The 72,089-nt window shown below is 40.7% G+C and overlaps 1 protein-coding gene and 2 pseudogenes across 4 annotated transcripts; 1 reads left to right on the top strand and 2 right to left on the bottom strand.

The window, feature by feature from the left end:
* Positions 1–21,404: 21,404 nt before the first annotated feature.
* Positions 21,405–66,367, top strand: RLF (reduced lateral root formation). Of its 4 annotated transcripts, none has more exons than XM_087677747.1 (6): positions 21,405–21,663; positions 21,760–21,809; positions 22,488–22,905; positions 65,180–65,314; positions 65,383–65,433; positions 65,556–66,363. In XM_087677747.1, the coding sequence occupies exons 1-6, from the start codon at positions 21,525–21,527 to the stop codon at positions 65,642–65,644; spliced, it is 882 nt and encodes a 293-aa protein (XP_087533873.1). In that variant the 5' UTR covers positions 21,405–21,524; the 3' UTR covers positions 65,645–66,363. The 4 variants fall into 4 exon arrangements, with proteins under 4 accessions (XP_087533873.1, XP_087533875.1, XP_087533876.1 ...); XM_087677749.1 differs by having other exon boundaries at positions 21,470–21,663; positions 21,724–21,809; positions 22,483–22,905; positions 65,556–66,367; XM_087677750.1 differs by having other exon boundaries at positions 21,470–21,663; positions 22,483–22,905; positions 65,556–66,366.
* LOC148035730 (uncharacterized) lies at positions 46,815–47,396 on the bottom strand (annotated as a pseudogene).
* Positions 47,629–51,885, bottom strand: LOC148035729 (uncharacterized; annotated as a pseudogene).
* Positions 66,368–72,089: the final 5,722 nt, after the last annotated feature.

Below are 72,089 nucleotides of genomic sequence, written 5' to 3'. Positions count from 1 at the left end.
TCAAGGTATTGAAATCTCTTTTATAAGACCATGAAAAGCAATCCTCTTTTTTTAAAAATAAATTAAAATGCAAAGGGGATAGCATGAGAATACAATAGGGAGGGAGAGAGCGGGTCATTGATGTGCTCATTAAATGCATTAAAAGGCAGTAAAACCCATCTACTACATTAACTATCCATGTTAAGAAGAGGCAACCACATGGCACAGTCCTTTCCCATGCAACCCCCACATGTGGTAAACACAACCACAAGGATAGTGGAGAAGCATAGGAGGTAAGCTCTTTCAGCTACTCACAATAACACTATCAACATGGAGGAAGTTGAGAGCCCATTGAGAGAGAGGTTTGATCAAAATCGCAAGCATTGTTAGCAAGGAGGAAATGATGCCAGGAGGCATATTCCATGGTGGATTCCGTGAGGTTTTACGGTGGATTCCGTAAACTTTGATGACCAGGGCTCATACACGAAGTGGATTCTTTGTGCGAGAAGTTGATGGGGACGCCTGTCCTTTTCGGGCGTTTCATTAATTTAGTGTGTACATGGGTGATTCCATAGCGGGTGATTCCGCAAAATGCATATTAAATTAATAAACGTTTATGAGTTTAGAGTGTGCACTCGTAATAAATTAAGGTTAGGATTTATTTCTAACCAGTTGATTTATTTATGTAGCTAAAGACTGCTAGGTATTCACTTTTGTCGGTTTAATTGTATTATTTTACTAACGATTGTGAATGCTTCAGTTGATGTGTAGAGATAGCAGCAATGGCGGAGGAAAGCATTGGAGTCTAGAGAGTATTCGATCTATGGATTATATTTTGATAGGCGCCACGCCTATATTTTGTCATGTCTATTGAGGCATCGATTATTTATTATTATTTTGTATGCGCCCATGCGCACTGATATGTTATTTCTATTTGGACATTGTATTGGGCGTGCCAGACTCTTTGGACACCGTCCATTAGCTTTATTTCTATTTTTGTAAAAGCAAACTCAAAAGCTAAAAGCTTGATATATTTTTGTAAATTGGGCTATTATTGAGCATGAAGAAGAAATATACATAAAATACATGCTTTGTGAAGTGCTCACACAAGGCATTGGGGGAGATTGAACCCAATTGGTCTCTTGCTCTTGTCGTTCATGCTTTTTACCTTGTAACTTGTGCAAAAAGTAGAGTTCATTGTTCTTGGGGACCTTCCGGGATTCACTACATGAGCATACAACGACCGATCTGCGCACTAGTGGTATCAGAGCGAAGCTGAGATCAAGAGCTTCCAATCACTACCCATCTCGTGCGAAGACGGAGCTCCTAGAACGATCGAGCTCTACGGTCAATCTCGTCGCGAACCGTTGATACAGGCAGACTTCTGGCGATCAAGAACCCCTGTTTCTGTCATTAGATCGCGAAGGACCGGGCTATACAGGTGGAGGACCACTCCTTCATCTCCATCATCAAGTCATGGGCAAACAGTGAGAAAACTCCATATCCAATCTCTTCAAAAGTTTAATACTAAAGCTTATAAGCTTTAAAGAAGCTTAATAGCTTCAAAATTTGTCATCGAGGTATCAGAAGACCTCCGTTTTTTTCGCGGCGCCTGAAAAAACGGCCCCCCTCTCCCCCACGAAATTCGCCGTTTACTGGTCAATCAAGCTTAGTCTTCCTTAGTCTTCTAAGCAAGTCAACTCTGTAAGTCACAATTACTCCAGGTCACACCACAGAGGTCAAGTTCTGTAAGTAAATTCTGATCAAGTTCTGCAAGTTCATTAAGTCGGCTAAGTTCTGCAAGTCTGCAAGTCTGCAAGTCACATAAGTCTACAAGTCTGCAAGTCACATAAGTCTGCAACTCTGCAAGTCAGACTAGTCAACTGGAGTCAGAACTGACTTGTGCTCAAAACTCCTAGAAGTACTATTCCTGCGCAGAAACTCCGAACTGCAAAGTTGTTCATTGAAAGGTACTCTACCCATACGCAGGTTTGCTGAAGCATTTTCAGCATATGAAGAATGAAAAATCGTAGATTTTCTGAAGATTGAGAAAGATATACCCCAAAACACATGAGCCTTGTATTCCCGAACTTGAGCTACGCTCATCCCGCTAACTTGATTTTGAGTGAGAAAGGTCTTTTGAGTTTTACAGGATGACAGAACCACATATGGATGATCTTATGGCTGAAGGCGACTTACCTGAACCTACGATGGAGCAAAAGCTGGACTTAATCATGATGCAATTGGAAGAAGAACGAAGGGCTAGACAAGCATTGCAAGCGCAACTGGCAAAATTACAAAGAGCGTCTACCGACAAAGAAGAACCTCAAGCTGAAGATCTGATTCGACATACCATCGACGCCACTCTTGAAGTTCAAACCATTCGCAAGGAATCAAAGATAAGTAAACGAAGTTTCAAATTCCGTACTTTCAATGGCATACGAGAAGGAAAGACTGTTCTAGCATTCATTAGTCGGTTTGATGACTATTTCCATGAGGAAACCTATGCAGAAAAAGATAAAATCAAGTGTGTTACTAATCATTTGGTAAACAGAGCATCACTTTGGTGGACTGTAGTACGCAAGAGCATAGAATGTCCTGCTACTTGGGAAGATTTCAAGAAGAAGTTCATGCAGAATTTCCTTCCACCACAATTTCATGAGAAAGCTATCAAGCAATGGGATCTACTCCAACAATGGGATCGTGAGCCTATACATCAGTATACAGAGCGTTTTTGGAATGCACTCCTCCAGCTACGCATGCTTGAAGACGTACCAGAGGTGACACATAAGCGAAAGTATATGTCTGGACTCCTTGGGCATTACTATGCTGAAGTTAACATGTTCAAGCATGCTACTCTTGAAGACGCCATTTCACTAGCTCACCACACTAAAGATAAGCTACGCGGTAGAGATAGAGGACCACAACAATTCCAAGCCAATGGTAATTATGGATCTAAACAATTCAATTCCAATTTTAGAAGATTTAATCCAGGTCGTTTCTCTCCATCATCTTTCCGCAAAAATTAGGCAAAACCACCTGCATTACCATCCAATGTAAATCAAAATCCTAAGCCTATTCCACAGCCAAATCCTAATGTACCTAGACTTCCCGCCATTGCAAACAATGTAACCAAAGCCAAGCCAATAGTATGCTATAAATGCCACTAGCCTGGACATCTAGCAGCAAATTGTCATTCAAAGAAGCCACCAGCTCATATCAACTACCTTGGAGCCATGGACGAAGACGAACATGAAGATATGCCTGATTTCACTGAAGATGAGGACGACACTACTACTACTTCCGATACTTTACCAGGTATACCACCAGCCTGGACATCTAGCACCAAATTGTCATTCAAAGAAGCCACCAGCTCATATCAACTACCTTGGAGCCATGGACGAAGACGAACATGAAGATATGCCTGATTTCACTGAAGATGAGGACGACACTACTACTACTTCCGATACTTTACCAGGTATGCCTACTCCACATTCTTTATTGACCATGAAATGTTTGGTGCATGGAAAGGAAAAGACTATTTTGCATGATGACGGTAGTACTCATGATTTTATTTCAGCAAAATTGGTAAAGGAATTGAAATTACAGACTATACCTACGCAATATCGCATAAAAACTGCATTTTTAGGCACTATGTATAATGGTACACAGGAAGTGCAAGACTTAGAGATTCAAATTGGTCAATACACTAAAAGAAGAAATTTCTTAGTTATTCCATTACAGTCGAGTGACATTATTTTAGGTATGCCTTGGCGACACCAGCATAACCCAAATATAGATTATTACACATACACAATGAATATTAATTTTCAAGGAAAATCTATTATCTTATATGGTATGCATGCATCTAATGTTTTTCCACTGCTTTCGCATACTCAAGCTAAACGTGCATTATGCAAGAGTAGTGAATCCTATCTCATTTGGGTGAATGAACTGTTTCTTGCATATTTTAAGGACTGTTTTGCAAAAGACCTACCACCAGGTTTACTTCCTTCATGTCCAAAAGACCATAAGATAGATTTGATCCCTGGCACACAACCACCTTGCAAAGCACCATATAGGCATAACCAGATAGAGCAAAAAGAAATCCAGAGTCAAGTTGAGGAATTACTAAATAGAGGATTGATTAGACCTAGCAGTTCTCCATTCGGTGCACCTGTACTGTTAGTCAAGAAAAAGAATAATACCTATCGTATATGCATTGACTATCGAGCTTTAAATAAGATCACTGTAAAGAATAGGTATCCTATTCCTAGAGTTGATGACCTTATGGACAAACTGCGAGGATCTACTATATTTAGTAAAATTGACCTTAAGTCCGGTTATCATCAGGTGAGGCTAGATAAGTCTGACATATTCAAGATTGCATTCATAACACAGTTTGGTCATTACGAATTTTTGGTCATGCCATTTGGATTGACTACTGCACCTGCTACCTTTAGTAGAATGATGAACCGTATCTTTTTGAAATATCAGTATTGTGTAATTGTCTTCTTTGATGATATTTTGGTGTTTAGTCAAAATGAGAAAGAACATTATGAGCATTTGTCATTGGTTTTTCAGTTATTGAAAGAAAATCAACTGTATGCAAATCCTGAAAAGAGTGAATTCTTTAAAGCGGAAATTGAGTATTTAGGTCATATTGTATTATCTGATGGAATTAAAGTTGATCTTAAGAAAATTGATGCAATATTGAATTGGCATGTACCTAAAAACGTGCATGAGTTACGCTCATTCCTTGGTCTTGCTAGTTTCTATAGGAAGTTTGTACGTAATTTTTCATTACTTGCTTTACCATTAACCAAACTTCTGAAGAAAGGAATTGTTTATCAATGGATAGAAAATCAACAGAAATCCTTTGACTTATTGAAACATGCATTAACCCATCCCCCTGTTCTACAGTTGCTTGACTTTAATAGACCATTCTTTCTAGTAGTAACCGATGCTAGTGGATCAGGAATAGGAGCCGTACTTATGCAAGACAATCATCCTATAGCATATTCTAGTTGTAAGCTGAAACCTTCTGAGCTGAAATATTCCACATATGACAAAGAACTATTAGCAATTGTACAAGCATTAAGACAGTGGAAACACTACTTAATGGGTTCAGAATTTATGATAAAGGCCGATCAACAAAGTATTAGACATTTACTTAGCCAACCCCAAATCTCTGACCGTCGTATCAAATGGGCTTCCTTTATTCAAAGTTTTCATACTATCATTCAATACCAACCTGGAAAAGAAAATATAGTGGCTGATGCATTGAGTAGAAGACCTGCCATTCATAATATTTCTGTCATATCTTTTGATTCTTTGATTGCTATGAAAGATACATATCACCAGGATATTACTTTTCATTCTGATTGGAATAAATTAGTTCAAAATAATTTCATTCCTATTGATTCATTGTCATATAATGATGGATTTATGTTTTATGAAAAGAGACTGTGTGTTACAATTCCATTCCGATCTTTTGTTTTGAATGAAATTCATTGTCCCCCATATCAAGGTCATAGAGGTATCATATCTACATTACGTATGTTAACTGAAGATTTTTATTGGCCGCATATGGATGCTGATGTATCTAACTTTGTTTCTGAATGTTTGATTTGTCAAAGAGTTAAGAGACATCATGGTAAATAGTATGGATTACTTATATCTTTGTCTATTCCATCTAAACCTTGGGAACAAATTTCTATGGATTTCATTACTGGTTTACCAAATACTAAATCTAACCATGATATGATTTGGACAGTTGTAGATAGATTTAGTAAACAAGCATATTTCATTCCATGTAAGAAAACTTTAACAGCATCACAAGCAGCACAATTGTTTTTTAAAACTGTTTTTACTAACCATGGATTGCCAAAAGTTATTATTTCAGATCTCCAAAAACTAATGGACAAACAGAAGCCACAAATAGCACCATTCTAGATCTTTTACGTGCATATACTATTTCTAAATCTCAGACATGGGACACTCATTTGCATTTATTACAATTTGCATATAACAATACACTGCACACATCTACAAAGAAAGCACCGTTTGAAGTAATTTATGGATATAGATTATCTACACCTGTTGCATCTTTGTCTAATAGAATTCAGAGTGCTGATGATATTGCTAGTATGCATAACAGTATTTTTGATGATGTTAAAGATATGATTGCTAAAGCCTAGCAATCATATACCAAACAAGCCAACAAGAAAAGACAAGCAATGAATTTCAATGTTGATGATGATGTTTGGCTGAGAATAGAAAAACGTAGACTGCAAAGTGTAGATAGACATCCAGTTATCAAATTAGCCCCTAGATTCTATGGACCATTTAGAATCATTCGTAAAAGTAATGACAATGCATTCAAGTTAGAATTACCATCTCATTGGAAAATTCACAATACATTTCACATTAGTTTATTGAGACCATTTAGAGGCCAATTACCGGTACACCATGTTTATGAAAACCCACCTTTATTAGAGGAAGAGACTGAAATACTTGAACCAGAAGCTATCATAGACACTGACTTTATGACCACTAGAACTGGCCGAAGGTATTCTAGATATCTAGTTAAATTTAAGAACCATCCTGTAGAAGAAGCACAATGGATGCACGCTAGAGACTTAAATGCTTTCCCCACTCTGTTAGCTCCACATTGAGCTAATAGCAATTGAGGTCAATTGCTATCCCACCCCAGGGGTATGATGCCAGGAGGCATATTCCACGGTGGATTCCATAAACTTTGATGACCGGGGCTAATACACAAAGTGGATTCTTTGTGCGAGAAGTTTATGGGGACGCATGTCCTTTTCGGGCGTTTCATTAATTTAGTGTGTACATGGGTGATTCCATAGCGGGTGATTCCGCAAAATGCATATTAAATTAATAAACGTTTATGAGTTTAGAGTGCGCACTCGTAATAAATTAAGGTTAGGATCTATTTCTAACCAGTTGATTTATTTATGTAGCTGAAGACTGCTAGGTATTCACTTTTTTCGGTTTAATTGTATTATTTTACTAACGATTGTGAATGCTTCAGTTGATGTGTAGAGATAGCAGCAGTGGCGGAGGAAAGCATTGGAGTCTAGCGAGTATTCGATCTATGGATTATATTTTGATAGGCGTCCGCCTATATTTTGTCATGTCTATTGAGGCATCGATTATTTATTATTATTTTGTATGCGCCCATGCGCACGGATATGTTATTTCTATTTGGACATTGCATTGGGTGTGCCAGACTCTTTGGGCACCGTCCATTAGCTTTATTTCTATTTTTGTAAAAGCAAACTCAAAAGCTAAAAGCTTGATATATTTTTGTAAATTGGGCTATTATTGAGCATGAAGAAGAAATATACATAAAATACATGCTTTGTGAAGCGTTCACACAAGGCATGGGGGGAGATTGAACCCAATTGGTCTCTTGCTCTTGTCGTTCATGATTTTTATCTTGTAACTTGTGCAAAAAGTAGAGTTCATTGTTCTTGGGGACCTTCCGGGATTCACTACGTGAGCATACAACGACCGATCTGCGCACCAGGAAATCTCATATTTAGAATATCAACAAAGTGTTCAAGGCCCAAGTCTCACTATCGATACAATAGATTAAACAACAATGTGTAGACTTCTCTAGTGTGAACTACATCCTCTGATCTCCCTGATTGGATGGATGGGGAGGTGGGTGCCCTTGTAGAGTCTCTCAAAAAGCTTCTTCATCTACCTACTCCATCTCATGGGTTTTGCATGTAGACAAAAGGGCATGCATCGAGATAGAAGTGCATTTAAGCTTTAGTGGAGTATTCGAAACAACTTGGTAGGCAAAAGTCTAGAATGGGTAGGCATAACACAAAGTTGACAAGGATGTGTCGAGTTGATGTTTCCTATTATGTGGCCCTTTCCCCTCATGACCCCACCCTAGTGTGGTTGATGCAAGACCTCAAAGACTATCTCAAGGCCAAGGAGAGACATAGAATCAATGGCCTAAAATTCCAACTCAAGGCTAAGTATGAGGATGAGAATGAAGCTAACCACCCTTCCTTTTTTCATGTCCTACAAGAAAAGAGGCAATGGGAAACTATTAAAGAGGTTTGAGATATGGATAAAGCCATCCATAAAGATGGCCTCTCAATGTCTAAATCTTTGAAAAGAGGCAATGGGAAACTATTAAAGAGGTTTGAGATATGGATAAAGCCATCCATAAAGATGGCCTCTCAATGTCTAAATCTTTTTTCAACTATCTACTTGCTCTTGTGGCGAAGGAAGAGGAGTCTATGGAAGGTTATGTGATGAGCCCTAAACACCCTTTTGACTCCCTGTGCTAATTGTATTATAGCTAATATTGTTGTCCTCTTGGCAAGACCTTTCTTGATGGAGAAACTAGAGTTTGTTATATCAAGAAAATGAAGATAGGTAAGACATTGGGCCCAAAAACATTACCAATTGAATTATACAATGAAATTTGTGGAAATTTGGGAATGTTGTGGGTAGGACATGTGTGACTTTGCCAAACATTTCTAAAGGGTGAGTTTGATACTTGAATAAGTGAATCATGGTCTAGTAAAACTCATTCCTAAGTCAAAAGACCATCTAGCCATATCTCAATACCATCCACTCACAATGGTGAATGTCTACAACAAATTGGTAGTTAAAGCCTTGGGTCTCAGATTGAAGTTATTGTTGGTAAGGTGATCCACAAGAATCATAATTGATTGATGCATGGCAAGTACATTCATGATGTAGTTTTGAATCTAATTTGTGTAATAGATCTAGCCCTTGAAAGAGACGGAAAGTTTGCCCTAATCAATATGGATATGGACAATGCATATAACAAGATTAGATGGAACTTCATCATTACTACATTAGCTTGGATGGGATTTGGAGAACACTTTTGTAGGTTGATAAAGGGACTCTTTTCCAATGCCACAACTGTTATTTACATCAATGGTTTGAAGCCACATAGTTTTCAATTTGAAAGATTAGTCAAGCAAGGGTTCCCCTTGATCCCTCTTGCTTTTTGCTATTATTATTGATCTATTATTGAGACTAATTGATTATAGCTCCCCATTTTGCATGCAACTCTTTGTAGACAATAATTCCAACCTACTAGAATATTCTCCACAAAACATCAAGGTCTTGCTAGAGGTGCATGACTTGTTTTGCCTAGTGTAATGCCTTATAAGTACAAGGAAGACATAGTTGATCTTCTTGTCTTTTGAGAAGGAGGAGGACTAGATATCTACACGTGGTTTCAAGCAATACAAACCTAGTCAAATTTCTAGATATCTCACTTTTCGTCTTGGCATAGTGGTTATCCCAAATCAGTGCTTTCACTAACTTGCAACAAAGATTAACACCAAGTTAACCAAATTCGAGAAGCTCTTGATCAGACTTAGTGGGAGGATCACCATAGTCAAACTACCATCTAACTTGTAGCTAAAAGGTGAGAAGGATCGAAGCTTGCACGTGAGCTATGGCGGGAGAGCAAGAGCAAGAAAGAGAGGGACAAGAAATGGGAACTCCAACAGTCACAATGTGTGACCGGGCCTTCCTTTATTCAAACTGTCACTAAAAGAATAAAGAATAAAGTGACGTGACGGGCGCCCGCCACCTGCAATGTGCAGTGGCGGGTACTGTCAGTGTAGTAATACACGGGGTGGCACGGCGGAGGCGCCTTTACCCCCAACAACCTCCCACTTAAGGGCGAATCTGCCCTAGTGAGAGAGAAAAGAAAAAAAGAAAAGACATTACAAATGTACATAGGTACAAGGGATGAGGAAAGGCAACATCTCATCCAATGCCCATCAATCTCCTGAGGAAGGCAAAGCGCTCAGTAGTGAGGCTTTTCGTGAGCAGATCTGCAGGATTCTCGTCAGTGGAGATCTTGACAAGGTCAACAGACTTGTCCTCCACAACACCACGTATGAAGTGATACCTCAGCTCAATGTGTTTTGTCTTCGCATGGAAGACCGGATTCTTAGCCAACTGAATGGCACTCATAGAATCTGAATGCAATGTAGGTATAGCATCAATCCCAAGGTCAGCAACTAGACGGCCTAGCCATATGGCCTCCTTGCAAGCCTCAGTGCTGCAACATACTCGGCCTCAGTGGTAGACAAAGCCGTACACTTCTGAACTCTAGACATCCAAGAGACAGCCCCTCTAGCATAGGTGAATACATTACCAGAAGTGGACTTCCTACTATCTGCATGTCCTGCATAATCGGAGTCAGTGTACCCCACGACCCATGTATCCTGGGTGCCATAGCAAATACACATATCTACTGTGCCCTTCAGGTACCTCATGATACCCTTCACGGCATCCCAATGTCTGCTGCCAGGTGTAGCCATATAGCGTGCCACAACACCAACTCCATGCGCAATATCTGGACGAGTGGCTATCATGGCATACATCAAACTACCCACGGTTGAAGCATAAGGGATCTTGGCCATCTCGGCCCTCTACTCATCTGTCTATGGACAATCGGCCTGTGATACCTTCACATAAGAAGGTAATGGACAGCCAATAGGCTTTACGTCCTACATGCGGAAGCGCTCAAGGACTTTATGAATGTACTCCCGCTGTGAGAGATACAAAAGCCCCTGATGCCTATCGCGCTTAATGCGCATCCCAAGTATATGTGAGGCATGTCCCAAATCCTTCAACTCAAAGCTCTTCTTCAGCTGAGATTTAAGAGCATCTAGCTCATCATGAGCTTTCCCTACTATCAGCATATCATCAACATAGAGTACCAAGATAAGCAAACTGCCATCACGGGCTTTCTTCATGTAAAGACACGGATCCATAGCACTCCTGCTGTAGCCTTGTGACTGCATAAAGGCATCAAACTTATGATACCATTCCCTAGGTGCCTGATTCAAGCCATACAAGCTCTTCTTCAACTTGCACACTAGGTGCTCCCTGCCAGGTTCTGCAAAGCCCTTAGGCTGATTCATATAGATCTCATCATGCAAGTCCCCATGTAGAAAAGCCGTCTTGACATCCATCTGATATAGATCTAAGTCAAGCTGTGCAACCAAAGCCAAGACTAAGCGCAGGGTGGTCATCTTAACCATAGGAGAGAAGACCTCATCAAAGTCCACACCATGTTTCTGCTTAAAACTCTTTGCTACAAATCTAGCCTTGTATGCCAGCTTGGGGTGTCCAGGGGTACTTTTCAGCTTGTACACCCACTTGCATGACAAAGCCTTCTTGCCCTTAGGCAAGGCAACCAAATCCCAAGTCTCATTCTTATGTAGGGAGTCTATCTCAGATTGCATAGCCCTCTCCTAGGAGTGACTGTCACCCCTGCGCATAGCCTCATCATAAGTGAAAGGCTCTCCTGCATCTGACCAAAACATAATGCATAGAGGGCTGAAATCTGTCAGTGGACGTCTGTCTCTAGCAGACCGTCTCACCGCAGGCTGTGCTGCCTATCTAACTGCCTGTCCAACACCCTGGCCTTGTGGAGGAACTGCTGCAGGCTGTACTACTGGCTGTGCTGGAGCTCTAGGCTCCTCCTGAAAGATCACTTTGCAGATCTCAACCACCTTCTCAGGCTGCCTGTGCATCTTGTCTTCATGGAAGACGACATCATGGCTGCGTACTATTTTCCGCGCCTGCAGATCCCATAGGCGATAGCCCATCTCTCTTGACTCACCATAGCCAAGGAATATGCATTTAATGCTCTTTGGATCCAATTTACTCCTCTTGTCCTTGGGCACATGGCAGAATGCCTCACATCCAAAGACACAGAGATGCGCATAAGAGGGTGGCTTACCAGCCCAAACTTCCTTTGCAACCTGGAAATCTAATCTACTAGAAGGCGATCGGTTTATGACATGCACTGCCATACTAACTGCCTCAGCCCAAAAACTCTAGGGTAGGCCTGCATGGCTAAGCATAGAGCGCACACGCTCCTGAATAGTCCTGTTCATGCACTCAGCCAAACCATTCTGGGGTGGGGTGTAAGGGGCGGTCAACTGACGCTTAATACCCCAGTCATCACAAAACTGCTCAAAAGCACGTGAGACATATTCCCCCCCATTGTCAGTCCTAAGGCATTTCAGCCTATACCCAGTCTGGTTCTCAACAAGAGCAAGCCAACGCTGAAAGACTGCCAAGACATCGGACTTTTGCTTTATGGGATAAGCCCACACTTTCCTAGAAAAATCATCAATGAAGGTAACAAAGTACTTCGTGCCACCCATAGACATGCAAGGCATAGGCCCACAAACATCGGAATGCACCAATGCCAAGAGCTCACTCATGCGTGGCCTACCCGATTTCTTATGCGTAGACCTATTCTGCTTACCATAAAGACAATGATCACACGAGTCAAAACATGCATAATCCAAAGGTGGAAGATATTGCAAACCAGATAACATTTTCATTCCCTTCAAAGACATGTGCCCTAAACGAGCATGCCAAAGTGATACATGTGGGATAGAACCCACTACCAAAACATGGTCAACTGAGGACCCAGATACAACAAGAGGATAGAGGCTGCCAGCCTTGGCGCCTCTAGCAAGCACAAGTCTGCCACGAGTAATCTTCCAGGCAGAATCCCCAAAACATACATGAAATCCTGCATCATCCAGCTATCCTGCAGACATAAGATTGCGTGTAAGTGCAGGTACATGACGTACATCCCTAAGCAAAAATGAACTGCCAGTGGAAAACTGCAACTGAATATCACCCATGCCCACAATGTCAAGAGACCTGTCGTCTCCAAGTCTGACTGAACCAGATATAGTGCGGTAAGAGTGGAACCACTCACGATAAGGCGTCACATGGAAGGATGCTCCTGAATCCAAATAACTAGCACTGTGCATACATACTAGATGTCTCAGTCAAGTGTGAAGCATCATAAGAACTAGCTGCAAGTATAAACTCATCACCACCATCGGACTCCTCAGTCTGCGTGACATTAATTTCCTCAATCTTGACGCTAGACTTCGCAGGTACTATGTTGCGATCAGAGGACTTCTCCTGCACTTTATCTTTCCCCTTATCCTTGTGCTTCTCATTGCGCAACTCATGACACTATGGTCTAATATGGTCCTTTTTCCCACAATGATGACCAGTGACATTTGCATTGCGCCCACGCGACTTACTACGCGACTTGCCACGAGATTTAGACTGACCCTTCTGCGAGTCACGACCACAGTTATTACCACGATCATTCCTGTCATTCCTGCCTCTAACTGTCAAAGCATGACTACCACGAGAGGCATCCAAGTTTTTGCGATTCACCTCTTCCTGAAGAAGAGCACTCTCAACATCTGCCAATTTTAGAGTAGCACTAGAGGCACAAAGAGGAGTGCGGAATACATCCCATGACTCATTCAGAGTCCCAAGCAAGAAAAGAGGAGTTACTTCCTCTCCAAAGGTGATATCCTGCGAAGTCAAGTTCTTCAGTATAGCATGGAACTGGCTCAAGTGAGCAGACATAGTCGCATTATCCTTCATGTGCAGATCCATAAGTTGCTTCAACCAGTACATTTGACTCGCCGGATTTTTCTTATCATAAAGATTCTTGATCTTATTCCATAGATCCCATGCACTCTGTGCTTCCTCAAATACATTATAATGTACCTGTTCAGTGGGAGACAATACAATCGTGGACTTGCATAGCTCATCAAGTTCAAGCTAGTCGTCATTGTCCATAGTTTCAGGCTGCTCCCCACTCAACCGAAGTGGCTTAATCTGAGATTTCTGCACCAAGACCTGCCAAATTTGACTCTTCCAATAAGAGTAGTTGGTACCATCCAACTTTGTAATGTTAAAGATGGCACTATCATGCGAAGATGACGCCATTATGCAGGCTGGAAATGCCCAAACCGTCCAAAACTGCTTGTTGTTTTACTGCAGAAACTCCTCAAAAATAACCAAAATGGGGTCCAAAGGGCGAGCAAAGTGTGCCAAAAGTTGCTGCCCACTTAGTACTAGGTGCGGTACACCAAATCATGATATTTCTGCATGAAAAGTACACCTCAGTCCACCAATAACTACTTGGTGTAATAAATTGCAGGTATGTAGTCTAGAGAGCAAACTGTCCCAAAATAGGATCCAATGTCAAGCAAACAATGCTAGGTCCAAAGCCAACATGAAACGGACATAAGCAAGGCCAATGACAATGAAAAGAACATGAGCTCAACATCGAAGCATGTCAAAATAACATTTGCCAGTGAAAGGCACACCCCCAGACACTCTAGGCAAAGTGTTCCTATAGCTGCCAAAACCTGACACAAATAGGTGTCTGCTCAAAGAGAAAGATCCAAATATGAGACTCAGCTCATAAGCATCCTGTGAACCAAGAGTACATCAATGCATATCCATAAAGATCAGAGTATGATCCCAAAGTCTCAATGTGTATGTAGCTGCTCAAGACATAAACTGTTCCAAATACATGTAAGTGCTCCAATAGCATGCAACTGTCAAAGGTCAAGCAAGCATGTAAAATGCTCCCACTGGCACAAAAGGCGTACAAAGCGAGCTCAGAAGCTCAAACAACCCAAGAGAAAGCACCAATGATAAGTGACCCTGTCAATGCATCAAGCGCATCCAAGAGAGCATGACATACATGAAGCACCAGTCGTATTAACCATGAAGCAATACATAAGCCCAAATAAGCTCTAAGTCAACTCAATGTCATCCAAATAGCAACCAAGATCAGTGATCAAGTAAGCCGGGAATGCTCAAATACATCCAAATCCAAGCTCTAAATGTCGGTATGGCATACACAAACCAAATAGCATATGTCACGAACCAAAGCATGTAATGCAAAAGCCTAACTGTCAAGCAGAGACATGAGGCATAGGCGGTCCACGAGCATGCCAAGTCGGTCCAAATGCCAGTGAAGACGGAGCTAATGCAAAGCTCAAAAGCATCCCATAATCTCATACATATGCTCCAAGTCGTCCCCAAATGTCAGAGACATCATGCCAAAGCTCGAGGCATACATCCGGTATCGGTAGGTAAGTGCCAAAGCATGTAAAGTACCTTCAGCCCACTGTTATTCCAGCATGTATTTATTGTTCTAAACAGTAGATTTCAGCCCCAAATTCAAGCCAAAATCATGGTCAAACCAAATGCATACATCCCCAATACATCCGAGTAGGAAATAGACCGCATACGGGCATCAAATAGCTCCAATGGAATGAGGCATAAGCAACAAATGTCAGTGTCAGGGGTGCTGCCCTATTTCCAGCACTGTTATGCAGTGAATGACAATTTCAAAACTGAGAATGATCAGCTCCCAACCTCACTATCAAGCCAAAGCATCAAAATGACATCCAAAAATGGCTCAAATGCCCTCCAAATAGGCCAATGATGAGTGCTCCATGAGCAACAAAGCATTCAACTGTAAAACGTGGAGGTCAAAGTCTGAAAAATGGGTGCCATATTCAGCGTGTTGAGGCTTGGAGTGCTGCTGCCAATCACGTGGAGTTATGATGGTTGGGGGGGCTCAATGATGGCCCAAGGTAGGCACATACCAAGCCATGAAGGCCCAATGCAAAGGGGAGGGAAGATATGAGCTATGGAGCTCAAGAAGAGTGGCTGCCCTTTGTTCCTGCCCTATTTCAAACTAAGAATACACTCAAATGCCTGCAAATGTTGAAGCAATACCTCAAGGGCAAGGCCCTGATGAAGCTCAAGAAGGCCGGGATGGAGCTCGGGAAGCCAGGGAGAGTCGGGAGCTCAAGAGGTCGGCTATGGCTGCCGGGATGGAGACCCAATGCGTGAAGCGAGTCGATGCGAAGGTCGAGAAGCACCGAGTCGAGCTCGAGCAAGAGAATGCCAAGCTCTGATACTAATTGAAAGGTGAGAAGGATCGAAGGTTGCACGCAAGCTATGGCGGGAGAGCAAGAGCAAGAAAGAGAGAGACAAGAAATGGGAACTCCAACAGTCACAATGTGTGACCGGGCCTTCCTTTATTCAAACTGTCACTAAAAGAATAAAGAATAAAGTGACGTGACGGGCGCCTGCCACTTGCAGTGTGCAGTGGCGGGTAGTGTCAGTGTAATAATACACGGGGCGGCACGACGGAGGTGCCTTTACCCCCCAACAGTAGCTACATTTGTGGCTATGGCTAATGCCTTTCCCAAGTCATGTTGGGATAAGATAGAAAGAAAAGGCAAGGACTTCATATGGGCATATGCTAATATCTCTAATTAGCATGTGGTTGCCTAGAGCCTTGTTTGCAATTCAAAGGTGCAAGGTGGATTAGGGGCAAAAGCTCTAAAGTCTAAAGAAATTAGGCTTGCTTTCAAGCAGGTTGGGAGGCTTGGCACCTCAATGCCATGGGTAGTGTTGCATACATCCTCCATGATGATGATTGCTAAACCTTCCCAAGGATCCTGGAGTAACCTCAAATGGGAAGATGTCCTTATGGTAGACATTGGCTTCAAAAATTAAGCAATTAGACATGGCCAATGCATTGTTGCAAGCTTGGAAAGCAATGGTCAAGATAATGAACTGGCATGAATATAGCAACAAACGAAGAGGTTCCTCTCTTGGACAACACCTAGGGCTATGACCCCATGCATACGAGGAGATGGTTGCTCCTATTAAGCATAACTGGAAGAAATGCAAGGCCCTAGATAAGAAAGGGTTAAGAAGATGGACTAATTTATGGGATACACAAGCTAGTAGCCTCTTAAATGCGGATGTAGTTACTAGGAATTGTGGACTGAGCAATGAAGAAGAGGAGTGGTTGAGAACATGCCTATCAAAGAGAAAGGATACTTGGCCTCCATCTAAAACACTAAAGTGGACCACCCAATTAACACTCTATAGACAAGAAAGAAGAAGAAGGCCACAATAGCCAAGGGCCACAAAGAGTTTAAAGAAAAAAAAAGACGAAATTTTCCTTTGACTATAGGCAAAGTGGAAGCCCCATTCAAGAAAACTAGAAGTGCTGGCACACTAGATTTACAAGGGCATGGTCAACCACTCACGTCCATAAGCTCAACATCTTAATTTAGAGGGTTTACTCTAAACAACTTAGTTACCAAGGATCAAATTGGCAATTTGAAGAAGGTGAGTGCTTGATGTCATATGTGTTTCAAGGCTTAAGGGTCAATGCCACATGTACTTGACACTACCTGTCAACAAAACCAATATGGAAGAAGGTGAAGAAATGTTTGAAGGAACTTGATTGAGTGCTAGTCTTAGGATGAGGATGACTCTTTTTGGTGATAAAGGTAAAATGGATGATGAATTACTACATCCATGGAATATTACTACGTGGTGATGATCAATGCTATCTAGGCCATCTAGCTGTTGTCAGAGGGGGTGCCCACCTCAAGTCAAATGCTTTTAACAAGGTAACTCGATAAGTTTTAGGGTTACTTAGTAAACTTAGAAAGAGAATGCATGCTTTCAAATTAGCTTTTAGGTACTAAAACAAGCTCAATTGTAAATTGATTTTTGTACATATGTTTTAGATGGGCCTGCCACGAGCACCCTCGCTACACCACTAAGTGCACATATACATAAACTTTCTGATAGTAATATCATATACCACATGCATTATTTAAAATAATAGTCATCCTTTTTATGTCATTGATAAAAGTTAGTAGAGAAAAAAGTTTTATAAATTTGATTATTGAATGCCTCACAAAAACAAAAACTTGTGCAAGGTAATGCTTTAGCACACAACTGCACTCTTGTCTATTATTGGTATTACTTGTTAGGTGCTATTACAATAGTGCAATGATAAAGTGGTTCCTAAAATTACCCTTAGTTAACTTGAGTTACGAGTTGATTCACTTTAGATCATGTTCACTTTAGACTACAAGTTGAGTTAATGAGGGCATACCAATTATCATCTCTAATGGCATTAGGAATTGATGGAGAGAGGCCAAGTTGTGAGAAGAAGGTCTTTCTTTGAGGATGGGAATCTATCCAAGTGCCCCATCTTGATTCCATTATTTGTGTGTGTAAGGTGGAACAAAGTCCTTGAACTTATTAGACAAACAATTTGGCCAAATCATTGTCAATGTAGCTTAGTTATGATGATCCCCCTACATCCTTGTCTCCCTCCCCCTTAGGGGTTGTAGCCCTCCACAAAGATCACAGAATATGATCTAGGTTGTGCAGATCTAGCCACCTTGAGCTAGCTTTTGACCTTAGGTTCCTCTCTAGGTGGCTTGAAGCCTCAAATTAGTAGTCGATGTGTCAGCTAATGCAGTAGTATTCACAACAAATGATAGAAACATCCCTAAATCATTTGCAATTACAATGTCCTACTATTGTTCCTTACTTTGAGGTGCACAATTGAAGGTATTGGTGGATGATGATGAGCTACTACACTTTTGAGCCCAGTATCTCAATGTTTGCCACAATGATAACATCAACCTAGAATGTATTTAGCTTCTTTATATTTTGACCTTGACATGAGGTCATATACCACTATATCAATCCTCAAGGACCTTCTCAAGGGTTTTCATAATCTCTAAGATGAGGTCCTTTTGGCCGATGGGAGAATCGAAGACAAAGAGGTCAAGGGATGGTTCAATTTTAGAGAGCTCCTTGAGGAAGGAGAGGTGAGGGGGTAGGAACATATGGATAAGAGGGCCTACTTTAAGAGGGAGAAAAGAGGAAGAGGAGCCATGGCCAACCTTATTGCGAGGGTGCTTTTTGGCCAAAGGGGAAGGAAGCTCCTCTAGGGAGGCACTTATTGGCCAAAGGGAAAGGAAACTCCTCTAGAGAGATGCTCGTGGCGGTATAATAGTATTCTTGGATTGCCACTTTTTGAACATAGCTGATGTGAAGGAGCATGCACAGCTCATTGATGATGGTTGACATCATGTGCTACAACTCAAATACATGTTGAAGACCACTGGCAATATCTATGTTGACTTTTTTTCCTCTCCTCAATCCTACTACACAATGTGGTAGTTTTCTAATCTACATATTTTGCAATTACAACTCAAGTGCAATGTGTTCATAAAGGTTGTGATGCAATTGCACTTGTCTCTTGTATCTAATTTGATTCATTTCCCCTTTTTCTATTTTTCTTTCTACTTAGCTATTTGCTATAGTGGTAATGCATGTAATAGAGCATTGTCTCTTCGACTCCTTTTTCTTGTGCCACCAGATTTGTTATATGGCAATGTTTTTTTCCCCCCTTTTTGTGTGCAGGCCTTCTACTAGGTCATAGTCTCATGGCTTCTTTTTGTTAAAGTAGACACTAAAGCTTCAATTGGTCCTTGTGAGAAGCAAATATTGCTTGAAACACCAGTCCTCCAAAAATCTTGACCCACCATCAAGGCTTTAGTGCTTCTAAGGCTTCCACCTCTCCTTTCAATCTACACAACATTCTTTGTTTTGTAGAAGGTTGATTAACTAGATTTTATTGCTTCCTTATTGGTCAATAGATTTTGTTGTGTTCGTAATGTAGATATATGGATAGTTCACAATGGTTTGTAGTATTTCCCCATAAGCTTCAACCTTAAGGCTTATTATTCCTTATGGTCATTGTTGTACTTGTGCATTAGCTTCCTACCTTGAATAAACCCTAAAGGAAAACACACTTAACCTAGACTAAAGTGAAATTGATCTCAACTTTGGTTTGGCTTATGTACATGCCTTTGATGTGACACCAAGAGATCAAAAGTTGCTCCAAGTCCACACATTCTGCTTTGGTTTATGATATCTAGATCCGAACAGTAAAGCATCTACATGTTTACGTTTGCATGTTTTCAACATCCCTCCCTCAAGTAATTTGATCAACATTTCTTGCACTAACAACATGTTATCTTTCAATGTCCTCTCTTTCCTTTATGATATGCTCTCTCTTATTTACTTTCTTGCAATGTTTCACACATTGTTCTCTTGATTATGTTATCTAAAATCTAGCAATAGAGAATCTACATGTTTAGGTTTACATGCCTTCGACATCCTTCCCTCATATACTTGGAGTTCATTCTCCTTCATGATATAATCTCCCTTATCTCATTTCTTACACTTCAATGCACTAAAAGTAGCCAAAGGGTCCACAAACTTGTAGTTAAAAATGTATCACCAGATCTTGGTTTACATGTGGTTATTTTTAGCTTAGATCACTAGCAAGCTTACTAAGGATCATTGTCATTATGAAGGTGTTTAAGAAACTTTAAATCTTTTTTGTTTCATGCTTGGTATCACACACATATTGTGGTCAAGTGTGCTTGGTTCAGATGCCTCTAGGTTGATTTGGATATTAGACAACCATCTACCACCACCACCACCACCATCTTTCCACTAACAATTAGATTGCATTGGCACGATTGCATGGAACCTAATGTTTCATGTTTCAACTAAGCACATTGATGTGCATTATTGCTTCCCTAGTAGTACCTTTGTTCAGAAATGACCAATACTATCGCTCATAGATTGTATTGGCACGATTGCATGGAACCTAATGTTCCATGTTCGAACTAAGCACATTGATGTGCATTATTGTTTCCCTAGTAGTACTTTTGTTCATGAATGACCAATACTATCACCCATTGAATTGTAGTGGCTTTGGATGCTCACTCCTCCACCTAGTACCATTTGGTTCTTCACCTTAAAATTAGCCATCAACAAACACACGTGTGAAAGGTACATGTTGTTGGTATTCAAGGAAAAAAGAAGAATATAAAAGGGCAATTCATTTGCACGTCATAGCATGCCCTTGCATTATGCGATGGTATTATGAAAATTATGCTCTTATCCAACATAGGTTGTTGGGAGTAATGCTAGGGGGTCTCTTGACAATGTTAGGATTTTCAATAGCAGTCAACTCACCATTGGAATTGTGATGATCTTTTCTTCACCCTACAGGATCGTAAACCCCAGTGGTTTTACACTCATTCACCATGACTTATTTCCCATCTGCCTCAGATCGCCTTGAAAGGCCTTGCATATATATGACTTGATCTGCATATGGCTCTTGCTAGATTATTGAGCATTTGCACTTTGTTGTAGTTTCTATTGAGTGTGCATGCTTTTTTGTAATGTGGTATTTTTTGGTATGATTTTGCTTTTCACTTGTTCATGGGTAGATATTCGCATGCCAAAACGATGAACTGAGTATTGATTTGGAGATTGCATCCAATGCACATAGCGGTGTCAACCAAAAATGAGGTGCCACATGGAGGGTACTATAATTAGCCACACCTTGGTTTAACAAATTAAAACAGATGGTTGTGGTATTACAATTGAAGGTATTATGATAATATTCTTAGCACATGCTTATTATCTCTTTATATTATTTTTGAATTGAAAGATTTTTAGGGGCTGAGAGGGGTCACACGTTGCGTGCGCTCGCAATGTGCGAACCCGATGCCCGCTTGAGCACCCGGGGGACCGGGAGGTGCCTAGAGGGCCGAGGCTAGTTGAAATGTAATGATGCTGACGCTAGGAAAAGGAATCAGAGTTTATTCCGGAGAATGGTTGACCAGTCAAACCGACGAGAACTTCATTAAGACTCTCTCATGCGTGGAATGTGATGATCTGCTGCTGCTGTTTCTTTGCAGACGAATGAATAAATGAATGAGTGAATGAATGCTGCCGTAGCTGGACTCGAGACCCTTCAGGCTTCCACAAGAGCGAATGTGGATATGGATGGATACCAGCATGGGAGGCGGCTCGAGACGAAGCAGAGAGGAACAACACGCCAATGCCTTTGCAGAGCTGCAGGTTTATTAAGATGCTTATAAACAACCAGCCATAGATTCATCTGACACACATTTCTTCTAGGTCTCCTGCACTTCTGATCCGTCCGAGATTTTGTAGCACCTGCAAAAATGGCCACGGATCAAGCACTCGACTTCTCCTTCCACAAGGCAAGATTTCGCATGCCTGCAAACCCTCTGTTGTGGTTCTTACATCTCGATTTCGTGTGCTTCCGGTTCTGATAGATTTTCCAGCATTTGGCTGACATCTCGTTGCCAGATATGTATGTTGTTCTAGCATTTAGGGTTTCATTTTCTTGCTCAGAGATGCCCCTCTTGCTCACAGGCAATTGCATTGTTTTACACACACATGTTTTTTCATTATACGGTAAATATGTCCAACTAGGTTTGCTTGGATAATATTGGCCGATTGCTTTTTGCTGTCTTATGTAGCTGAGTTTTTAATTCTTACTTCCGCTTCACAGGATTAGATTTTATAGTATCAGGATTATGTTCAAGCTGCCCAAAAGGAAAGCTAGTTCCTTTTAAACAGTGATTGTGCGTATTGTAAAATTGTGCGAACTTGCTTCATTACTTCTATATGATTGATGTCGTTTGACTCACATAACATACACTACACGAATTTTGTGCATGTCTTTCCATCCTAGCCATTCCTCAGTAATTGAATGTGGCACATCTCTGCATGTTTTGAAATTGCTGCATGAGTGTCATGCCAATGTCTGTATGTAGTGGAATGCTGCATGGTCTGGTTGAGTTAATGTAAAAGTTTGATTCTTATAAGATTATATATTTCAAGGGTTTCCTATGGAAGATTTTCTTGCAGTGCAGGGTAATCCTCTGGCAGTGGCAGATGATTTGGAGTCCCCTAAACCGATGCCCAAACCCCCAACACTGCCAGTTGTGGCAGATGGTGATGTAGAGACTACTTCTGCGCAAGAGGACAAGCTTAGTTCATGCTCAAATGCTGCAGTAGAAGTGCTTGAGACACTAAGCATTTCAACTGCAGTTGCAGCTCCTAATGATGAAAATGCTTCACCAACTGACTCTGAAGCATCTCCGTCATGTGCAAAGGATGATTTTATATCTGCGAAACCATCTGCTGGGACCAGTGTACCACCTGTGCCCAAATTTTCTGACCAGCAAGTTTCTTCTCCGAGGGCGAAACCTAGAGCTAAGATTCCTTATGAAAAAGGCTTTACTCAAATGGATTGGTTGAAACTGACACGTACGGGGGCAGATCTTGCAGGTACAAAGCTTTCATTCTACTTAATGTCCGTTTAGTTGAAGTTGTTTCAGAGAAAGATTTCTTGTTGATCAAGCTTGTTTGAGTGGAATAATAATATCCTCCTAGTCCTTGTTGGTATTCTTCGCTATCTCATCCAGTTAGCATAGACAAATTCTAATTCCTGTTCCCTCCCTTGGAATCTTGGAAAATCTTGATACTGTTTAATGGGTCAAGTTCCACTGTGGACTGCAAACAGCTGGTGAGCTAGAAATTACGAAGTGATGCAAAAACTTGCTCTTAGTAAAGGCATGTGCGCAGATACTAAGTACACTATGAGTTTTGAGTTGTATTATTGTGGTGAGCTCTTGCTAACACAGTGTGCACAACCACACGAGATAGAGGCCATTTGGATGTTGCAACTGGTATTTGAAGTTGGTTGAAAGAACTTTAAACAGGCCGAATTTTCAAGCAAGTATATGCATGAGCCAATGTAAATATCCTACCCTACTGCTGCACGAGGCTTGACAGTCAAGCAAGTATATGCATGAACTAATGTAAATATCCTACCCTACTGCTGCACGAGGCTTGACACTAGGATGGAGAACCTGGGGACAAATGCTGTTAACTGCCACTTTTATTGGCATAATGGGTGGGATGGTGACTGTTTAACTAACAGCCTGGTAACACTATTGCCTTTCAAGGTAGGACATTTGTGGAGCCCTGACCTCTCAAAACACTAAGAGGCAGATGAAAGTGATTTTTTCAGAATGAGAGAGAGAGTGAGAGAGAGAGAGAGAGAGAGAGAGAGAGAGAGAGAGAGAGAGAGAGAGGACATTACACTATAAAAATCAGTTAATACACACACGGGCACAGATCTAACTGTGCATGCTGACCACAATGCTTGCAAATCTGTTGCAGTGAAAAACTTGCATTCAACTGGCTGTCTGTTACCACAGGGACCTTTTGACAGCCCTCACCTTTTAGAATGTTCATACATCATATAGAAGAGGAGTGTCTGTAAATCAGAGAGGAACAGTGAAATTGTAGAAGCGTGGCTGCATACATGCATGCACACCCCTTTAACGTGTACTGTGGGTACAATGGTGGTGGTTTTATGGGAGTTGGAATTCACACACAGAGAAGCAATAAGAGGCTTGATGCACATGAGAACGTTCAGTTCAAGAAACTGGTGTGCTTGTCTTAGGCACGTAGGAACCGATGCTGCATCTTCAAGTCTTATCATGGGGGTTTATGTAATCCACCGCCAAAATTGCAGCTTCCCTCAGCTGGAGAGTTTTGAATACTGTTTGTATATATAGCATATTAGCAATATACATATCTTGAGTGCAAGGACTCACAGGCAGAGTGCATTTCATTCCTGTGGTCGTGCATTCAATGCTGGCCAAGCTGTATTTCTGGCCACATTTAATGCTCGCTGACCTGTCTTTTATTTTGTAATTTCAAGGCATCCCCTCTCCTCCATTTCATTATTATCTGATACAAGCACACTACATCGTTGGAGATAGGGAAACTAGGAGCATCCTCATCCCCTATGCTCCATTTCATTATTATCTGATATGAGCACACATCATCTTGTTGGAGAGAGGGAAACTGGAACCACTATACCGGTTGCCCACAACCCAGGTCTTTCTACACATTCTTGTGCCTTCGTATACGGATTCCATTCCCAAGTTCATTCTCTTTGAGTTCATATGTTCTTGTCCTCTTTTTCAGTTATTTGTGTTTACACCAGCTCTATCTCTTTGCTTCCATTGCTCCACACCATTTTGACATGGTATCAAAGCCCAAGACTCTTGGTTCTAGTGCTTTTCTTTGTTTATGACTGCTGTTTTCAGGTCCCATCACTCTTCATGACTGCTCCAAAGTTTGTGTTTTGCTGCTGTGCTGATCCAGGTGGCCTAGATGATTGATTTGACAGCTTGGCAACAGTTTTCAGCTACTGGGCATCCCGATTCCTTTGTGTTTTCAATGCTGTACCTGTGTTTTTTACTTGAGTCTGCATTATGGTTTACTCAGCCATTGTTTTGCTTCAGCTGTTGATGTTTTCTTCTTCTATGCAATCGATTTTGTTAACCCCTCCCGGTAGGCGCTTGCTTGTGTTTTCCACCTCTTGGTGTTTTCAGCCTGATTTCCTTACTAAAAGGAAGGTTCACATGTGCCAGTGAATGTCATGCCTATGCTCACTATACTCACTTACATTTTGTTCCTCTCCCTTGTCTCTAATTGGAATTGTTCTCTCTTCCTTGAATTGTCGAACTCTCGATTTTGGGCTTATTAACCAAAGTTGCCCTAGGTACTCTCTCTAAAACCCCTTATCTTCTTTGCATATCATTTGGGCTTTTCCACATTGCAACATTGATGACAAGCTTAAAGGCCCCTACTATGTAACTTGCAAGCGGTGATAAAAGCTTGGTTTGTGGAGGAGTGACTTTGGTATATTGTTTCAGGATTTGCCATGCATCCTTGAAGACCCTCCCCTCTTTTATCCAATTGGGACAAATACAAGTATGAGGAGCAGTCCTCGAATGGGACAACGACAGATTCAACATATATCCAACATTTCTTCGATGCATCTCAAAGGAAGTTTGATTAGTGATTTGTAACCAGCCTTCCTTCCGTGGATGGGTGGTAAATCCTTGATTACAACTTAATTACAGCAGCAAACAATTAATGCAAATCTGAAAATACAAATTTACCTACTGATCTTGGATAATGCACACCCGATTGGCCCCAAAATTGGTGCCCCTTTCGGTATTTCTTTAGCTTTATTGAAGAAGAAGTTGATTAACAATGGGATTCTCTCGATCCCCTTCCCAATCCAAACTCCCCTTGTTATCCATAGTGACCAGCAAGTCTTCAATCTATTTTGCCCCTTGATTCGGGCGCTTAATTGGCCTTCACCCACCTCATAGACGATGGAAATGCCCCAAATTCAATGGTTGGCTAGTCCTCCACCTGAATTTAGCTGAAATTCACCTTCAGCCTTGAAAAATCCAAGTCTTGGAGCTTTCAATTTTTGGCACGCTTCTTGAGGTTGTTGCTAAACTCTAATTTCTGCTGTAAATTAGGATTTACAACAGAGAAATTTGCAATTTCTCAGTATCCAAGGGTCCAAATGCTAAGATCTTCGGAGTAAGGTTGTGAAATGGCTGGGAGATGAGAGAGAAAGCTGTAGAGAGAGAAAATTCAGAGTTTCTTCGCGAAGAATTAAAGAAAATTTATCGTTTACTGCTGTTGCCCTGTCTCAACAGCGTGTAGATGCTATTACCTGTTGTTGATTGGTCTTCTCCAACCCCTGGCTCCCTTAGAAGGTCCTCCAATGGCTGCAAATCAGACCAGCAACATCTTCTCTCTCTCTCTCTCTCTCTCTCTCTCTCTTGCAGGCTGAATACACTAAAAATGCCTCTCTCCAGCCTCTAAAGACGTTTTTTAGTTTTGCATGGGTATTTTTGACAAGTAGCAGTCTTTCCAAATGGTTTTTTAAGCATGATTTATAACTAAAGATCAATTTTCAGTCTTTAAATATTGAAAATTAACCTAATAATTATTTTGGTGCCCTGAAAAATAACTTGATTGGCCAATAACTAAATTGGCTAGGCATCTTCCACTCCCGAGTATCTCTGTGCCATCTTTGACCATGAGATTGGTGTTAGGTACCATTAAACACCACTTCTCTAGTGTCACCAACTGACACTTATGGCCAAATGAATGACTTAGGCCAACAACTGGCACTAGATGTTACCAAGTACCTGTGCGGCATAACTTATAGCAACTTTTGCCTTTGACATTCCGTGATTTCCTTGGGTTTCGGGCTTGTAAGTTTACTCAAATCCCAATTGCACCTCACATGTGCAACATATACTTAATCATGTGATTAAAAGTTAATCCACATGTTAAGTGAGGTTTCAAAAATACATGTTCTCATTACAGCCCTCTTCCTTGAAATCCTTGCAATCGTCCTCTATTGCATTGCCAAATGCATCAAAAGCAAAGTACTACACTGGAATTTTCCATAGGATATCATAGTCAACACAACGTTGCACACTATTGTTTAACCATTCCATATGTCCAACGTATGCTGAAAATTACCAACCAACATAACATAACATAAGACTCACAAAGAATCTAAAGAACATTGCCAGATTATCATGTGACATGTCCATTTCTCATGAGCTGAACTCATCTGGCAAAACCAAACCATAGCATAGTATAACCAAGCATAAACCATGGCTAAAACAAAAATGGCATCATAACATATGCTGTTGTCGATGGAACTAGATGTAAACCATTGAAAACTGAGCATAATCTGATCATAAACTGATCACTTGCCGATCTGAGAATTGATCACAAACTGCTGCAAATGTGACCCCAAACTGATCACAAGCTCATTGCTAAAACTGACAAACAGTCAATGCAAAAACTGATCTAAAAAGTGACCATAAACGGTTCTCAAGCTGATAAAAAACTGAGCTGAGTACCATTGAATATTAATGATCATACGCTGAAAACCAACATTCGGTAATGAGCCCTTGATGATCATTAACGGATGCTACACCAAGCATAACCAATTCCATACCAAGCATAACTGATTACACACTGAGCATAACGGATGCAAATGTACAGTTTTAGAGCTGTAGTGAAAACCATACCAATCTGCATACCAAACATAGTGACTAGTACACAGAATAGTGATCTCTTGGCAAACATACTGTTTAGCTACAGTACCTTGAATGTATGCTGAATACATTCGAGATCCACTACTTCTAGAGCTGTCCATTACTGAGGAGCGGAGGTGCTAGCTTCCTCACAAGCATTAAGTAATACTCTGGACCTCCTCTCTGTTGAACCTGATTGAGCCTGAACTAAAGTCGGTTCTAATTAGAAAGCATCAAGGTAAAGCTGTAACAACTAAGGATGGTCTGCCAAGTTATCCTCCATCCATTTGGCATCCATTGGTGAATAATTCTGAAACTTTACCAAGTACCTTCTAGAACCCTTACCCTTGATCTTCCTCTCTTTATGTGCCAAAATCTTCTCTGATAGTAGTATTTCATGGAGTTGCTTATTCTGTGATATTCCGTTAAGCTGTATCCATGCTTTCCACATAGCGATTAAACTCAAAGATCTTTTCTTTTGTGTGCAAAATAGGAGGTACTTTCTTACCACCCTCTACCACCTCAAATGGAGCTTTACCTATAGAACTATGCACTGTGTTGTTGTAAGCAAACTCAACCAAGGGCAAATACTGCTCCCACTGTGTCTTGTGGTATGAAACATAGCACCTCAAATTATCTAACACCGCGGAATTTGCTTCCTCAGATTGACCATTTGTCTACGGACGAAAGGATGATGAGAATTTCAGCATGGTATCCATATTCTCAAACAAGCACTTCCAACATAAACTGGTCATCCGGGGGTCTCGATTACTAATGATTGACTCTGGCATACATGATACTTAAAGATGCGATGCAAAAACAATCGTGCCATATGATCAGCCTTTATTTTCTTCCTCACCGGAATGAAATGGGCTTGTTTGCTAAACCTGCAAATGATAGTCCACATCACATCATTCCCTGTAGGTGTCTTAGGAAGCTCAAAAATAAAGTCCATTGCAATGCTCTGCCAAGTTCTATCCGGAACAGGCAAGGGCTGCAACAAACTCGACATCTTTTGCCTATCATGCTTTACCTTCTGGCACACGATGCATGTCTTAACAAACTGTTCTATATCATACCTCAAAGCTGGCCAATAAAAGAAATGCTCCATTGCCTTGACCGTGGCATCAATACCCCTATGTCCTGTGTACGGAGGAGCATGACTTTCAGTGATGACTCTAGGCCTTAACTGCTTTGTGACACACAGTCGTCCATGCATCATCAGAAATCCATCTCTTACACAAAGTGTCCTTGCCTTTGGGCATTGCAAAGCTGATCATAAATATTAGCAAAGTTGGAATCAGCAACATATTACTCTTTCATGGCATCCAACTCAGTGTGATAAGCCATATTGACATCGGACAACTGAGGTTTATGTGACAGTGCATCACTTTTCCCACTCTTTATCTGCGATCTGTTCCTCTTTCCAGCCCTATTTTTCAGATCTGCCCTAATTTTCAGCTTTATTTTCAGATTTACCCTTTTTTCTCAGCTTTTGCCTCTTTGACATGTGACTTGGCATCATCATCGTGGAATCCTACATTCTTTCCACGCAGCAATGTGCGGGCTATAGTAGCAAATTTTATAAGCTAAGGCATGTTGTTGGAAATAGTGGACTTAATGTAAAAATCCCGCATACCCTTTGGCAAACCACAAATACACTTCTCCACTTGCTCATGGAGGGGTACTATGCGATAAGAAGTAGGTGGCAACAATGCATCCCAAAACTTCTTATTATATTGATCCTAGTTCTTGCAATCTTTGGAATTCAACTAATTCCAAGCTGTTATAATGTTTGCTTCAAAGGTACTTGTCAACCAATTTGAAGCAAACATTAACTTGAACTGGACCCAAGTGGTAGGTGACTTCTCTTGAATAAGAAGTGTAATCCGTCACTGCAATGCATTTCCCTTAAAAAATGTGGCTGCCTTGCGTATCTTAGATGCCTTTGTGAAGTTGCCTCCAGAATAGGTTGTATCAAACTACTAAATGAAAACAAGTGCTTTCAGTCTATCTTGTGCACCACTGAAAGGCTCAAACTTCACGCTTTTGCCACCTTCATCATAGTCCTTCGATGGACCTATGGGAGTCAAGTTATCATAAATGGGCTGCTGCAAAAAGGGTGCATTGGCTGTATTTGCTTAAAAACCAGCACTATATCTAAAGCACCTACATGACCAACACCAAATCCTTGTGCTCCAACAGTCCTTGGGAGTGCCAATACATATCCATATGGCCGGCTTCGTGCCCCAGGCATCATGCCTATGCTGCGATACATGGGATTAGGCATTCCACTTGCATTACCCGGATACATTGGGTGTTGTGTGCCATGCATTGGCTGCTGCATACCATAGGGATTTGTGCCATACATTCCCGTATGCAGTGCCTATCCAACCATAGCATGAAAAATGGTACCACCACCAAAGTATCCTTGCTGTCCCATGCTTGCATGTGCATAATTGCCTTGTTGCCCGTGTTTCCATGGATTGGTACTACCAAGTTGGCCATGTATTTGCACTTGCTGCCCCATAGATACCATCTGTTTGTGCTCATGAGGCATTTGGGGCTCTTCTAAAGGAGGCTTAGGCATTTCCTTCGGTTCTTGTGGCTGTCCCGAAGCTGTCATGGATTGGCACTACCAAGTTGGCCATGCATTTGCTCTTGCTGCCCCACGGATACCAATTGTTTGTGCTTATCAGGCATTTTGGGCTCTTCTAAAGAAGGCTTAGGCATTTCCTTTGGTTCTTGTGGCTGTCTCGAAGTTGTAGAAGGTGTCTACTTCTTTTTGCCTTTGTTGTCCTTCTTTGGGGTATTCAAGAATCGAGTAAATTGGGGATCCTTTGCCAATTCAGCAAAAAGATTTGCTGCTGTACGCATTCGATCCTTGAAGCCATCATCAAATTCTTCAGCTCCTTGCTGGTCATCAGTCTCTTTATGCATTGAAGTGCCAACATTCGGGTCATTTCCCACATTTTCAGCATGCTGTCCATGCTGAGAACCATGCCTAACATCAGTCATTGCATTTTCCCCTTCACCACATGATTGACCAAGGAGTGATGTATCCTCTCCACTTGATCCCGTATCACCATTTGAAGACATGCTTGCTGTAATTCACTGCTGAGAACAATTTCAGCAATATTGCAATAGTCCCAAGTTGCAATCAAGTACCACGGGCCCACCAATTTAAAGGATTTGATGGTGTCTTGGCAACGGAACCATGTTACCAGCCTTCCTTCTATGAATGGGTGGTAAATCCCTGATTACAACTTAATTACAGTAGCAAACAATTAATGCAAATTTGAAAATACAAATTTACCTACTGATCTTGGACAATGCAAAAACCTATTGGCCCCAAAATTGGTGCCCCTTTCGGTATTTCTTTAGCTTTATTGAAGAAGAAGTTGATTTACAATGGGATTCTCTCGATCCCCTTCCCAATCCAAACTCCCCTTGCTGTCCATAGTGACCAACAAGTCTTCAACCTATTTTGCCCCTTGATTCGGGCACTTAATTGGCCTTCACCCACTTCATAGACGATGGAAATGCCCCAAATTCAATGGCTGGCTAGTCCTCCACCTGAATTTAGCTGAAATTCACCTTCAGCCTTGAAAATCTAAGTCCTGGAGCTTTCAATTTTTGGCACGCTTCTTGAGGTTGCTGCTAAACTCTAATTTTTGCTGTGAATTGGGGTTTATAACAGAGAAATTTGTAATTTCTCAGCCTCCAAGGGTCCAAATGCTGAGATCTTCGGAGCAAGGTTGTGAAATGGCTGGGAGATGAGAGAAAATTCAGAGTTTCTTTGCGAAGAATTAAAGAAAATTTCTCATTTACTACCGTTGCCCTGTCTCAACAGCCTGTAGATGCTGCCACCTGTTGTTAATTGGTCTTCTCCAACCCTTGGCTCCCTTAGAAGGTCCTCCAATGGCTGCAAATCAGACCAGCAACATCTCTTTTCTCTCTCTCTCTCTCTCTCTTTCTCTCTTGCAGGCTGAATACACTAAAAATGCCTCTCTCCAGCCTCTAAAGACGTTTTTCAATCTGCATAGGCATTTTTGACAAGTGGCAACCTTTCCAAATGGTTTTTTCAACATTATTCATAATTAAATATTAATTTTTAAATTTTAAATGTTAAAAATTAATCTAATAATTATTTTGGTGCCCTGAAAAATAATTTGATTGGCCAATAATTAAATTGGCTAGGCATCTTCCACTCCCGAGTATCTCTGCGCCATCTTTGACTATTAGATTGGTGTTAGGTACCATTAAACACCACTTCTCTAGTGTCATCAACTGACACTTATGGCCAAATGAATGACTTAGGCCAACAGCTGACACTAGATACTACCAAGTACCTATGCGGCATAACTTAAAGCAGCTTTTGCCGTTGACATCCCGTGATTTCCTCGGGTTTCGAGCTTGTAAATTTACTCTAACTCCAGTTGCACCTTACATGTGCAACATTTACTTAATCATAGGATTAGAAGTTAATCTACATGTTAAGTGAGGTTTCAAAAATACATGTCCTCATGACAGATTACTTTATGTGTAGGACATCTTGAGAGGTATGGGAGAAGCTCGAGCTTATGTATGAGGCTTTGTTGACCATGAGAATTGCATATGACATTATTACTATAGCCCTTAAAGTGTTTTCTCGATAACCAACAGAGATTCTGGTACTCTATGGTCAAGTATAGGCCATCTAGTTTGAGGTGACTCATACGATTTAGTTGTTTATTTTCAGAGTGACATGGATCTAGGATTGACTCTGCAACATGTAGTTAATCCACTCTTTTGAAGCCCATATGGTGGGGACCTTTCTTTTCAAACTACCTCAAGAGTTTGAATGTGTTGCTAACGCCTTATGAGTTTCCCTTACGTTTGCAAGGGAGGTTTTCATCTTGTTTTGGCAGACACCCATCAAGTGCATTGGCTGCTTCAGAGAGGGGTGACATGTTGAAGAAGAGTTAGTGATATCATTGTGGTAGCAAGGTGCACGTCTGCAAGGGTTGCAAGAAGCTAGTAGTGTTGTGGAACGGGGAGGAGGAGGAGAAGAAGAGCAAGTACTCCTTTGATTTCTGCATCATCCTCGGATTTCGATGCTAATTCAAACTGTGCGGTGTAGGGCCGCAACAGCCTTGGTAGTGTTCTAGCCCTAGTGATAACTCTCCAAGAGTCCAATGCTTGTGTATGTGTTGGGGGGGTCGGTGGGGCATCGAGTCTCATCCATATGTAGGTGTGTCGGACTGTGAGTGTGGCTTTCTATATGCACTGACCGAGTTTGGCAAATTCAAATCTTGGAGTTGGTCTGTTTTCCTTATTCATAATGAGCGTATGTTTGATAGATACTGGTCTTTGCTTCTAGTCTATTTCCTCATGAGGAAACACATTAGTGGTTTTCCAAAGGTGGGGAATTCATGGTCGTGATAGAGCTTTTGTCGGAGCTGATTCGTGACATGCATTGGGATTGGGCCATTTCTACTCTTTGTGGTCAGGGAGCGGTATGATTGACATTGTCATTAACGTTTTTCCAAGGTACCTTTGTGGTGCCTTGATCACCCAACACTTGGGGTCCATGGTCATATTTGATTGTGATTATTGTATGGTTTGTCTCTCATCATTGCATTTTTTATTGTACTTACCACCCATGATATTAGAGAGGGTGTTAGCAATATATCTCTTGGATGCGAGGACTCATTACCTGTGTGCATTTCATTCTTGAAGTGGGTGCATTTAATGTTGGTTGAGGTATATTTTTGGACATGTTTAATGCTGACAACCTACCTCTTTTATTTTTATTTACATAGTCTATTTAAGGTGGCCCCTCTCCTCTACTTCATTCTTATATGATAGGAGCACATTGCATCTTGTTGGAGAGGGGGAGATTGGGAGCACTGTGGTGGTGGTTGTCACGAGGATGTGAATTTTTGATGCTGTGCTTGGCGTTTGGTTTATTTAATAAAATGTGCAAATGTGAGGTACACGTGTTGTGCAAGACAATTAATTCACAATGACATGCCAAGGACCTCGAGATGTCAATGGCTATCAAAAGTAAAAGTTGTAATCAATTATGGTGGATAGGTGCTAGCAGTGACTTGTGTCTTTGACCAACAAGTATCAGTGATGATACTAGGAACTAGGCATTAATTAATTACTGATTAATGCTCACGGGGGTTCAATTAATGCTTAGGACAATTTGGGAGTCAAAATGGCCCAGCCAATTAAATTATGGACGGGCATTTCTAAAATTTTGGAAAGGGACAAAGGATTAAATTACTTTTTAGAATGATTAATTTTGAAAAGTAATTTTATTGGTTGAGAAATCCATTTGGAAAGTTGCTAGGTGGCAAAACTTGCTGATGCAAGTGAGAGGATGTTGGTTGGATTTAGGAGAGGGGAGAGGACCATTTTGGAGGCCAATCAATAGGAGGAGAGGCTTGTAGTTGTCAGGAGGACTTGAAATTTTGATGCTTTGCTTAACATTTGATTAAAAGTTAATCAAGTGTACAAATGTGACTTGCACATGCGAGGTGCATGTTAGTTATTTCACAATGTGGGGCCTACGATCCTGAGATACTAGTTGATACCAAAGACAAAGGTTGTAATAAGTTATGTTTGACAGGTACTCCTAGGTGGTAACGGGTGTCAAAAATTGGGTAAGATCACTTTATTAGCCGTAAATGTAAGTGGTGACATTAGGGACTTGGCATTAATTAATGAATTAATGCCAATCTAGGGATTAATGAGTGCTCAGGAATACTTGGTTGATAAATTGACCCAGCCAATTTAATTGTTGGTTGATATAATTATTTTTATGAGCAAGAATTAATAATTACGTTAAATCTTAGAATTAATATTTTGAAAATTAATTTATTTAGGCTGAAAATTGTTGAAAAATGCAATTAGAAGGCTGCCAGTTGGTGAAACTTGTCCATGCAAGCAAGGGAAAGGCTATTAGAGGTAGTTGGAGCCTCATTCCAGCATCGTGAAGGTTGGGAGAGGAAGAGGAGAGCTGCTGCTGCAATTTCCAGCCATTGGTGATCAACCCAACCATTGGAGGCTGTGAGCTGCCCCGAGCTGATCAGGAGGTAATCGGAGGCAGATGACAGCCCTTGTAGTCTGTCTACAGGCAGATGACAGCAAGTTTGGGGTCCACAAGGGCAGTTGACTGCATGTGGAGCTCTTGTTGATGGTGGGCTGCTGTCAAGCAGCCATTCATAGCAGGGCAGCATTCAATTTCAGCCAATTTTGGCGATGAAACTCTGAAATTTCTCTCTCTAACTTCCTCTCCATTCTCTCAGTCAATTCATAGCTTTCCTCAAGATATCTCAGCCAATTTCAGTCCCAACAGGGTGCTAGTGAAGAATTTTTGCAGCTAAACCCTAATTTACAGTAGAAATTAGGAAAATAGGGTCAACTAGCCATCGTGGGAAAAGTGCTTTGAAATTGGGACCTAGTACTTGAAATTCAGTAGTTGAAATTTTGGGATTTCAGAAAATTTCAAGAGGCTAATCAGATAACATAAAGTTTGGGGCAGAAATTGATATCCAAGGAGTAGATTGAAGGTCAATCCCCAAGCCAACCAAGGGACAAATTGGTTTGAAGGCTTGCCGGTTGCTATGGACTGCAAGATGTATTGTATATTGAAGGGGACTAGGCTAGACCTAGTACTTGAAATTCAGTAGTTGAAATTTTGGGATTTCAGAAAATTTCAAGAGGCTAATCAGATAACATAAAGTTTGGGGCAGAAATTGATATCCAAGGAGTAGATTGAAGGTCAATCCCCAAGCCAACCAAGGGACAAATTGGTTTGAAGGCTTGCCGGTTGCTATGGACTGCAAGATGTATTGTATATTGAAGGGGACTAGGCTAGACCTTAGTGTTCTTCAACCTTAAACAATACAAGTTAAAGAAGATCCATAAGGATCACTAGTTTTGGGGTCAGTTGGGTTTCTAGTGTCTAAGATTAAGTGGAAATATGTGCATTTTCAGTTTATGTGAATTTAATGCTTGCTGTAACTAGTGCTTAATCAAGTTATTTACCACCCGATTCGAGAAGGAAGGCTGGTTTTATGGTTTCTTTGTCGTGATACCATCAATTATCTAGCCACTTGACATTCCCCAAATGAAATGGGAGTTTATTATCATGGACTTTGTAATTGGATTACCTTCTGTCCAAGGAGGATATAACTCAATAATGGTGATAGTAGACATGCTAACAAAGGTCGTTCATCTTATTCCAACAAAAAACAATTATAAAGCTCCAAATATTGTAAGAATTTTTGTAAAAGATTTTTAAGTTACATGGGTTACCTAAAAGGATTATCAGTGATCATGATTCTCTTTTCACATCACATTTCTGTAAGGGTTTTTTGGTGGGCTCATGGCACTTGATTTGAAGTTAAACACATTTCTGGAGTGCTGAAATTGTAATCAGCTGAGCGTTACAACAAGAATGTCTTTATACAGTGAGATGGGATCAAGCAGTGATGATGCCTCTTAGTTTAAAAATTCACAGAGTTTGGGGAAAATGCAATGCCTAATATTGGACAAGATATGTAGCATGAGCAGCAAATGAGAATGAGGGAATTAGATAAGAGGTAGATCCTTCAAGGACTCTTGAGGCTTATGACTAACAAGAGGAAGAGGAATTTGATGATTAATTTAAGAATCATGTGAGGTTTGAGGACAACAATTGAAATGTGTTAAGAAATGACTACTGTGAAAGCAAACCAAAGAGATAGTAGGGTTTGTGGGGAGAAACATAGTGTATATATGGCAAACACTGAGAGAGAAGAGAAGCTCAAAAAACACAAAAGATGAAGAAGATGAAGCATCGGAGCATGCTAAGTGAACAAAGCTGATCTAGTGGAGCTGAAGCTTTGAAGATGATTACACTGTCTTGTCTAATCAGATAGCAATACCTAAGGGAAGCTTGCACTGTAGAGGGAGTGAAACGTAGTCCTTTGATGTAGTGGGCTACCAAAGTAATTTGAAGATGGACAATTTTCGAGGGAGTAAAACACAGCCCTCTAATGTCATTGGAGTCAAGGAAGATCACTAGCTACGAATGTGTACTTTGGAAGATGAGGATCAACAGGAGGGCATACCGGATGAGGAAATCTAGTCCCTAATGGAGCAAGAACTGCAAAAATGCAAGTGTCTGAGGTAGCAAGTACTTGTTAGAGGCGTTGTTGATGCCAAGGAGGTTTTAGTTTGCAAAACATAGCTTGAGAGGTTGATGCTAGGTGGAGAGCAATGTTGGCAAGTAGAGAGAGATGATTTGATAGCAAAAACGCAAGTATTTGCTGAGGCCAAATGGAGATAATGGTCACTAGCTAGAGGAAGAGAATTTGCAGCCCAAAAACACGAGCATAATCTAACGCTAGATAGTGGAGATGGTCATCAAGTGGAGGAAGAGAATTTGCAGCCCAAAACGCAGCGTGGAAGGTGAAGGAAATAGGGTGCCTGGTGCAGGGGGAGATGAAACGACAAATTGCAATATCCTCCAAGTGAAGAGGAAGAGAGTGATAGAACGTTCGAAGGAATGAATGTGGGATGGGTGTATGAATGGGTGGAGTCAATGTCATATATATAGGCACAAACTGTCTAGAGTGTCACCCATTGAAGTCTCTCGGGTGGCATCTCGACTCTCTTGAAAGGTGCCCAAAAGCCTTTTTGGGGCTGTAAATGGAAACCAAAAATAGGAATGGCGGAGGAAAACAATACTGAATGGGTGTATGAATGGGTGGAGTCAATGTCATATATATAGGCACAAACTGTCTAGAGTGTCGCCCATTGAAGTCTCTCGGGTGGCATCTCGACTCTCTTGAAAGGTGCCTAGAAGCCTTTTTGGGGCTGTAAATGGAAACGAAAAATAGGAATGGAGGAGGAAAACAATACTGAATGATATGGTTTCTCATTATTTCTTCTCAGGCTCCAAGGAGGAGCACAGAAGAGGAGTAAGAGAGAGAAGACGAGCAACCCAGAAGTCCTAGTATTCCACCTGTAGATATGATGAGCTGATAGGACTCAAAACTCAACCTTGGGAGAGAAGCTACAAGCTTCGCTACTCCATGTTCAAAGGTATATGTAGGCCTAGTCACCAAGCCTTGAACTAGAAAGAACTTGTAGATCTTGGATATGAATGAGAATCAAGGGAATGGGGAATTAATGGGTGAGAAGGCATGGAGATGTCAACCACCCCAAGACGGTAAATGGTATGTAAAGAACCGCAGAGGAGTAGGGATCCCCTTTGAAGTTGAAGAACCGCAGAGGTCAACCACCCCAAGAAGGTAAATGGTATGTAAAGAAGGCATGGAGATGTCAACCACCCCAAGAAGGTAAATGGTATGTAAAGAATCGCAGAGGAGTAGGGACCCCCAAGAAGGTAAATGGTATGTAAAGAACCGCCGAGGAGTAGGGACGCCCTTTGAAGTTGAAGAAATGGGATCCCCCTTTGAAGAAGAAATATGAGTCCCCTTTGAATCGCCTATTGAATACCCATTAGACAAAGATATAGAATAAAGAAGCTCATGGATCACGGCCTTTGAAACATTGAAAGGCGAAGGAAATGTTGTCGGTAGTGCTGGAGAAGGTATCTGGGTCTCCAATGGAATAGAGGCTAGGTAGCTTCCAGAGGTAGCCTCTTGAACCTGAGTAAAAGAGGAAATGGAGGTAGGGGTATCACACAGAATCTCCTCGATGCCCACATCGAAGTCAGTGTCCTTGGAGCAAGACAAGGGAGGTGACGAAATAGGAAGCTCCTTGGGAGCCATAGGTGGACAATAGTTATTCTTTCTTAGTGTAGTAGACTACAACCGAAGAAGAGGAAGGAGTTGAATAGCCACGATCTCTCAAAGGAGCGGATTGACAAGAGAATGATATCTAACAATCACTGTCTCACGGTGAAGCAGATTGTAGAACCACAGGCCGTAGCCATGGAAGCCATTGGACTTGAAAATAGATGGGGGAAACCTCCATAGCACATTGTGGCGGTCTGAGGAGGTCGTGGTGCTTGATGATCCTCCTTTTACTCGTAAGGACTTAGTGCGTATCGGATGCATTGTATTGCATTGACTGTAATACTCTTAATAGCTGGTGCACAACAATCCCCATGGCCTAAAAGGGGGATGTGGCACAAGGAGTGTTGGGTGGTAGATGCTAGCAATCATGTGTATCTGGTGTGGTCATTTCCGACTTGTGAGTCTTAGTTTGACAAGACACTAAGTGAAAGTACAAAGCATCATGATATTGTATTCATTCCATGCGAAAGTGATAGTCAAGTACAATGCTTTATAGAAGTTGGGTTGTTCCACTCTCCGCACTGTGCATATGGGATTTAGGACATCTCTTCCTGGAGCATACATCATTTGTCATTTCTCAATACCCCCCTCAAATGATGAGTTCCTACACTTGCTAGCTTTTGCCCCTCCTACATGATAACATAGCCCGGGAGACTAGCTCATAGGCAGCCTAGTCAAGTTAAAGCTTGAAACTTTACATCTTTGGCAAGGGTTTTTACAAAGCAAATCCACTAAGGGAAAAACATATGAAAAATACAATGAAAATTCTTTTAGAACAATCTGTAAGAGTTGTTGATGGTAGCAGAAGCGTCTTCTTCTTCTTCTTCATTCATGAATTGGTTCTGGTGGTGATAATTCTGCATTTGTTGTGCTCTTTTCTTGTGGAAACATTCACTGACTATATGGCCAGCCTTACCACAATAATGACATGTCATCCGATTTTTGTTGTCGGTGTTGAATTCTCGACCTCTTCCTTTGGGTCCAGCAGCTTCTTTGTTGTATAAGAGATTTTCCCTAGATGATGGGACACCATCTTTTGCATTATTGTTCTTCTACTTGTTCTCTTTATCAAGAAGAGAGTGCTCAATATCTTTAAGTGAGAGACTTGGGAACATTATTCAAGGTGGACACAAGATTCTCATATGGATTCTTATTTACACTTGCAAGCAGTACAATTATTGCTTCATCTTTATCAATATTCTTCTTAAGAGTTGCAAGTTGGGTTTTTAGACTCTTGAACTTCTCTTATATCCAGTTTATAAAACTGCATGAGTAATTTTACCTTTGAATTCTTTGCTTGGGTACCAAACATGTCAAGTTTCTCCCAAGTAGTTCTGGCATCTCTAATGCCAGAGATATGATGTAGCACATTATCACTTAGTCCCCAGGCAATGATGCCTAGTGCCTTGTTATTCATCTTTTTTCGTTCTTTGGTTTTTGGTGGAGCTTTCGCAAGGATCCCGCTTTCTGAATCTTCTTTCCCGTAATCTGCATCACCTTTATCATCTTCAAAGAGATCCCAAAGGTTTTTCCTCATGAGGTGGTACATGGTCTTTTGCCTCGAGGCATGGAAACCTTCTCCATTGAGCTTTGCTATTTGCTCAAGCTCTACCATGTTGATTAACCAACAAAAGAGTTGTATTTCAATGTGTGAAGAGACATAAGTGCAAGGTAGTGTGAAGACACACTTTGTAGTATCAAGAGATACTATGTCTGGTCTTGAGCTTGAATCTTCTTCCTGCTTGATGGTGATTCTTGATGCTTGTCTTTTCCTTTAACTAATTTTAGTAGCAGATCTGAGTAACAATACTTAGCTTTGTCAAATGGATTTAAGAATGGAGTGAAGAAGGAAGCTTGAATGTTAATGGCTATGGTGTTCATTAGGGTTTGCAAGAACAGGCGATTGGTGTTTTGGCTGGTACAGCAGCTACAATGGATGATTCAGTCAAATTTTTGATGGAGAGGAAGCTTAGAAGTCACCCTTCAAGTGCCCTATGATTAGAGGAGGAATCGCAGCGCACAAACAGAGATCGAGTTGTACGAATTCAGGCAGGTGCAGAAATTCCAACAATCAAGAATTTTGGCAATGCCAGTGCATAGAGTGGCCAATGTTGATCTGTAAGGTGGTACAGAGTTGCGCGCTGAGTTGCTAAACAACTCAGAAGAGATCGTAATGAGATATGGCCTCTACTGTGAGATCCAGGAGCTCAAATAGTTGCAGGTTCTATTTGGCTATGGAGGACACATGGAACATAAGGTGACATAGTTGACAATGCTGAGCTATAGATGACTTAATGTTTAGCTCTGAGGTGACAAAGAGGAGCTCCACGAGCAGGAGTAGAGATTTCCAAAAGGAAGCTTGTCAAGATCTTGTTTGGTTGAAGAGATCTAAGAGCTTAAAGTAGGGTAGGTGTAGGGTGGCTATGGCTGTCAAGCAGGGTAGTGAGAAGAAAGAGTAGGCAATGGGTTTCTAGACTTGTCCTGAGCTAGATTGAGCTCAAGCTTAAGCTAGATGAGAGTGAAACTGAGCTAGAGGAGGAGTGCCATGCTTGATTGGGCTTATATACCATGTGAAAATTACAGATCTAGAGCATGGTAGGAGCTATGGAGGATGGAAGATGAAGACAAGACTCATGTTGATATAGACAAAGAGAGAGCAACTGTTACACAAGTAAAGCAAATAAGCACCTCGGATGTACGGGCACCACCTCGTTCATCTGGAATAAGGTGCATGTCACTCCGTCCCTGAATAGAGATAGAAGAACTATCACCAATGAGAATTTGGCCTTGCGAAGATCGCAAATGATCAACACGTGTATTGCTGAAGGAGTCATGTGCTGTGAGGCACCATTGTCAATAATCCACTCCTAAGTGTAGGGGGTTGTCAACACAGCATCAGAGGCCTTTAGGGTCTATGCCTCAACCACTTCCAAGTGGAGGAAAGTAGTTGATGAGGGAGCAGCCACCACTTTGAAATCCTTTAAAGATTTCTCCTCCTCCTCCTTGTTGGGGCAATCCTTTTTCTAGTGATCATCTTGCCACAACTTTTCCTTGTCCTCCTTCTAGTCCTTCTCCTTCTTTTGAGAGGATTGACCAACCAAAGCCTTAGATTTAGAAGCATTGGTCCCTTTCAACTACTCCTCTTGGTCCAAGACCATAGGAACCAACTCCTTGCACTGAAGAGTCTTAGATCGCCATGAGGTAATCAAGGTGGAATAAAAACCTCTCAAATGGAGCGGTAACAGTGAAAGAAGAGTTATCGCCATGTCTTTAGAAGTGATCTCCTTCCTTGCATTTTGTTGTACTTGCATTTGAAGCTACCACAGCTTGTTAATATGCTCCCTCATAGAAGATGACTTGTTGACACTCATGGTCCTCATCTACACTTCCAAAGAAACTCGTCTCATAGCGGTCATGCGATTATACATCTGATCAAGCTTCAACCATATCTCCGAGGCCATTGTCAAATGCTCGATATAAGAGATAACAACTGTAGTGCATGAGAGAAATAAAAACGAGCGGATGCAAGCATTGAGTTTGTCCCAATGTGCCTAAGCCTTTGCTAGCTCCAACTTATCACTTGAAGAGAGTCTGGACTAGTCTCACGAAGAAGGACGATGAATAGCCTCTGTAACAAGCTTCGCCAAATCATGGTCTCTTTCTCCAAAAACAAGAACCATTTAAATCAACAAAGATTTTAGCTTTATTTTGATCTTCAGCTTGTAGCCTTTATTTCAAGCAATTCTTGGACTCCAAAACGGCAAGCATCATAACCCGCAAGATGCAGTAGTTCTTGCCATTGAGCTTTTGATTTGATGGAAGAGCCGCATGCACAAAACACTAAAAGCAGCCCCCTCTGACTGTGAGAATGCAGCTTGCTAGGGCTATTTGCCACTCGCCCCACTCCTTCACTTGCCGAAGGCTATGAAAAGGTAAAAATCTACACTTGAAGGCCCAAAATGCAGCCATCTTCCTTCTCTAACAGCAACAATCAAAAGCATCAATTCTTTCTCTCTCATGTAACATAATTAAAAATAAAATTTTTCTTAAAAATAGGTAGACCGTATTTTTAATTAAATATTGTTTTAAAGTTGCAAAATAGAAAACATAACGACGATGAATAGGAGTGCGTGAAAAGACTTGGAACACTGGATTCAAATTTAAAATCTTTAGCCTTTTACAATTTGCAGGTTTTTGAAAGAGTTTACAAGTTTTTTAGTCATAGTATAGCTAAAACAAGCCTAAATTTTCTTAGAATTGAAATTGTTTTTCTTAAGTTTAATAAATCACTTGACATTACACCTTGGTTTTTTGTAATCACTACTTGAAGTTGGAACTTCTCATTCAAGAAGCATCCCAAGATGATAAGTATATTTTTAATTGATTGCAAAATTTTAGAAACATCGTCTTTCATACTAAATCTCAAATTACACTTTAATGTTTCTTTATTTGTGTTTGTGTGTGTGCTCATGTATGTAAACACACGCATGTGTGTGTGTTATGTCTCAACAAGAGGTTTTCAACAAACAATAGAAATGCATCCAATTCTACCTCTCTAAACTTTCATGTAAAATTCTAAGTGAGAGATCAAAGCAAAATCTCAAATTACACTTTAATGTTTCTTTATTTGTGTTTGTGTGCGCGTGTATGCATGCATGCATGCATGCATGTGTGTGTGTGTGTGTGTGTGTGTGTGTGTGTGTGTGTGTGTGTCACGCCCATGCTCACCTCAGCATTGTTCTGATGCGCAACCCTCCTGCTCGTCTTTGAACGCTGAAAATGCGGCCTTGTGTCACACTGAAATCTCCTCTTCAGGTAGGTCCACCCCTTGTCAGTCCTTCCATGTTGTGATACCATGTCAAAGTGAAGTAGTGCAGAATGATATGACCAAGACAAAGAATGAAGAGAGAGAGAGAGACAGTGGAACGTAGAATATCTGCAGTGAAGAATGTTGTATAAGGATGCAGATATGAACACGGGTGTAGAGAGTATGTTTGTGTATGTTTCCACCTCGAAGATCTCACACTTCGTGAACTCTGAGGGCCATCTTCACGATCAACAGCTTGGAAACCTGAGATCAGGACTGAGGAAGTGTTGTGGAGACTGGGGCCAATAAATAGCTAACAAAAAATGCAAGAAATAATGCAGGTTGGTGTATTAAATGCAACCGATTGTACAACTGTTGTCCGACTTGCAGAAAGCTGATTGACCTGTCCAGTTGTGCCACGTGGCACCTGCTTTGCCTGCCACATGCTGATGTCAGTTGTACAGATTGCCTACCACGTGGGCTGATTGGTACGACTGCAAGAAACTGTTTAGTTGTGGAACTACCTGTCCAGGGAATGCCGATCTCTAACAAGTCACATTGTTTTTTCTCTCTCGTGTTCTCTTAGTCTTCTCCTCTGTATGTTCACTTTCCTCTTTTCGTTGTGCACTCTCACAATAGATGCATATACTCTAGTTGTGTGGGGAGCAAAGGTCAAAGTCCATAGTCTTTGGTGGTATGGAGTGTTTTTGTCGCAGTAGGAGCATCCAGTGGACTTTCCATTCGTCGGGGAAGAAGCCATGGTATTGATGTGTCAGCCTAGAGAAGGGAGGATGGGAGGGAGAAGAGAAGGGTATCTGTCAATTATGTTGTAGAAATAAGGGGTAAATTAGAAGATGATGTTGAACCTGCAACCTATCTTTGCCTTCTCCAGTGCCGAGAATCTTTGTGGCCCTCTGAGCGCCTCTGGCTTTGATACCATGTCAAGAAGTGATTGTTGTGAAAGCAAACCAGAGAGGTAGTAGGGTTTGTGGGAAGAAACACAGAGTGTGTATGGCAAACAATGAGAGAGAAAAGAAACTTAGAAAACACAGAAGAAGAAGACGATGAAGCACTGAATCATGCTAAGTGAATAAAGCTAATATAGTGGAGTCAAAGCTCTGAAGATGACTACATCGTCCTATTTGATTAGTAGCACCACCTAAGGGAAGTTTGCACTGTAGAGGGAGCAAAACGTAGTCCTTTGGAGCAATGGCCTATTGATGTAATCTAAAGATGGATAAATTTGCTAACGGAGTGAAACACAATTTTTTGATGCCATTGGAGTCCAGGAAGTAGATCACCAACTACAAACGTGTACTCTGGAAGATGAGGATCAATAGAATGGTGTCCGAGCGTTTGGGGTCAAAAGTCTACTGCGGGGGTAAGAGACAGCAGGGTGAAGGGAGATTCAAGGAGAGGAGTAGACGGAAGAGAAGGGGTTGAAAGAAATAGAAGATGTAGAAGAATACTCACAGAGGTGAAGGTGTCAATTTATTTCTGCATTATGAGAAGATAAATCTCTTGTAGATAAAAACGTGCATAAAACAATACCTTCCTCTATGTTGCTCAGACTGCCAATCTGATGCTTCCATTGGCTCCGAAAGGGGGGTAAAATACTAGGATGCCTGGCCAAAATTTTGCCAGATTACTACTTCTTCATCTCCTAGTTCGGAGTGTTGTTCATAGTCTGAAAACTATGATCGCGCGTTATGCGATTTTGCCAATCCTTCTTTTTTACATAAAATCCTCCCAAAAATGACTGAAAGCTACATGCTTTCTTTTACATGTCATCCTATTCTAGAAGTTGCCTATAATTTTTGGATTTTTACAAGAGATAATATCTAAAATATCCAAAATTGGCTAAACTTGTCCAAAAATCTAGTATTTTTGAACCATCCACACTACGGACACTAACATTAATGACTAAAATGGCATTGGCTCTCTAAATCAATAAGAAAGCTTCTGGAGCAAATAGACACCAAAAATGTCCAAAAACCCAAACCTGCAAAAATATACAGCAGGCTGTAATTTCCTGTTTTGGGCCCTGTTTTACCTACCAATCACTTGTGTGTGTAGCCAGTGGGCTCCCGCACCTTATGGGGCACTTGTCCTTTGAATCCTGCAAGATTTCACGCGAGAAATCTCAGGAAAACAGCGTTTTCCACACAAGTATCTGGTTGGGAATGCAATTAGCAAACCTTGTACTTGTTCAAGAGGCTCTTGCCTCGGCAATTATGCATAAACCCACAACACTGTACATGATCCATCTGATCAGCCCACAACACTGTACATAATCCATCTGCTCAGATAAGGAGAGAGTGACCTAGGAGGAGCAAGCTCAACCTCTGTACATGAGTCAGAGATGAAGAAGTACCCTCCATAGCTGATGTATTTGCAGCAATTTGCCCTCAGCCCCCATGAGTTCCATGCTCCCATCTGCCCCTCATGCATTGAAACTCGTTTTTGTGCTGCCCTCTCTCTCTCTTTTGGGAATTTATGCCCAAATTGTGACACATGGCATATATGTAACAATTTTCCTGTTTAAACCTTTCGGTCTAAAATTCTCCATGATCGGTGCAAAATTTGACCTCGGCACAGACCAGAGAATTAATCCTCGCGCAAAAACGAAGATAGTGATGCGAACAGATTCTGGGGTCCAAAAATAGTAACTCCCTAAATTTTAGGAGCTGCTTCCATTGTATCCCCACTAGTCTTCTGACCATCTTTGCGGACTATGGGTACATCCAAATTTGCAATGTAGCTCAAGTAAAAGTGAATTTCCAGTGATGACCCCACATGGACTAATCTCTTGCAAATTTGTCCATCTTCACTTTGAACTAGTCTCTTTTAGGCTAGCTCTTCAACACACTTGTCCATATACACTTTCACAAGTCTCTTTTAGGCTTGTCAATCTACAGTGCCATCAGTCTCTTCGAGACTTATACTGGAGCTTAACTGTCCAGTCTTGACTCACTGGACATTCCTGTCCGTTTCACATATTGGCTATGCAACTCAGGTGTTTAGATTTCAAGAGGGATCCTTCCAAAAAGAAAAACCAAATAAAGTAGTAATAAAGAAATCAGCAAAAAGGTAATAGTTATCATAGTCTTGTGACATATCTCCCTCTCGAAATCGCAAACGTCCTCGTTTGCATGAATGTCATACATGCTTCTAGCTAACCCAATGAACTTATACTTGGCAGCACATGTACAACACATACATGCTATCAGTCAACATTGTGTACTGAACACACTGTTAACACATGTATGTTCTAACTGTGAAACATGGCAGACTATCATCATGTGACTCCACATCACTGTTTCTAGATATAGTGGCCGGTACACCACAATGATATCCCCATAGTGGCAGATTTTCATTTGATGACTCCACATCACCCTGACTAGAGATCTAGTGGCCGGTACATCAAAATGATATCCCCACTAAGTCAATTCACAGAATACATGCTTGATCGAGTAACCATTGTTACAACATGTATTCATTTCAATAGAAGTAAAAACTGTATTCTTGCAAGCAATACTTACTTCTTTAGCACTGAGAAAACCATATGGACACAATAAGTGGTAACCTGTACAAAATCTGTTTCTGTACATAATTTCTCTCTTGAGCAATTGTCACTTTGACAATCTATTTCAGCTTAGAGATACAAGGGGTCAAGGTAGGTTGCAAGCGAAATGCTTCAAGGTAAAGTTCCAACACATTAGGTGACTCTGCAAGTTCACCTTCGTCCATCTACTTAGCAACTATAGTTGGATAGTTCTTGAACTTAATCACATACCTTCTAGCAACCTTGCCTTTCACTTTCCTTTCCTTGTGTGCCAGTACCTGTTTTGGAACAAGAATTTCATCAAGTTCCTCAACTTCGGGCTGTTCCTCAGTTGGCATATCTTTTGGCACATCACCCACATAGGGTCTAAGAAGAGTTACATGGAAAGCATTATGAATCTTCCAATTGTCAGGCAATTTCAGCCTATAGCTAACATCACTAATCTTCTCTATTACTTGAAAAGGCCCATAGTATCGCATACTAAGCTTAGTGAGAAGACTTTCCTTGCCTTTCCGCTTCTTTAAGCATGCCTTTTCAAACCGCAACAGTACCCAATCACCAAGTGAAAATAACAATTCACGACGGTGATGATCAACAGCTTTCTTTTGCTTTGCCCGAGTCCTTTCAAGGGCATGCCTAACTTTCTGATACATTTCATCCATACTCTGCACATACTGATATGCCTGAAAGATCTTATCCTTTTTATGCAAAATGGGAGGAACCTTTTTACCACCTTCAACAATTTCAAAAGGGGCTTTTCCTGTTGATGAATGCACAGTATTATTGTATGCATACTCAACCAAAGGCAAATACTGCTCCCACTTTGACTTGTGCTCTGACACATAGCACTTAAGCAGATCCAAGACAGAAAAATTTGCCTCTTCTGACTGTCCATCAGTCTGTGGATGAAATGACGATGAGAACTTAAGCGTTGTGCCCATGTTCTCAAATATGTCTCTCCAGAATAGACTTGTCATCCGTGGATCACGGTCACTGACAATAGACTGTGGCATACCATGATCCTTGAAGACATTGCACATAAACAAACGTGTCATTTGATCTGGTTTTATCTTCTTCCTGACAGGAATGAAATGAGCCTGTTTGCTAAATCTGCAAATAATAGTCCATATCCCATCATGTCCTGTCTGTGTCCTTGGAAGATCAAAGATAAAATCCATAGCTATGCTTTCCCATGGTTTATCTGGAATAGGCAATGATTGTAAAAGCCCTGGTGCTTTTTACCTGTCAAACATGACCTTCTGGCAAATCACACATTGCCGCATAAAAGCATCCACGTCTCTTCTCAAAGTAGCATCAACATGAAACCATCCTTGAGAAGATAATGCTCATGATGTTGTCCATTGACAAGCTGATCAAAGATCCTTGCAAAATCTTCATCATCCGCATACTGTTCCTTCATATCATCAAGCTCATGATGATAAGGAATTGACACAGCTGAAATTTGTGGCTTCCTTGACAAAGCATCAACCACAACATTCTTTTTGCCTTTCACATGCACAATCTGAAAATGGAACATTGACAAAAAGTTTGCCCAACGCATATGCTTTTCTGACAGCTTAGTCTGAGTTAAGAAATAACGCAATGTTTGATGATCTGTCTGGACAACAAAATCTGGCCCAAGTAGGCAGTGTTTCCAACAAGAAAGCGCATGAATCACAGCCAGCAATTCTTTCTCATAGACCTGCTCTGGCCCTCGCAAGATTCTGCTTTCATAAGCCACTACCCGGCCATCTTGCATTAGCACTGCACCAATGCTATTGCCACAGGCATCGCACTGGACAACAAATGACTTCCTAAGATCTGGCAGAATGATCACTGGACTAGAAGTCATATTTTCTTTAAGAAGATTAAAAGCTGAAATCTCTTTCTGTGTCCACTGGAAAGAGACTCCTTTCTTCTGTAAAGCATGTAAAGGTGAAGAAATCTCTGCAAAATTGCGAATGAACCTCCTGTAGTAAGAACACAAACCCAAGAAGCTTCTAACATCATGGACAGTCTTCAAATTTGGCCATGTTCTAATTGCTTCAACCTTAGCAGGATCCATTCAGACACCATCCTTTGACACTATGTGCCCCAGGAACTGGATTTCTTCCAAGAAGAACTTACTCTTCTTGCCATTGATAAGCAACCTATTACTGTGAAGCTCATCAAAGACTGCTTTCAAGTGTTCTCTATGGTCCTGTTCATTCTTTGAAAAGACAATCATGTCATCAAAGAATGTGCCAACAAACTGCCTGTATGGACGAAAAATCCTGTCCATCATTCAATTAAACGTAGCAGGAGCATTAGTAAGTCCAAATGGCATTACTAAGAACTCATAGAGACCAAACGTGGTCCTAAATGCAGTCTTATGCACATCCTCTCGCTTAATCCTGATCTGATGGTATCCACTCTTCAAATCTATCCTGCTGAAAATTGACGCTCCTTCCAAACGGTCAAGGATGTCGTCAATTCTTGGAATGGGGAACTTGTTCTTGATGGTACTCTTGTTCAACGCATGATAATCTATGCACATGCGCCAAGAGCCATCTTTCTTCTGCACTAAGAGCACTGGTGAGCAAAAGGGAGATGAACTTAGCTGAATCAACCCTTTTTCTAACAGCTCATTCACCTGGCTCAATATCTCTTTCTGTTGGGCTGCACTAACTCTATACGGAGGTCTATTTGGTGGGCTACTGCCTGGCACCAAATCTATCACATGATCCTCAGACCTCTCTGGTGGCAACTGTGATGGTAATGAGTTAGAAAAACAATCACTGAACTGAGACAAGAAAGCAGACTTGTCTCTATCTAACATAGAGAAATTTGACTCATCATTATCCTTGACATCACGTGCAAAAATCAAGTACGCAGAAAGATGATTCTTTATTACAAATGTAATGGCAGAAGCCGATACAACAGGTACAGACTCTCCTTTAAGCTTCACATCAAGCACATGAGTCTTTCCCCTATGTTCCAAAGTCATTGTCTTGTTAAAGGCATCCAACACACCATGCTTTCTGAACATCCATGGTATTCCCAACAAGACATCACAGCCTTCAAGTGGCATGATATAAAATTCTTCTGCATCAACATAAGACTGTATATGAAGACGCAGCTTTCCAAGAATGGGTGTCACAGACTCTGAGTGGCCAAGACATGCCAACCCTGCCTCTGCTGTGTAGCCCATCTCATCTGCTCTGATGCCCAAAGTAGAAGCCAACTCTAGTGAGATAAAGTTTGCCTTAGCTCCAGGATCAAAGAAAATAAGTACATGTTGATCCCTAACTTTACCCCAAGCTCTGCAAAGCTCATTAGCATCCGAGTGTGGCTTGTCTCCCACCATATCTGGCACTAAACCTGTTGAAGGTTTGGGCTTCTTTCCTTTCCTGTCCTCTTTATCATCATCAGCTGGTCTCTTATTCTTGTCCGGACAATTAGACGCAATATGACCAATCTGCTCACAGATAAAGCACTTCCTCTCAGCCATTAAAGCCTTTTTCTCTTCGAGAGACTTGCGCACAAAAGGCTTCTTCTGGTCCTTTGACTGCTGTCCAAAGAACTTGGCTGGCTTCTTCTTGAACTGCCAAGGTTTACCTGTCCTTTGAGAAATCTGAGAAACCTGTTTACCAAATGGCTTCTCAGCTGAAAATTTCTCAGATTTGTCCTGTTTAATGCTGCCCCCAAAACCACTTGACTGTCCCAACAATAATGCATTTCCTGTGCTGGCATTCTCAATTAACTGAGTCAAAGTGGTGACCTTTTGTCTTTGTACAATAATTCCGGAGTTTCTTGGGCAGCCCACAGCAGTATTTCTCTATCTGCTCGGTCAATGGCACAACCCTGTAAGAAGTGACTGGAAGCAAAGCCTCCCTAAACTTCTGGTTATAATCTTCTAGATCCTTGCATTTAGATGCATCCAAATTGTGCCAAGCTGACATAACATCGATCTCAAATTCATTGGTCAACCAAGCAGAAGCAAATACTTGCTTAAAGTAAGTCCAAGTGGCAGGAGCCTGTCCTTGCATCAACAATGTGCTCCACCATTGACTAGCATTGTCCTTAAGAAAGGTGGCAGCTTTCCGGACCTTAGAAGGCTCTGTAAAGTTCCCTCTTGCAAATGCGGCATCAAACTGCTGTAAGAAAGAGAGAGCCTTAGTCCTATCTTCAAATCCTCGAAAGATGTCAAACTGTACGGCTGCACCACCTTCCTTGTATGGCTTTGGCTTCTCATGAGCCATCAAAGGGTCCATAGGATATGCCTGTAACATAGGAACACTAACAGGTGGCATGGAAGTTGCCGGACCACTGACTATAGGGCTTGTAGACACAATACTTGCTTGCTGATTTTGATAACCAGCCATACCAAAAGTGCCCTGTGGCATGCCAAAACTGCCCTGAACTCCCTGAAATCTAGGCTGCATGCCTATATTGCCATACATGGGGTTTGGCATAAAACCCTGTGTACCCCCAAGCAATGTTCCTGGTACATAAATTTGGTTTCCAGGTGCATAACCAGCCATACTTTGAAACACATATCCACCTCCAAAGTACCTAGGATGTACAGAGGTCGGTGGGAAGACCTGTGGTAAAGCCTGAAAACTGCTTCCCTGTCCATTTAAGCCAACATTTGGCTGCTGTAAAGTGGCGAGCTGAACTGGCAATGCTTGTGTAACTAGCGTTTCCGCCACATGTTCCTGGACAGTCAGAACCAATCTTGGAGTCTCCATTGACTCCGCAAGCTGCCTTGGTGTTTCCACTGAATCTGCAGCATGCTTACCCTTATCCTTGACCTCTACTGGATCCGAAATCTTTGCAGATTGCCCAACTTGCTGTAAAGGAAGAGAGGGTTGTAAAAATGCCAAAAACCTTGGATTCTGCATTACTTGAGTAAACATACTCACAGTAGCAACTAACTGAGTCTTGAAAATGTCTTCATCCATAGAAGAAGCCGTAAGAACTTGTGGCTCAACCATAACAGGAGGAGTAACAAACTCTGGAGGTCTAGAAGACTCTCCCACCTCATGAACAACAGGGATCTCCTGTGATGAAGACGCTTCCTCTCTGGTGTCTTCCTTTCTATCAGCCATAATGCACAATTCTGTGTCTACACCCAAACAGACCCTGGCTCACTCTTTAGGGAAAAAGTGATTCATGTCCCGGCAACGGAACCATGTAACCGGGCTGTTCACTGGAAAGGGCGGTAGTGTACAACCAAAATATATAAATGGTTTCTCCCAATTCACAGTCGCCCACTTTACTTGAACTTAAAGACACAGAATCAAGAAGAAATACAGGAAGCTAGAATGCTCCTGTTGCGACACAGACACCCTGTTGGCCCCTAAGTCAGGCGCCCCTTGCGGTATTTCTTTATTCATTAACAAAGGGATAATCCCACAATAACCTGCCTACAAGCTGTCCCTGTACAAAGTGGAGAAGGAAACACAGTTCCAACCCGATTTCGACACCTTAATGGCAGTACAACTTGACCTGGTCATTATCCCTACTCAATAGGTGCCTCCATACACCTAAACACACTCAATGAAGTGCCTGGTAAGAAATTCAGCACGTTGCATTTTCTGGTTTTTGTCTTTAAATTGCTCCAAAATACATGTACAGTGTCCCTGGAGCTTCCTTGAAGCTTCTGGAGCAAATAGACACCAAAAATGTCCAAAAGCCCAAACCTGCAAAAATATACAGCAGGCTGTAATTTCCTGTTTTGGGCCCTGTTTTACTTGCCAATCACTTGTGTGCGTAGCCAGCGGGCTCCCACACCTTATGGGCCACTTGCCCTTTGAATCCTGCAAGATTTCACGCGAGAAATCTCAGGAAAACAGCGTTTTCCACACAAGTATCTGCTTGGGAATGCAATTAGCAAACCCTGTACATGTTCAAGAGGCTCTTGCCTCGGCAATTATGCATAAACCCACAACATTGTACATGATCCATCTGATCAGCCCACAACACTGTACATAATCCATCTGCTTAGATAAGGAGAGAGTGACCTAGGAGGAGCAAGCTCAACCTCTGTACATGAGTCAGAGATGAAGAAGTACTCCCCATAGCTGATGTATTTGCAGCAATTTGCCCTCAGCCCCCCATGAGTTCCATGCTCCCATCTGCCCCTCATGCATTGAAACTCGTTTTTGTGCTGCCCTCTCTCTCTCTTTTGGGAATTTATGCCCAAATTATGACACATGGCATACATGTAACAATTTTCATGTTTAAACCTTTTGGTCTAAAATTCTCCATGATCGGTGCAAAATTTGACCTCGCCACAGACCAGAGAATTAATCCTCCTGCAAAACGAAGATAGTGACGCGGACAGATTCTAGGGTCCAAAAATAGTAACTCCCTAAATTTTAGGAGCTGCTTTCATTGCATCCCCACTAGTCTTCTGACCATCTTTGCAGACTATGGCTATATCCAAATTTGCAATGTAGCTCAAGTGAAAGTGAATTTCCAGTGATGACCCCACATGGACTAATCTCTTGCAAATTTGTCCATCTTCACTTTGAACTAGTCTCTTTTAGGCTAGTTTTTCAACACACTTGTATATGTAGTTTTTCAACACACTTGTCCATATACACTTTCACAAGTCTCTTCTAGGCTTGTCAATCTACAGTGCCATCAGTCTCTTCCAGACTTATACTGGAGCTTAACTGTCCAGTCTTGACTCACTGGACATTCCTGTCCGTTTCACATACTGGCCATGCAACTCAGGCGTTTAGATTTCAAGAGGGATCCTTCCAAAAAGGAAAACCAAATAAAGTAGTAATAAAGAAATCAGCAAAAAGGTAATAGTTGTCACAGTCTTGTGACAGTGTCAGCTTGTGAAACACAAACTTGAGAGATTGATGCTAGGCAGAGAGAACTATAACCAGGAAGAGAGAGGTGATTTGGTAGCAAAACGCAGGTGTCTGCTGATGCCAAATGGAGATGATGGTCACTAGGTGGAGAAGAGAATCTGCAGCCCAAAAACGCAGGTACAAATTGACGCCAAATGGTGGAGATGGTTGTTAGATGGGGGAAGAGAATTTGCAATTCAAAGTGTAGCTTGGAAGGTGAAGGAGATAGGCTGCCCGATGGAGTAGTGGAAAGGAAGAGAGTGGTAGGACGTTGGAAGGAATGAATGGGGATGGGTGCATGAATGGGTGGAGTCAATGTTGTATATATAGGCATAGATTTTCTAGAGTGTTGCCTACTGAAGTCTCTTTGGTGGTGCCTTGACTCTCTTCAAAGGCACCCAGAAAGCCTTTTTGGAGCTACAAATGGAAACCGAAAATAGGAATGAAGGAGGGAGATAGTACTAAAGGATATGGTTTCTCAACAGAATGTTTGTGCAATTTGCAAATGATCCTCAGTTTATGTGCTCTTTGAATCCCCAAAGGAGGGCAACCAAAAGCAAGAGGAGAAAATCTTCTTCAAAAGCTTTGGGACAACAAGATATACAAAAGAAAGAGCCAATGGAGTAGCGTGATGCTCCAAATGTGGGTAATTAGCATGAACAAATGATGCTAGTGGGACAATTGATGCATATGTAAGGCCAACTTGAAAGTGCCAATCAAATGCTTTTTGGATAGTAAGGCATGCATGCTAATGTGGATCACCCGGGATTTTCCAAGCAATGGTTGATAATGCTTTAGCCATGGGATGCAAGGCCCAATATATTTGGGTATGGAAAGTGGAATGCAAAACCCCATATATAGCTATGCTGGCATGATGTTGGGGCACAAAGTGGTTGCGGCCAATGTACCTTTTTTGGAAGCAATGTGAAAGTTCCAAGGATCTATATATTCTAGAGAAACAAAGGTCTAGAACCTAATGGAGGTTTCGAGGCAAGTGAAGTTAGAGATAAAGTTTCCATGTGCTTCTTGGTGAAGTTTCAATATTGTTTCACCTATGGAAGGATGCAAATGAATGGAGGAGGGTGACCTGGCAAATCATCATGAATGGTGCACTTTACCTTGATGTCTTTCCATTAGAGGATCGGACTCTTTCTAGCTCAGCAGAGCGTAGATGGGCTAGAGTATTGTTTAATGCTCAAGCGGGAGGTTGCATCTCCACTCCCTTGGTGAAGGGACAACTCAATTGTGTAGTGGATCTCGGATGTACTTGGTTTGCATCTATATGTTGATAGTATTTCTACCATTGGGATCACTATTTAGTGTACCAGTCACTGTGAGTTGGTATGTAGATGTGTACGGTTTGCACCTAGGCTTTGAAACTATACATTTGCTTGGCCACTTGTATGTATGGAATACATGGAATATACATTTGAATGTGATGTACAGTTGAAGGCATGTATGAAACACATGAATGGTATGCAATGTACATTTGCAGGTGATACAAGAGAAGCACTTTTGCATGCCATATGTTTGGTTTGTAGTTGATGTATGCGTTACATGAGTATCATGTGGTACATCATTGTGACATGGCATTGGTTATGCTTAGTTTATGTATTACTTTGCCTTGGTGGTCAGAATAGGATTGGGTTTTGGCATGTGGATACACCCCTTATGGTTTTGATAGTAGTGATGATTCATGCGCGTGAATCGTAATTAGTGAATGCATCCCTTATGGTTCTGATAGTAGTTATGGTTCATGTGTGTGAATCGTGATCAGTGATTGAAATTTCATACATATAGTGTCATGGGGACGTGAAATTTTAAGATGCTTTAATCTTGGGATAACATTTGATTAAGTTATTAATCAAATGTGCAAGGTTGTTTAGCATTACATTAGCATATGTAATGCACATGGCAGTTTCATGGTAATAGGCCAAGGATCCCTAGGATGTAGTGTGTGCCAAAGGCAAAAGTTATAATAAGTTATGTGAATTTTATGCTGTTTTGTAATTAGTGCTAAATCAAGTTATTTACCACCCTATCCATGGAGGAAGGTTGGCTTCATAGAGGGCTTGAGCGTGGTTAAGCAATAAGTGCACATGTTGTTTGACTATGATGCTAACATGTATTTGCAGTAGTGGATGTTGTGGCAGAGTGTAATGGAGTGTGGCACAAGAATGAGTAGGAACAGAGCTGAGAGAGTCAGAGTGAGGGAATCCAAGATGAGTGTACCAGTGTGTTATGGTACACAAAGAAAAAAAATGTACTTATATGTTAGGGTACAAATAAGGGTGTGTTCACACCTGTAAGTTTATACAAGGCACTTGAAGGGACTTTACACCCAACAACCTCTCACTTAAAGGCCCGAAGTGGTATATTTAAGCTAGCCAACTTCCACTAATCGAATGCAATGCTTATGTTGAGCCTTTGCAAGACTTTTAGTGAGAACATCTGCAGGGTTATCTTGGGTTTTGACCTTAGTCAATGTGACAAGACCATCATCCAAGACTTGTCGAATGAAGTGATACTAAACATCTATGCGTTTGGTACGTGCATGGAACATGGCATTCTTAGCCAGACATACTGCACTCTAGCTATCACAACCAAGCATTGGAGTATGTGAAGAAAGATCAAAATCCTCGACCAAATGGCCAAGCCAAAGAGCTTCCTTAGAAGCTTCTGTGGCTAAAATATATTCAGCCTCTATAGTACTTAGTGCTACAATTTTCTGTAGCCTTGAACGCCAAGAAATAGCCCCATTAGCCAAAGTGAAGACATACCCACCACTAGTAGATTTTCTAGTGTCAAGATCTCTTGCCATGTCTGAATCACAGAATCCTTGCAACTCTAGTGTACCCTTTCCATAGCATACACACTTGTCTTGTGTACCTTTTAAGTATCTAAAGATACATTTCATTGCTTCCCAATGTGGTTTGCCAAGGTTAGACATAAATCAGACGAGTGTTAATAAGCCCAAATGGCATCACTAAGAAATGGTATAATCCATAATCCGTCCTAAAAGTGGTTTTAACTTTGTCACCCTCTTGCATACAAACTGATGATATCTTGATCTCAAGTCAATTTTGGTAAAGAACCTAGCCAGCCCCCTTGAGCTCATCAAGAAAATCATCTACTCTAGGGATTGGATACCTATTTTGCAATGTGATCTTGTTTAGATCCTTGTAATCAATACGCATCCTTAAGGATCCATCTTTCTTCTTTAATCTCACTAATAAGATAAGAGAAGTGTATGGTGAAAAACTAGGCTTAATGAATCTAGCTCTAGAAGCTTCTTGATTTGCTTGGCTACTTCTTCACATTCACATTAGACAATGTGTAGGGTGGCTTATTGACTGGCTTTGAATTTGGTTCCAAATCTATAGGCTGATCCATTGCTCTCTTAGGAGGTAATAAATAGGCACTTGAAACAAATACTTATACTCCTCAAGAAGAGCTTTCAAAGCTAGATGATCAGCTGAATTATTAGATTGATCTTCAATCTCTTTATTTATGTGTAAAATAAAAATCTGAGAGCGTCTCTTGTACTCCTTGAGTTGTTTAATGGTGATAAGCTGAAAATCAAATTTACTAGAGATTCCCTATAAATGGATAGGATGCCCATCAATGGGGCAAACTCCATATACAACTATTAGAAATCCATGGTAATATTTTATAAGGACATGAATGTACTAACAACTCCCATCGCATGAGCAATTTTTGGACAAGTTGTAACCATGGCGTACATCAAAGAACCACAAGCTGATGTATAAGGTATGCTTTTCATAGTAGTAGCAGTTGCATCATCTTTTGGGCAATCAGTTTTTTGTATATAGCGGCAAAGGCACACCAAGAGGTTTAGCATCAACCATATTAAAGCTGTCAATTACTTTGTTGATGTACTTATCTTGTGAGAGAAACAAGTGCTGTCGTCTATCTCTTTTAATGTGCATGCCTAATTGCTCCCAAATCTTTCATTGAGAAGGTTGAATTCAACTGCTTTTTAAGACCATGTAGAGTACTCTTATGCTTTCTTGCAATTAGCACGTCATCCACATATAAGACCAATACAATAAGGCTTCCATCATCAGCCTTTTTAGTGCTAAGCAATGATCTACATGATTGCGTTTGAATCCATGGCTGAGCATAAAAGTATCATTTTATACTACTGTCGAGGGGCTTGTTTTAGCCCATATAAGCTGCATTTGAGCTTACAAACTAAATGCTCTTTCCCTGGAATAGCAAAACCTTCGGGCTGTTTCGTGTACAGCTCTTTATCAGGTCACCATGAAGAAAAGCAATCTTCACATCCATCTGATCCAACTCTAAATCCAAGGATGTAGTGAGAGCAAACAAAACATGGAGCGTAGTCATCTTCACCACCGGTGAAAAAACCTCTTGGAAGTCTATGCCTTCCTTCTATATATAGCCCTTAGCAACCAAACGTGCCTTGTATTTGGGCTTCCCATCAATACATTTCACCTTACAAACCCATTTATTAGGAATAGCTTTCCTATCCTTGGGCAAAGGTACAAGCTCCCATGTGTTATTCGCATACAGAGACTTCATCTCTTCCTGGATAGCAAGCTCTCACTTTCTCTTGTTTTCACATGATTGTGCCTCTTTAAATATCAGAGGCTCACATTCATCAGCTAATAAAATGCAATCCAAAGATGGTTGAAACCTCTGTGGCTACCTTTTGACACATGTAGACCTTTTTACCCAATGATCTGTATTGTTAGGCAATGGGCCTGCATCATGAGGTATGTGCACACTATCACTTGGTCGCTAATTTTTAGCATTTTCTTGCTGTTGCAACCTGTTTTCAGCATGTTCTTCTTGCTGTCCTATTCCATCATGTGCATCTATTTGCTGTCCATTATCTTCTGGCTGCAACACAATAGGTTGTTGCTCATTTTCAGCATCAAAAGGAACAAAATCTTTAGCTAGTGATTGCTGAATGACTGGCTTTTCATGCTGAAATTTGACCTTCTTTTGGTCAAGGTCACCATGTATAACATTTTTTAGCAACTTTGCCTCATTAAATACTACATGTCAGTTGTGTACTAAATACTATGTCTTGGTTGCGTACTATCTTCCTGTCCTGAGAAAGCCAAACTCTATATCCCATCTCTTTCTCATCTCCATATCCCATGAAGATACCCTTGATGGATTTCATGTCTAGTTTAGTCCTTTGATTTATAGGAATATGCACAAAGGCATCACAACTAAAGATATGCAAATGGTCGTATGAAGAAAGTTTGCTAGACCAAACCTCTTTAGGAATGCCATTTTCCAATGTATGGTTGGAAGAACGATTGCACACATGAACTGTAGTTTTAAGAGCCTCTCCTCAAAATTGCTGTGGGAGATTAGTTGTGGACATCATGCATTTGACTCTTTCACAAAGTGTGTGATTATATCTTTCAGCCATACCATTTAATGCAGGATTGTAAGGGACTATCAACTCCCTCTTAATGCCATGCATCTCACTAAACTTTTTGAATTCATTTGAAACATACTTGCCCCCATTATCCGTTTTTATAGCTTTCAACTTAAACCCTTTTTGTGTGGTAACAAAAGCATGAAACCTTTTAAAACATCCAACATTTTCTTTTTGCTCTTTAAAACATACACCCATGACTTTCTACTGAAATCATCAATAAAGGTGACAAAGTACTGTGCGCCCCCATGTGAATTAACATGCATAATGCACATATCAGAGTGTACTAAGTCAAGAATATTGGACTTATTAACGACACTAGAGTAATAAGGATGCTTCACATGTTTTCCATATATACAATCATTACAAAAGTCGAGACCAAGGCCTTTTACATCAAATCTTTCTAAAGACGAGAGAACTTGAAGACCTTTTTGGCTCATATCGCCAAGTCTTTTGTGCCAAAGTCCCATATGTGAATGAACTTTAGCCACAACCAAAAACTTGCCAGGTAATGCTTTACAATGCAAATAATACAAGGTCCCTCTTTTTTTGCCTTTAAGAATTAGCATAGAGCCCTTGTGGACCTTCCAAGATCCACCACCAAAGGTAGTAAAATACCCTCGTGCATTAAGTTGCCCAACTAATAGTAGACTTTTCTTTATGCCAGGTACATATTTGACATCTTGCAAAATCAGCTCTTGGCCATTTTCAAGGACCAAGTGAATGGTACCTACACCCTCTATTTCACATGCATAGTTGTTGCCCAAGTAAACCTTGCCTAGGCAACTTGCATTGTATTTAGAAAATGACTCTAAAGAGGAAGTAACATGAAAAGAGGCATTGCTGTTCACTATCCATGATTGGGACAACCCATCATGAGCTCAAAGTAAGGCATCAATCATCTCCTTTTTGGTGATGTGCATATCACCTACTGCCATAACATCTACATCATTACATGAGGCTGCAACAAGTATCTCTCCAGTGTCAGAGAGCTCTTCAATGACCACACTAGATGCAACATTTGCCTTTGCAACTTCTTTTGAGGGAGAGTTGTCATCATCTTTGTTGTCATCCTTCTTTTTCTTTCTTTCTCTTTCTTGTAGTAGTGACAATCGTGCTTTTTATGCCCATTACGTTCACATTGATAGCAAGCAACATCTTGCTGATTGCCCTTGCTTTTACTCCTGCTTTTGGCTTTATTTCTTGCATTACCCCTCTTTTTTGACTTGCCTCTAAGATGATAGGCTGAACCACTGCTCTCTCAATTGGACTTTCTTTTTATCTCCTCATTGAGAATAGAGCCTCTAACACCATCAAAGGTTAAAGCAGGGTTGGTGCTTAGTGAAACAACTAGAGACTCTTGGCTCTATCAGGCAAAGTCATCAACAAGAAAATAGGCTTCAATTTATAATTGAAGGGCTGCAACCCAGAGTCTTGCAAAATTGACTCAAAATCTCTGTGAAAGCACTCAAATGCTCCGATGTTGGTTTAGACTCATCCAACTCCATGTTTACAAGCTTGCGCATGAGATACACTTGATTTACTGGAGTTGTATTTTCCTAAGTGAAGTGTCCAACTTTTTCCATATGATATAAGTTGTATTAAGATGCTTAATGTCTGTAAGTACATCATCAGATACAACCATTTTAATAAATGCAATGGCCTTTTTGTTGAGTCTAGCCCAATCCTCATATGTCATAGCTGCAGGCTTCACTTCCAAAAGAGCATCATCATAATCCTTGAGAAACAAAATCCTTGCATTCTGTCCTTCCACAAAAAGAATATAACATCTCCACTTGTTTGTGCCATTCAAGTTTATTAGGTTGACACTAAGGGCACTCATGCACATAAGACTCAACCAAAGTCTCGACTCTCTGTGTGGTAAAAAGAAATAGTGAGTAACTAAGGGATGTATGCTAAGATATCTTGTGGTCGGCGCATCATTTACTCTTGCAAAATTTTCTTGCGGAAATCCTAATTGTCAGGCATATACATTTTGCTTTGTTTAAAAAGTAATCCATTGCAAATGGAATACTTTTTTGCTATCTTTCTCTCAGTAGCTAGCTTTTTAGCATTTGAATTGCCAAAGCTTCTTGGGGTACTAGGTCCTTCTTGGATTAATTGCTAGATCTTGCCAAAGTGAGGATCATTTTGACAACACCCTTTCAAAAAAGGATAGATGGTTGATCGGATTGATCACAAAGATCGGATTGACCACAAAGATCGGATTGATCACAAATATTCTTTAATAAATGGTTGTTAGTCCAAATAATGAGTCAACAATAACGATACTAAAATTTTAAGCGCATGGATGACTGCCAATAATTCCTTCTCAAGTGGTGTAATATGCTTGGGCAATAGTGAGCTTATGGCTCTCAAATGCAATAGGTCAATTATCTTGATAAAAAAAAATCACCTATAGTATAATCATTCGCATTTATATGAATCTCAGAAGGTTTATTTGGATCAATAATTTGCAATTTGATGTAGTAGTAACTAGCCATTTCAATGTTTGAGAACATTGATCGAGTTGACTTGTCCAAACAAGTGGCAGACTAATATGCTTTTTCTTACTTTAGATATCCTTAATCAAGCATGTCAAGGGTTTAGTAATATGAGCATAGTTCTTAATAAACTTTTAGAAAAATCCAATAAAACCCAAAAAAGATTTTACTTGCCTTATGGTCCTTGGAATAGATCAATTGAGCACTACTCAAACCTTTTGAAGACCAATATAAATGTCATCAATTGAGATGACTTGTCCAAGATATAAAGGTTTCACGCAAAAAAATTCGCACTTGGATGGTTTCGCAAACAATTGTTGTTGTCTTAAGAGACGTAAGACAATAACAAGTGATTCGCACGCTCCTCCAGTGACTTACTATAAATAAGTATGTTGTTGAGGAAAACAACTATCCACTTTTTGAGATATCATTTATCATCTGTTGGAAAGTTGTAGAAGTATTATCTAATCCAAGAGATAGGACCAAAAACTTATATCCATACCATGTTTGAAACACAATAGTCGATCTATAAGATCTTTTATTATAGGTAATGGATATTTGTTCTTGATGGTCACCTTATTGAGACCCTTGTTTTACATAGAAGTGCATTGTGCCATTTTGTGCGTACATGTAGTGCAACACGACTACATTAGATACATGTGTTTTTTGTGTTTTCTTTACTCCTAAAGGATTGCTCACTTGTTTGTAGCCACTTACACTGAGAGATCTTCATCATTGACATTGTTGTGTTTTCTTCTTGAGTTGGTTGCTTCGTGGTCATTTTGATAGCAACCATCATCTTGGAGAGATTTCAACATAATCTTCATCTCCGATAGCTCTTAACGATTGTGTTTTACTCCCTTTATTGCTGTCCTTCATCTTCCAGTGTCTACTCCAACATTCCATTGCACGGAGGATTGCATTTTTCTCTCTCCATATAACAGATCTTTTCCTTGTCATTGATAGCTCTGCTCTAAGGATTGTGTTTCACTCTCTTCACAACGCAAATCTTGTTTAGGTGCTGTTTCCGAGTTAGCTAGGACAATGCAATCATTTTCGAGCTCCACTCCATTGTATCAATATGTTTCATTCAACATCATTTAGAGTTTATCATTCATCATTCATCATTCTTCTTCTACGTCTTGAGTATTCTTTGTCATAGTGTTTGCCGTACATGTGAAGATATGCTAGGGTTTGCACTGAGGAAACATAGCATGTACGACCAAGACTAAAACACAAAGACTCAGATAGGGACAAGCAAAACTCAAACCCTAAACGAAAAATGCAAAATGCAAAAACTCAAAACTCAAACATAGAGACAAACATAAAGAGAAGAAACTCTGAAGTGAATGAATGCAAGTGTGTACAGAATGCCCAAGGACAGAGCAATGGAACATCAAAGAGTAACGTCGACCAGAGACAGATTCCAAGTGTAGTAACCACCAGTCAGAGATGAGAGTGTTGAATAATGAAGGGTATACAGAATGCCCAAGGACAGAGCAATGCAGTGTTAGAGAGTGATCTCCACCGGAGACAGATTTCAAGTGTAGTAACCACGAGTCGGAGATGAGAGAGTGTTGAATAATGAAGGGCAGCAGGCTGGTCACCAAAACATAGTAGTCGCAGGCTGAACAACAGTGAGTGTCTTTGCACAATCTTTGACCATCAGATTGGTATTAGGTACCAATAAATGCCACTTCTCTAGTGTCGCCAATTGACACTTATGGCCAAATGAATGACCTAGGCCAACAATTGGCCCCGGATAGCACCAAATACCTGTGTGTTCCCATTTGCACCTCACATGTGCAACATTTACTTAATCATGTCATTAAAAATTAATCCATATGCTAAGTGAGGTTTCAAAAATACATGTTCTCATTGTTAGCAGAGTATTTGTCAGCTCATGTGTGAGTCTGAGCTTGATCTGGGCTGGGCATTTTTATTAGGTATTTTAGGTATTTTTATGGTATGGCATTTTATGCCAGTGGAGCATTTTATGCACCAGTCGGCCAGCATTAATGCTGTCCGACCAGCATTATTGCTCCCCACTTTTTCAGCCTATTTATACTCAGTGGTTCCTCCTCAGTTAGTATCATCATCATCATCTTCACCATCTGCAGACTCTGTGGAGAGAGGAGCCAGTGCCAGTGCCCACGCAGCCAGTGACTCACTGTTGTATGCGACTGTCTCGTGTTCAGATATATGGATTCCATTTCCCGTGCATACATCTGAGTTCTCATCTGTATCGTGTTCTTTTCTTTTCTCTTTTTGTTTTGTGTTTCAGCAGTTTATTTCAGCACATGTTTATGCTTCCACCGCTGCTCCACTTCTGACACTCATGATAGCCCTCCCGCTTGAAATCCTTGCAATTGTCCTCGATTGCACTGCCAAACGCATCAAAAGCAAAGTACTACAGTGGAATTTCCGTAGGGCATCATAGTCAACACAACATTGCACACTGCTGTTCAACCATTCTCTCGTACCTAACAACTATGCATAAAGAACTTAAGCTACCATGAGTGCCTTATTCATAGTGTGGGCACTTGGTCTTCCCTTTTGACTTCTTGTTTCTCTTCTCCTCCTACTCCTTGTTCTTGCCCTTATTCTACCACTTGGCTGCAAAAGCGCGAATGGCTGTTCTGGTTTCACTGTTACCATTTTTAATATCTAGCATCTCTCTCCAACATCATTGGCACAAGCTCTCCCATGTGATGGTGTCTCGAACTTTGGAGGTAAGGAGATTGGTGTAGAACTCATCACATTTTGGAGATGGGGGGACCGGGGTGTGTCAAGAGTGTCACAGCCATGTCTTCAGTCGATACTTTCTTGGTGAGGTATACAAGCTTATCCCGTATCTTCTCCATTTTCTCAATATGGTACTTCATAGTTGGGGAGTTGGCTATAGAAAGCCAACATTTTGTGTTATCCATTCCATGATTGGAACTGCTGCTTCCAGATTCTCTTGGAGGAGGTTGATTCTTATCTTTGTTTTTCTCATGCTTGTTTTGCACAAGTGAAGCTGTTACCCTTGTTCCAAAAGCCTCACCTAAGAAAAAGCTAGTTTTAAATGTCTCAGCCTCACTGTGCAGAATCAATCACCGTTAAATAAGAGTATAAATCAACACAAGCAACTCAAATGAAATAACTTGCGAGGGAACACCAGCACTACATGAGACAAAAGCTCACTACCAACATTCAAGAGGAGTTCGGAAATCTGATACATGTGAAAATTTTGCAAAAGATTGGGTTTGATGGGCACGAGTTTGCAAGTTGGGAATTTCTGCAAGTGAATTTCTCTATCAGAGATACTCTTGTTTACTTCTTTCCATATTAAGAGACAGGAGGACTTTCTTGTGACGGAACCTTCCACCCTAGGGTTGAATCTGTATTGGTACTGTCTGATTTTCCTTTCAGCTATTCACTTAAGCTGATTAAGTGAGATAAAAACAATCGCACACCTGTTCAAAGTTACATTACACTACGTCTTGTACTTATGTTTTACCATTTGATTGCTTGTGTTTGTCTAAAATGTGTATACATGCAAGTCAAGTGGAGAAACATTGAATTAATGCTGTAATGTGTTATATAGATATGAGTACAATAAGAAGGTTGTAAATCTTTATGATTCCATTTGCTGTATCTTATTTCCATAGGACTAAAAGGTGGCACAAATAGAAGGCTGATTCCTATGGCAGAAGTGAAACGGCATAAGAATGAGGATGATGCATGGACGGTCCTCAAAGGAAGAGTCTACAATATCTCACCGTATCTCAAATTTCATCCTGGGGGTAATGTTGCAGTAAGCAGAATCTTAATTCTCTCTTTTACCTGCTTTTCTGACATTGCCTGTAAACAGGGGTGGATATGCTGATGAAAGGAGCCGGTAAAGACTGTACTGCTCTCTTCAGTATCCTCTACTATCATGGTCCTTTTCAGTGATAGTCAAACTGGACTAATTATTTGAACTAAAAAGACATTGAAAATAAGCACTGAATGTTTGGATGCATAGTTCCTTAAACAAGTCTGTAGATAAGTATCACAGCTGGGTGAATGCAGAGTTTCTGCTAGAAAAATGCTTGGTAGGATTTTTGGATGTTGAGGAGCGCAGGGACCCCTGACCAGGTGCTGATATATAACTCCCGATGTGGAGATCTTGGCAGCAGAGATACAGCAACATTTCATTAGAAAACATCCTCAGCTTAAACAGCAATATGAGGATCTTACTAATTTTTTTTTGGGCAAGCCATATTTTTTTGGTTGATTTGCCATTTCTTCACTGGGACCCAGTGTTAGCTGCTGTTTTACCTGCTGTTTTCTGTCTAATAGCAATTTTCTGAAGCAATAGGTATTGTTTTCTTCTCTGTACTGGTAGTGTCCAAACTCCAAAGCACCTATCAGGGGGAAGAATTCTGTAACTCACTGTATCAAAATTTTGATTTGTCCTGATTTGGGAGCAGGACACTCGCAGTATTGGAGAAGTTCGTCCAGCATCTGAGACTGGTGGTTATAGACAGACAAAATAGCATATTATTTTGCTACCATCTTGAAAAGCGTCTTTTTGAGGGTAAGCAGGTAGTTGAAATTTCTTATTTGCCCATTTTGACACAGTTGTTTTCATGCCACCTCTTGGGTGCATTTTGTGAGGGCATATGTAGTTATCATCTTTTACTGGATTACTGTAATCTGACAAGGGGCACCCTCATGTTAAGTCCTTTTGTACATGGGAGGGTTTTGGTGGGAGTCCTTGTGGAAGGAAACTGAGTTGTCCTTTGGTGTTTCTTGAAATAAATTGCATATGCTGTCTTTTTTATTTTTGGAATAACAAGAGGTATCTTATGGACAAATATTTTGAATATTGTAAATTTGAGACGATTGGTTGGGAACTATATTTTTAATGTTGAAGTGTGAGATGATTGGTTCGAAAGTCAACCTTATCCCTGGATCGGTAAAGCATCTATTACAGAAAGAGCGATATAGTAGTTTATTTAGTACATGAAGCCATGGAGAAATATGGTCATGCCTTGGGGCCTTCTAAACTCCATAGAAGCTTTGATTTTGACATAGTCAAAGTATCTATTTGCAGTCAGGAAGTACAAAGTGACATATCAAGAGTATGGTTTGTGGTACTTTACAGTACTGTAACAAGATCGAGTCTTGGGACAGTTAGTTAGTCGATGAATAAGTTTAATACTAAAAGGAAATGCACAAATTTGTTGAGCAACATGGATTCTCAAAGCAGAAAGATAAAAGAAAGGCAAAACAAATGGCAAGTGAAGCTAGTTACAGACAAGGACAGTTCGCCAAAAGCTTTTTAAAAAGCCTTGGGTTGCCATAAGAGGCAATAATGTCTCCAAACGTCTTTCACAAGTACATGAAAATCACTCAAAAGCTCAATCCTATTGCAGGAGTGCTCACAAGATTCTCAACTCTAGTATTAAGCTGCCCATAAACTAGCTCAAGTAAAGCTATTGTAAACTGGAAGCTAAGTGGCATGTCAGATTATAGGCCTACATCTCTATGCATGCAGTCCTCTTGATGGTTAAGATTGCCTTACCTCAACCAAAAATAGCCATGATTTTCTTGCAACAACTAGGGCCAATCACAGTAGTGCAAACAGTCATGTTTGTGGCTTGCATGGCCTCAATGCCGGGATGGCCTCGTTTTCTCACTGAATGGCTGTGCACATAGCTTGAAAAATAATAATCTGTCAAGGGTAGCTATGACACTTAAGAGAGCCATGATTGGATGCAACTAGCGATCACTGATTTCAATACTTAGCCTCCTATAATCTCAACTTGTTGACTTGTTGATAACAAAATCATAGCTTTTCCTGCACAAAAGCATAAATTGAAAACCATAGAAGTAGAAAAACCAAAAATGAAATCTAAAACAACAAACAAAGCCTTCTTTTTTGAATTTTTTAAAAGTAAAACATTAAAATTCACTTTTTGGGCAAATGATCCAAATGGTGGTGTTTCAACCTTGTCAAATCATCAATTTCAAAACATGGTCGTGTTTGTAGTGGAGCGCATCATCTTGGTTTCCTTTTTTCATATGCATAATCTCTCTCTAAATTGTGGAAAGTTATGGACTATGATCTATCTTGACATTGACCTTGTTCATTGTGCAAGCATGTGCACTTCCATCTTATTGCCTTGTAGTACATAGGCTAGGCTACAAGAGAGAGAACATATCTTATACACATCAAAAGTAAAGCTCAAGGAAACACGAAAGATATTAAAGTAGAAATCGATAAAGAGATTGCTATTTTTTGGACTATACAGAATGAAATCATGAGTGACTTCTTTGCAATGTAATGTGATTAAAATCATGTGTTATTCAAATTTTTGTACTGCTATTTTTTGAACTTTGCAACAGTGTAAATGAAATCATGTGAACTATACATGATCATACTCGAACAATGAAGGCAATTTGACATCTATCAACATTTGGACCTTTTTTGTAAAAATCATTTATGGATTAATTGATCTTATACTCTAAATTTTTTTGTCGTAGATAGTGTTGAATGTCTTGCAATGGGGATTTCACTATTCTTAGTCTACTAACATGTCTTGTGATTTGAAGTTTAAATATTCTTGTTGAGCTTCTGTATGTGTGTTCAAGATTGACAATGGTTTATAGTTGTCATGAAAGTATGTTTCATGCCTTAATAAAATGTATGCATCGGAAATGATTGTTAGGCCTATATGAATATGCAAAACTTAACGAGCTTAAAGATAAAACACTTAATAAAATGTGATGTATTTACTATCCAAGCTTTTACCGTTTCTACTAGATTGAATATTGTCTCAAGTTTGAAGAATAGCTCATAGTGTTTTTGATTTGTCTCAAGAGTTATGTGACACATAATTTTCTAGTGAAAAGAGCAGTTGATTCATAGCATCTAAATGATAGTGTATATTAAGGCACTCTTAAAATTTTATCCATTAGGTTGTATTTATAAGTATGCAATTTGGTTAAGCCATTTGATAGTTAATAAGCTAGACATTTACGTATATACATATATGTCGTCAAGGGGGTATGTGTCAAGGCAAAAACCACACGGATTTAAGAGAATAGAAAAGATGGAAGGAAGAATCAATAGAACCAAAGATACTATGTATATTACTTTCAAAAGTCTTTGTACATTATAGACATCATCTTGGATTCCAAGCAATATGCCCAAGTCGTTATCTTACGCAAATACTCTATCAAGACAAAGCTTGACTACTCTATGCAATCCAAATATCTTTGCCACAACTATATAAATTCAATACATACATTGTCATTGTCAAAATAACTTTGGATGTGCCAAAGACTACCTAGATGTATTTTAACCTAAAAACCTTGACAAATCCTTATGCATCATGAAATTAGCAATATTCTCATTCATCTCCAAAGAGCGGACTTGTACAACATTGGTCTCAATACCTTGATCAATTTTTAGTATAGTTGAAGGTTCTTCTAGTCCTTCGACATCTAGAATCTTCATATTTTCTACATTTATTCCAATAGTTTTCTCTACATCTGTGAACTCTGTATCATCTAGTTCTTTTTTTAAAATTTGAATCATATCATTTGCAGAGAGTGCATTCTTTTGGCATGCTTGTTTAGGAGAGCTTTTCATCCATGGAATCAAATTAACAAGCTTTTATGCCATTGATATCCTAGATTAGGATTACTTCCTTATCTCTTTGATAGTATAATTTGAGCATCATCATATATTAACATTACTTCCTTACCCCTTTGATACCCTAGATTAGTAGTAATTTGAGCCTCTTTAATAGTATCAAAGAGGCTTGGATTACCCCTTTGATACCCTAGATTAGCATTACTTCCTTTAAACCCTTCCATTATTTCTCACCCCTCATATTCCATGACATGCCAAAGGGGTTTAGAGAGATTTTATGCCAATTGATATCCTAGATATTCTAGTGACTTCCTCTAGACAGCTAGTAGAGATAGGTGAGAAGGAACATTGGTAATTACAAATGGCAACTTGGATGGAGCTTCAGTGGGTTTACATGGGTTGGACATCAACCAAATCCTATCGCTTGACTATAGCTTGGACCCTTCTACACTCCTCTTAGCTAGTCTAAGCTGAATTTAGTAATTAGGGCCAATGCCCTAAGAGTTGGGATAGAGAGGACTTGGATCCAGCTCGCTCCCTTTAGGTCTGAAGATGTAGTTATACTATAGCCAGTTCCTATACCTCCTTGAGGATGGATTTATTATCCAACCAAAATATATGTATATGCACCTCTCCCACAAGCAATTGGATAGATATTCTAGTAGAGGATAGGATATGCCAGCTCTATCATAGAGAGCATGGGATAGAGAAAAACTACACATGCAGATGTATAGTGTACTAGAACATATGGGAAAGGTATTATTGGCTCTTCTTTGAGGGCTTTCGAGTCTAGACCCCTCTAGCATGTCATGGAATATGAGGACTAGAGATGTCTAGGGATTTTCCTCCTAGAGTTTTAGTGGTGCTACTGAACAAGCCTGAAAATTGAAGGCTACAATGGCCTTTAGAGCTTCTTGACGAAGTACGAGTCTGTTATGAAAATTGCAACTGAAGGTTAAAGTCTCAAATTGGCCTTTGCACTCTGAAGGACCCCTTTTGCAAATTTAAAGCCTTCAAATATTTTTAAGTATCCTGATTCCTAAGTAAGTTACAACTTACAAGTTTAACTCACGAGTTACCACGTCCCACCCTGGGTTTCTCCAAGAAAGTAAATTATTATTTATAAGTACTTAAAATATAAAGTTTCATTAGTATCGGATCTATACAGACTACAGACTTACAATTTATAGTCTACACTATTGTCTATGTCTAGATTCCCTGGACAGCTTCCTTGTTGTTATAGTATTGTCCAAGCTGCTTCACCGCCTCCAGCCTCCAGGCCTACTGCCTTTGCTGTCCACTATCGATTCTGTTTCACGATTCATGAATCAATGATCAATCTTATAAGATGCTCCCCGCACCGCTCCAAGACTCAATATCATATAACCAACAGCTAGCTCAACATGCTACAGCATACAGAACATCATGTAGCCTCATTCCAAGTTTTCTTCGGCATTCTGGGACCTGCAGGTGTCTTCGGTCGTCATGAGGGCCTTATCAAGCGGATGCGGCACGCCATTCGCTGCGTGAGCAACGATTTGTAGCAGTTCGTCGACTCTAGAGTCTACTTAGTTTTGTCAGCTTAAAGTTCGCTTCTAGGAATCTTGATGCTTTGAAGGCTGAAGTAGTGCAGGTTGCCGCGTAGAACACTGGAAGTAGCCGGAGGACTGGCAATGCCATCGTCCAGCTCTGCGGCAGTTTGCAGACTCCAAAGCCATCGTCCAGGTCTCCACCAATTGTGAGTTGGTCCTCATATACTTCCTGAATCCTCTCCAATAGTTTGCAGATGACCACGGCTCAAGTACGTGTGCTGGAGCCTGGTAGTCCGGAGGCTGGAACGATCGGTCTGTAACTGCGCTGGTAGCTTGGCCTGAGAGATGGGCCGATTGAAGGTACCTCTATGAAGTCGCAAAGGTGCCTTGAAACGGCTGTCTCTGCTTCCCCCCAGACACCGTCGGAGATGGTGGACCTCCCGATCTGCATCGATGGCCTATTCGTCCATGCCTGCCTCTACACTCGGATGTCGTCTCGTACAAGCCCACGAGAGCTCGGACGACATGGAGGAATGCTGTAGACAAGGCTCAGACGCCTAGCTTAACGGCCTTGGCCATTAGCCCTGTATTGATACGGCCATAGGCTTGAGACCTCGATGCCTGCCTCTACTCGGATGTCGTTCACGTGGAGTCAAGCTCTCGGGGAGCCATATCAACGAGCAACTCACAGTCCGCCTCGGATGGCAAGCTTCGTTACTTGGCCTACATGGCCAAGGCCCACAACCCCCATCGACTCGTACTCGTGACCAGCCTTCACATCTCGTCCGACCCAGCAGATTCCGGGCTGGTCATCTAAGAATAACTCTGCTATATAGCCTCCCCATAGAAGCGCGTTGACGTAAATATGCCCACTATTAATACAATTCTTTCATTATAAAAATTTAACAGTGTATTAGGCCCTAAGGAGCAAGGTTTTGTCTAGAGTTGGTGGGTCGACCCATCCATCGATTCTAATATCTCTTACTTTGCTTCTCTTAATACAACTTTCGGCATCTGCTTTTATATATATATTATATATATATATATATGTAAGTGCTTCTCAAGGTTGCAAGCGACATTTTGAAAACTATGAGCTTCACTCTACCAACTTTAAAGCTTCTAAATATCTCATAGTTTTGACATCCAGTCCCATTGAGTGTAATGTCTTGCCTTTTGCCTCTGACCTCCCACCATGTGGTACCAAGAATGTTAGTTTTTCCACCACACAATTAGGAGGTATACAAACATTAAACACGAATTTTGCATCACCAAAGGATCATGTCCTTGGGTTAGCACATGTAAAATCAATATTCAACATCATGGCTATTTGAATTGTTTGCAGAACAAAATATTCCTCATAGAAACCCATTTACTTTATTTCGAATAACAAATATTTTTAGG

The sequence above is a fragment of the Lygodium microphyllum genome, chromosome 5 (genome assembly GCF_053477565.2).
Source record: "Lygodium microphyllum isolate KBCC chromosome 5, Lygodium_microphyllum_v1.1.10, whole genome shotgun sequence".
Taxonomy (NCBI): domain Eukaryota; kingdom Viridiplantae; phylum Streptophyta; class Polypodiopsida; order Schizaeales; family Lygodiaceae; genus Lygodium; species Lygodium microphyllum.
This window is presented reverse-complemented; position numbering and strand designations above follow the sequence as displayed.

Excerpts from the sequence above, each read along its gene's own strand:
- RLF (XM_087677747.1), top strand. The coding sequence starts at position 21,525 with ATGAATGCTGCCGTAGCTGGACTCGAGACCCTTCAGGCTTCCACAAGA. Across the intron at positions 21,810-22,487 it reads TCGACTTCTCCTTCCACAAG|GGTAATCCTCTGGCAGTGGC; the intron begins GCAAGATTTCGC and ends CTTGCAGTGCAG. Across the intron at positions 65,434-65,555 it reads AGACTGTACTGCTCTCTTCA|ATAAGTATCACAGCTGGGTG; the intron begins GTATCCTCTACT and ends ACAAGTCTGTAG.